This window comes from Lolium rigidum, chromosome 3, assembly GCF_022539505.1.
Source record: "Lolium rigidum isolate FL_2022 chromosome 3, APGP_CSIRO_Lrig_0.1, whole genome shotgun sequence".
Taxonomy (NCBI): domain Eukaryota; kingdom Viridiplantae; phylum Streptophyta; class Magnoliopsida; order Poales; family Poaceae; genus Lolium; species Lolium rigidum.
The window spans coordinates 74,956,734-75,028,822 of NC_061510.1; the positions used below are offsets into that span (position 1 = coordinate 74,956,734).

The 72,089-nt window shown below is 43.6% G+C and overlaps 2 protein-coding genes and 1 long non-coding RNA gene across 3 annotated transcripts; 2 read left to right on the plus strand and 1 right to left on the minus strand.

Moving 5' to 3' along the window:
* Nucleotides 1-10,880: 10,880 nt before the first annotated feature.
* On the minus strand, nt 10,881-11,860 carry LOC124696882 (expansin-A24-like). Its single transcript, XM_047229547.1, has 3 exons — nt 11,713-11,860; nt 11,292-11,616; nt 10,881-11,193 (listed from the first exon to the last, which is right to left on the minus strand). Exons 1-3 carry the CDS (start codon nt 11,858-11,860, stop codon nt 10,881-10,883), a joined length of 786 nt encoding a protein of 261 aa, XP_047085503.1.
* A 6,991-nt stretch (nt 11,861-18,851) lies between these two features.
* LOC124696883 lies at nt 18,852-21,170 on the plus strand. The gene is made up of 2 exons (XR_007000735.1): nt 18,852-19,574; nt 20,856-21,170. It is a non-coding gene; the product is annotated as an uncharacterized LOC124696883 (long non-coding RNA).
* Nucleotides 21,171-58,220: 37,050 nt separating this feature from the next.
* On the plus strand, nt 58,221-61,521 carry LOC124696885 (digalactosyldiacylglycerol synthase 2, chloroplastic-like). Its single transcript, XM_047229548.1, has 4 exons — nt 58,221-58,529; nt 58,949-59,215; nt 60,122-60,471; nt 60,789-61,521. Exons 1-4 carry the CDS (start codon nt 58,248-58,250, stop codon nt 61,318-61,320), a joined length of 1,431 nt encoding a protein of 476 aa, XP_047085504.1. The 5' UTR covers nt 58,221-58,247; the 3' UTR covers nt 61,321-61,521.
* Nucleotides 61,522-72,089: the final 10,568 nt, after the last annotated feature.

Here is a 72,089-nt window from a genome sequence, read left to right on the forward strand (position 1 = left end):
CCGTAAAAGGATTTGCGTTCCGGATATTGCTGAAATTAAGGAAGTAATACTCCGGGAAGCTCATCAAACACCATATTCCATACATCCGGGAAGTACAAAGATGTACATGGACTTAAAGGAACTATTCTGGTGGAATAACATGAAGAGGGAGATAGCACAATATGTGGCGGAATGCCATACCTGCCAGAGAGTGAAGGCTGAACACCAGAGTCCGGCAGGGAAGTTACAACCTTTACCTATTCCAGAGTGGAAATGGGAAGAAATAGGGATGGATTTCATCACCGGACTACCCATGACTAATAAAAAGAAGGACATGATATGGGTAATCGTGGACCGGTTGACGAAGAGCGCCCACTTTTTAGCGGTAAATCAGCAGGATAAAGGAGAGAAACTCATCGATCTTTACATCAAAGAGATCGTGAGTAAGCATGGAGTGCCTAAGAAGATAGTGTCGGATCGAGGATCCGTGTTCACATCAGCATTCTGGAAACAACTTCACGAAGCTTTAGGATCCAAGTTGGACTATAGTACCGCTTATCATCCCCAGACCGGTGGACAAACCGAGAGAACTAACCAGATCCTAGAGGATATGCTTAGGGCTTGTGCCCTAGACTTCGGAGGATCATGGGAGGAGCACTTGCCATTAGCAGAGTTTTCATACAATAATAGCTATCAAAGCAGCATCAAGATGGCACCATTTGAAGCTCTCTATGGAAGGAAGTGTAGATCACCGATATGTTGGTATGAAGCTGGAGCAAGCAAAGAGTTCAACCCTGATTATGTCAAGGAAAAGCAACAAATAATTGACATTATCAGAGATAGGTTGAAAATAGCCCAAAGTCGGCAAAAGAGTTAAGCCGATCAGAAGAGGAGAACTTGGGAGCCACGAGTTGGAGACATGGTATATCTTAAGGTAAGCCCGATGAAAGGACTTCGGAGATTCGGAGTAAAAGGAAAGTTGAGCCCTAGATACATCGGACCTTTCAAGATATTGAGTCGAACCGAGGTTTAGCCTTTGAATTGGATCTACCGGGAAGGCTAGCACAAGTTCACAATGTATTCCATGTGTCTCAACTCAGGAAATGCTTAAAGACCCCAGATGAGCCAATATCACATGCTGAGCTAGAGTTACAACCAGATTTGACTTACATCGAGAAGCCAGCCAAGATTCTCGAGGAGAGCTGGAAACAACTCAGAAATAAAGCTATCAAGTACTGCAAGATTCAATGGAAGCATCATCCCGAGAGGGAAGCCACCTGGGAAAAAGAGGAAGACCTGCGGAAAACATACCCCGAGCTGTTCAGGTATTACAACCACAACTTCGGGACGAAGTTTTCTTTAAGGGGGAAAGGCTGTAATATCCCAGGTTTAGAGACGATCGAGGGGTAGATTTTAGAAAGGGATGTGCATTTCATAGTAAATTCCGGGGAAATTTCGCGCTTTTAAACAAAAACCGCATCGAAGGGGAACAAGTTTCTCTCTCGACACCTTACGAGGTTAGGGTTTCGAGAGTGCGACAAACTTGCAACTCACTTCACTAGTTTAGGGTTTTGAGAAGAGAGGGGAGAGTTTGCATCATAACTTAAGTTGCATGATTGAATTCAAACTTAAGTTGAATTTGAATTTCAAATTCAAACATCAAATGAATATCTCATAAATTCAATTGTGAGAAAATTCATTAAGTAAAATATAAATTATAAACAATATAAGTAATTAAAGTAAAATAAAGCTCATTAGAGAAAACTTTGAGCTTTATTAATTAACACACAAGATACATTGTCTTTACAATATTCATAATGGAAATAAATGAATTTTACAACACATTACAAGAATTGGTGAAATTGTAAAATAAAAGAAAATAAAAAGAAAAGTACAAGTATGAATCTATCCTAAATACTACAATGTGAATATCATCTAATCTTGAGATTGAAGATCATCTTGCCCATTTGAACATCATATTGAACCTGCACATAAACACATCAAAAACAAGTTATGCCAAGTGGCATAGCCACTTGGCAGGTTAGAAAGAAAGGAAAAATTGGGGATATGGATCAACTCGCCGAGCTGATCATCTCCAAGCCAAGTTCGAGTATCAGAGTGCACAAACACACACATAGGCTGCTCACACGGCAGTGTGCATGCAGCACACCACACACACACAGCTGGTGAGTCACCGACAGGCTGCCGAGCCTTGTTGTCGGCCAGAGAAGGAGAGGAAGATCATATAAAAGCCTCTCCAACAGTGAACCCTAGATCATTCATCGACAGCAACAGGGTAAGTCACCAAGAACACAAGAACACATGAACAGCCACTGCTGTTCAACCAGCTAACTCACCACAGTACTGAATCAAGCTCACCAGGAGGAGCAGGGCAAGTAATCAACCACAAGAACCAGCACAGAAGCAAAACCTCTACACCAACACACTATTTCTAGGAGCTGGAGTGAGGTATACACCTTAACATGAACAAACCAGATGGTTTTGTTCATAAATTGCACAAGCATGATCTCCAACACACCAACAAGGGTAGAAACCCTATATGTGAGTCATCATATGGCTACTGGCCAAGATGGTGCAAGTGAACAAGAGAGAAACAAATAGGAAAGCACCCTGGGAACATTGGCTATGCCAAACCAGTGACATAAGCAAAGAAATCCAACAAGGGATAATCCTATCTAGCCAGTCAGTTTCACTTAGCACCTATAGCCACTACACCATCAGACAGGTAGACTATCAAGTGTCTATTCATGTTTATCAACATCAAAGGAAACTGGAAAAACCACAAGGATTCTTCCAGTAAAGTATTTCCCAAATCCAGCAAGCAATTACCAACTAGAGTAAGCCACGAAGAAGGGAGCTACCCTTGACAAAGCATCACGATGCTGCCGTGGCTACCTCAACCTACAGCCAGCACAAGAACCCACACATCATTATCCATTTGGATTCAGTAGAGGGCTAGGTTACACAACTGAGTGTTGGCATCCATCTAGCCCTGTCATAATTAATTGGATGATCACAACTGCAAAGCAGTTCACATCACTTATCCACTTCAGTATAATTCAGGCAAATACAGATAAGTGAACTAAACAAACAAATCAAAGCACCAGGGCTTTGCAGTGATCCAATGGATCACTGCCAGCAACAACAGTTGCTTAAGCCAACCACAGTACACACCAGGATAAGCCTGTATGAAGCACAAACAGCACTGGTGAACACCAGTGAGTCACAGAGAGGAACACACACTTGCTCACAAGCAAGTAATGATCAATTGATCATCAAAGCATCACTTACTTTTGCTACAGATCACTATAGCCAAGCATAGTATCATCACAAAGCCCAGATAATTAAATTAACCAGATAATTGAACAATTGCATCACAGATAAGTGAATAGAGCTTTATAATTGTATCCAGAAGCACTCCATCAAGGGATGGAGCTGCCAAGTCAGTAACAATGCTCAATTGAGCATGATCATGAATTATAGCACAGAGATAGCACACCAGGAGCACTGGCATTTGCCAAAGGCAAGGATCATGCACCATGATCAAGCCAGGGAGTAGTAATTGCTCACACAGGAGAGTCAGGAGCAAGATAGCAGCAGCAGTAACAAATGAATAAAGCAAAGCATCACAGTATGCTCATGAGCAAGAGTTCATGAATTGCAACAGCAAGCTACAGAGCACAATAGCATAGCACAACAGCCAGAATCCATGGCAATTGCACAGCAGCAGCATACGCATAGCAGTAGCTAACACAGCACTAGGGCTGGCTTGGCACAAGGCACACAGGGGTGCAGAAGCAACAGCAGCACGGCAGTGCCAGTATCTCCATGAGGAGAGGCAGGCTTGTAACTAGAGCATGGCATAGAGGAAAGGGAAAAAGGAGGAGAAACTTACAGGCGAAGCAGATGAGCACGACCGTGGCGGCACGGCGGCACACGCCCGGCGACGGCGGCGCCAGGCCAAGCCAAGCCTGGTCGCCACATCACCGCAACGCCAGCATCTCCACGGCATCACCACGGCGCCAGGGACGCCGACGAACGGCGGATCTTTACGGATCCGTGCGGCCGAGGCGCAGATGCGTTGGGGAAGAGTCGAGGTGGACGCGGGCGTCAAATCGACGCGGACCACCATGTCCACCGTCGAGAGACGGTCCGGATCCGCACCGGATCGCCGCCGATGATGGCCGGAGGCGGCCGGAGCAGCGGCGGCGACGGCGGAGGCGATTTCGGTGTCGCGGGAGCCCGAAAGGGGAATTAGGGTTACGGGGTGGAGGACGACGAAGCGACTGGGTCGGTTGGACCGAGCCCACCGGGCTGGTCCAACCTAACCAGCTCGACCGCCTGATAGGTGGGTCCGAGGGGTATTTTGGACATTTCCAAAATACCCATTTAAATGAGAATTTCCAAGAATTTTATAAAATAAAATACAGCTCTAAAAAAATAAGTAAAAATATGAAAATTAATCAGCATAAAATTCTCTACCCAAATAAAATATCAAAGAGAATTTTTGAAGACAATTAAGAATAAGTCTATTTTGATGATTTAAATAATCATTTAAATCACACACCTAATTTTCTTTAATGAAAATAAGTCCACTAATGCATTTGGACTTTAAAAAACACCTTGACAACATTTCAAGGTTGTATTTTACTTTAAATCAAGTATCCTCAAATTATTCTTAGTATCAACCTATTACATGAAATAATCACGACATCGGAAGGGGGGAACAAACCCTAAAAATGGAATCATGCATAATTGCTTCTTTAACCATTGCCCTTATCGGACAATGATGCTATTTTTCAGAACCAGAGGACAAGGGTCAGTCCATACCTTCCAACCGCAAAACTTTGCAGTTGTTCGAGCAAGTTCATCACTTGCTCATGTCATTTGAGTATTTCTAGCAAATTACTTGCAAAGTATTATGGTTATCACTATTGCATAAAAACCAAAACCACTACTTTCATAACTATGAATATGACTATGTGGTGGGCAATGGAACCATGGATTGTGTTGATATGGTGGAGGTTCCATTGCAAGGGTTAATATCCATCTAGGATTAAACAACAAATGTCGCCAGTGATTCTTGTGCCGTAATACCCGTGTTAACCATAAGATCCGGAGTGGGACGGAGTAGTCAAAAGTGTTTCCACCTCTCGTTCATCAACGGATGCGCTTTACCGTAGTACACTTGTAATCCAAGGGGGCAAGCTGGTGAGGCCGGGGAGTCCTAAGTCCCCACGGCATAGTCCGTAGTACACTTGTCGCCCGAAGGAGCAAGATGGTGAGGCCGGGGAGTCCTAAGTCCCCACGGTATTGCGGTCTAGGATGGGTTGCAGCTACCGGCGTAGGAGTGTATGGTAGAGCCCAAGACTCGTTGTCGTGGTCGGGGTCCACCTTGAAATCTACAGGAATAATGGGACCGACGTGGACCCAGGGTCGGGGCATGCAACAAAGGGTGGGTGTTCGAGGTAGCGGAGGAACATGATTGGCTAGACCTTATACCGGGCCTCACACCGAAGGAAGTGTGGACGGGAAAGCTGCCCGGTTGGCACCAAGGTTAAGATCTCTTATGGGTAAAGCAACAAACCTCTCGCAGAGTGCAAAGAATCGTGACCTGTCACTCCCCGTTCCGGGATTGAGGAACTGCGAACGCGGCCGGAAAGGAGCTCCATGAAGTTCTAGTAAACCGGTGAAGGCCGACGGACATAGCTCTTTGAAATAAAAGCAATCTCTTAAAGAAATGTTTAACAAAACTTGCATTGGTATTAGACCTTCGGTCTAATATCGTAGCTAGTGCATTAAACACCTCTTATCTATAATGAACTTGTTGAGTACGCTCGTACTCATACCACTCTTAAATCCCATGCTTAGATTGTCCGAATCGTCCGGAGGAGGACTACGACAACAATGAAGGAGCCGAGATCATCGGCTATGATGAACCTGACCTCTCGGGAGGTGTTGAAGGCGTAGACTATCTCATAGTCTACGGATCCGGGAGGCTTCCGGAGGAGAACAAGCCTAGAGATATCCGAGAGTAGCAGTAACCGAGCAGTCAGAACTCTTAGTATTTAGCTGCTCGATGAAATAAATGTTTAGTTTAATGAAACTGTGGTATTGTAAGTTGAGTTGGGTTCACCTCGAACCCAGGAGTATTCCTCTTAGGACCCAAGAGGAGCTCCAAGACGACATGTGTATGTTAATTGTAATAATATGTGAATGAGTTATGGACCCTGCTATGTTTTGTTGTACTACTCTGAGGGATGTAATATTTGCGGAATGGTACTTCGTGAATGTTATATCAACGACTGGCATACTACAACATGCAGTGGTATGCAGGGTCACCACATGTTGTTACTCCCACTCTATCTGTTCGTCCATCACGTGCAAGTGGATCTACATGATCAAGACTCGCTCTGATGGTTCTCTTGGGCGCTACAAGGCTCGTCTTGTGGCTCGCGGCTTTCAGCAGGAGCAGGGTCGTGACTATGATGAGACCTTTTCTCCAGTGGCCTACATGACCACTGTTCACACTCTCCTTGTTGTTGCTTATGTTCCGTCACTAGTCTGTCTCCTAGCTTGATGTTCATAACGCTTTTCTTAATGGCAAGTTACGCGAGGAAGTATATATGCAACCACTCCAAGGTATTCTATTTCTGATGGCATGGTCTGTCGTTTCCAGCACTCCCTCTATGGCCTTAAGCAAGCCCCTCGCGCCTATTTTGAGCGTTTTGCCTCTGTGATGCCTGCAACTGGCTTTTTTCCTAGCGCACGTGATCTTGTGATATTTGTACACACATCTTCTTGTGGTTGGACTCTTCTTATTCTCTCTGTTAATGACCTGATCATCACTGGTGACGACTCTGAATACATTTCCTTTGTCAAGGCCCGTTTCTGTGAGCTGTTTCTCATGACTGATCTTGGTCATGTTCGCTACTTCCTTGGGATTAAGGTCTCCTCTACCTCCGGTGGATTCTCTATCTCCTGGGACAATTACATTCACGACCTTCTTACTCGTACCCGCTCTTGGTGATGAACGCACTGTTGAGACTCATATGGAGCTCAATGTGCATCTCCGCTCCACTGATGGCGATCCTTTGCCTGATCTGACACGCTACCGTCACTTGGTTGGGAACCTTGTCTACCTCGCTGACACCCATCCTAACATCTCCTATCTTGTCCACATTTTGAGTCAGTTCATGTCTGCTCCCACCACTGTCCAATACAGTCACCTTTTCCGTATCCTCCGACATCTTCGTGGCACGATCTCTTGCTGTCTTTTCTTTCCTCGTTTCAGTACCTTACAAGTGAGCTAGTGATCCATCGGATCGCCGGTCCCTTTCTTCCTACTATGTTTTCTTGGTGGTTCCATCATTGCTTGGAAGACCAGGAAACATACAACAGTCTCCCGTTCGAGTGTAGAGCCTAAGTTGAGAGCGATGGCTCTCTTGACAGCAGAGATGACTCGGTTACGCTGGTTATTGGAATATTTTGGTGTTTCTGTTTCCGCCTCGACTCCTCTCTTGTCTGATAGTACTGGCGTGATCAGCATTGCGTGTGATCCGGTGAAGCATGAGATCACCAAGCACATCGGTGTCAAGCACATTGGTGTCGACGCTTCCATTGTGCGTACTGCTGTGCAGGATCAGGTTCTCGCTCTATAGTATGTGGTTAAAATTAGCTAACTTCTTCACAAAGGCCCATACTAGAGCGCAACATGGGTTCTTTCTCTCCAAACTTAGTGTTGTTGATTCATCATGAGTTTGGAGGGAGGAGGGATTAGTGACGTATAATCTCCTTTTTTGTATATCTGCATTTTATAAGGGGGTTCCTGCACTTTACACACATATATTTGTATTGGCCTTTGGCACCAATGAATACTAATTGCCAATTCACAACACAAACGACGTTCACAACCAGTACCATGTGGCTACTCCCTTCGATTCATATTAACTTTCACTAATATAGATGCATCTAAATATATTTTAATTCTAGATACATCCATATTAGCAATAAGTAATATGAATTGAAAAGAGTATGAAAGATGGGTTTGATCCCTGAGCATGCTTTCGGAGGACACGCCTCCGCAGTTGGGTTTGATCCCTGTTGCCATGCACCAGCTTAGATATGGAATGATCAAAACTTTCAGTACCATCTTCTAGCAGGAAAATTGCCAGTGAATAGGTAATTTAAAAAGAAAGAAAGAAACGCGGGCGTGCGACCCCATTGTTTTGCTGCTCTGTTACTTGCACGCGCGGGCATGTGCGTGCCTGGCTGGCTGGGCTGGCCTGGCCGTGGCCAGTTAGTTTTTATTTTTATTTATTTTCCTTCTTTTATTCTCCTTTGTTATCTTTTTTATAAATCGATTTAGGCTACCAAATTGATTCAAATAAAATTTTTTATTTTTAATCTGCCCAGTAGGATTTTCTGACATTAAGGATTACTCTTTTAGTTTAAAATAAAACTACAAGAGTAGATTTTTTAGATACTTTTCCTATAGGCTATTTAGGAAAACAAGAAACATAATTTGGATTTATTGAAATCAAGCGATTAAAATATTTCTCGAAACTGAAACCTTTCGCATGGTTTATTTCAAACATGGATTTTGATAATGTAGTCGAAAATGACTCAAATGATTATAAAACTAATTTTGGTCAAAATCAAATTACAAAAATGTTATTATGCATATAATGCCTTATATGGATATTATGCAAAAATAAAATAGGCTTGAAGTTCTTTTGAGTAAGACAAGTTTTAAATATTTGGAAAATTCAAACTTTTTTTAAAACTAAACTTTGGATAATTTTGTTTTTAGGGGCATTTGGCAAACTTTTAAAATGACTTCATGTTTAAAGAGAAAACCAAATTCGAATAGTTTGAAACCCTCTTCACAAGGTTAAGAAAACAATTCTAAAAGTTTTGGTTTCATCTCAAATCCAAACAAGATATAGAATATGAATTATTTTTTTCTCTTTTGAAACAAGCCCTCCAAAGTTTTCTTTTCATTCATAATTTTCAAATTTCAAGCAATTCAATCAACTTAAATTATTAATTTAACATTTCAAAATTTTGAAAAATTTGGGTTGTTAGAGCAATTTTGGCTTTGTGAGTTTTCCTTTACTTGCAACAAAAAAAAAAACCATTTTTCATATTCCGAGCGGCGACCTTTTTTTGTGTGCGAAACCGCTACAAGAAATTTGCATTCATACGATACCGCCACACAAAAATAGAAGACTACTTTTGTACTATGGTTCACATATTTGCTGATGGCGATGGCTTTCTGGAAACTCATGATATTTTCTATAATGTCCTGGAGATTTCTCTAGAAATGGGCTGGATATTTCTCTAGAAGTGGGCTGGATTTGAACTACACGCCTTCTTTCGCTAGTTCCAGATTTTATTAAAAATTTCATTTTTAGGTACACAACATTTTTTTTTTTGTCATAGTTATGATGTCCCTCTGTTGTGCCCGCCACGCCCGTTCTTGCAAAAGGTCATTCAGACGGATCCTAATTTGAGCACAACTCGCTCGGAAAAATCAGAAAAGCATGAAGCCTTCACGAAGGCCATTTTATGTGAACTAGTTGCGAGGAAAAATTAAAACTTTTGAAATATGATAGTTACTCTGAAAACCCCTTCACAAAATAAGCTCCCGCCTACCAACCGAGCTCTATGGCTTTTAGGGCAAATGAGTTAGGTCAGTACCTTGGACATGTCAGAGTTTGACGGAACGAGCCCATGCCCTGCACGTGCATGAGCCTTGTGAGGGGAAGAAATGTAGGATTTGTGAGTTTTCAAAACCATTTTTCATTTTCCGAGCACCGAAATAGTTTTAGTTTGTGAAACCGCTGCAAGAAGCTTGCAATCGTACGACACCTACACACAAAAATAGAAGACCATTTTTGTAATATGGTTCACGTACCTGCTGATTGCACTGTATTTCTGGTAACTTACGATATTTTCTACCGTGCCGTGTCGACTTAGCTAGAAGTGAGCCAAATTTGAACTACAAGTCAACTTTCGCTAGTTTATTTTCTGGTCCACAACGTACTGTTTTAGCAGAGGTATGATGTTGCCATCACATTAGTGAAAGGGAAATTAATTGTCGAAATCTAATATCTTTGCCTCTTGTCAAGATTTGACACTAGGGAAAAATAGTCTTTGTCGAATGTCCGTTAAAGAGCACTCGACAAAGGCTAGCGGCGTTAGGTTCCCATCAATTGGAGGGCGAGTAGACACGTGGGGCACGACCTTGCCGAGTGTCAAAAATCGACACTAGGCACAGGTAGCCTATTATGAGTGTCCAATTTTGACACTCCGCAAAGAAACACTTTGGCATGTATTTTTCTTCACCGAATATATTTGCTGCCTTTACCGTGTAACAAGTCTTTACCGTGTATTTTGTGGTTGTTACACAACAAATGAAACCTTTGCCGAGTACCTCATCCTTTGACACTCGGAAGCCGTATAGCCAGCAAAGATCGTGTTTCCGGTAGAAAATAACTTGAGCTTGAGGACATCAACAACAAAAAATACTTGGGTTTAATAATTAGAGTATGACACTACAATTGGTGTTCCTTAGCGTGGATATTAGAACACTGTAGTGTAAAATGCCAAAATAGTAGCTCATTTTGCTCTATATTGTGAAACTATACACGAGTATAGGAAATAAGTAGTTAATCCAACCCGGTGGAATTGGTTGCATTTTTGTGCATCATACATGTTAATACTGATACAAACAACAATATAGACAACAGGGTAAATACTGTACAATAATGTATAGGGTACATGCCCTACCAAATCAATCGTAATATACACATTCCAACTATTTGTGATGGTACAGGTATAAACAATCACACCCTAAAGAGATCTGTTGATAGTGATTACTTGAACTGTAATTTGCTCGCGAATGTTTGCCCAAACTTCCATCCGACCGGCATAATTTTGTTGAACACGATTGTTTGTCCATCAGTGTCGGTCACTCTAAACGAGAGCATTTTCCCGGTAAGATACCCTCCGCACTGCCAGTACGCGCCCCAGTTACGGGACATTGGCAACCAATCATTTGAATCGGAGCTCTTGATATCCATTGACTTGATTGAACCAGCAGCCGCCACATTCATCAAGATAACTAGGTTGAAGTAATCATGACCAACAATCCGGATCCGCACCCCACCCTTCCTCACGCATGGTACCCTACAGAAATATATAGCATTTATCATCTTTAAGCAATTTTATGTTGTACTAGAAGCACGGGAAACTGATGAAACAAAACAAATCTCATGTGTATGTACCTCTGGTACATGACGGGGATAATGCCACCCTCATAGACGCCGATCTTTTGCCAGGCCGGTTGGGCCATGTCAAAGTGTTCCCGCGGCAGGTTGCACCATCCACCATTGTCGTTGGGAAGCGCATTGTTAGGCGGGCAGAGGTTTGTCGCGGTGATGGTCACCGTAACTCCAGGTTTGCAGAACGCGGGGTCTGCCCGTTTGCGGTCACACGCGATTTTGTAGCACTGCCCGCATGAGGTGCCATCTTTGAACAACACTGAGCTCAGCGCCGCCGTCCGCGTCCCGTACCCCTCCGCGTAGAGGTTGTCGTACCCGCATGCTCCACCTGCGTTAGTGAAAGAATGTGCTTTTAGCTCAGGCACCACAATGTAGAATTCAATTGGCGTATGCAGAGCGCTAAAATAAGCTGCTAGTTAGTTACCCATGGTGCCAGCGGCGTCAGCGCCGCCGTAGAACGTGGCATGTGCTTTCATCCATTTGATCGGCGCTTTGTCCGCGGCCAAGGCCAACCCACAGCAGGTGAACATTAGCAACGCCACCGCGATAGATCGAGCTGGAGCTGGTGCCATATTGCTGGATACGCTTATGTCAATCTGACGGCCGCACGAATCTGATTTGGAAACTTTGTGTGTACCTCTTCTTGATTTTGTGTTTGCCCGTGTACCTAGCTCAGTGTCTGAGGACGGTTTGTTTTTTGACGGTTAGTTGGGTGATGATTGTAAGGATTGGTTTGGTACGTATATATAGCCTTGTGATCGATGCCTGGAGGGGATTGAGCAAGGACATCACGAATGAAGCGGATAGCGTGCACATGCACACGGTCGTGCAGCCACACCATGGCTTACGGGCTAATCCGAGGAGATGCGCAGACACGTATAGTCTATTCTTTTCCCCGTATATCTTATTTAGTTATTATCTATCTTTGCTTGGCGATTTCTCTAGCTATTACTGACATCTAGAGAGATCATCCTTGTTTGACACTTTCTGAAGAAATGGACGGCATGTAATGCAGGTATGCATGACCTTTTTGACGGCTAGCTTTGGGATGTCCATGTTCGGGTACGTTCCCCTTGACCCCCTGTATACGAAAGGATGTCTCTTCTGTTCCTTGAATCATACTGCTGACCATGCGCTCCACCTCAACCTGTAAATGGGCACGCTCGCGGTGACCCACTAAGTGCTGTTTGTGGTCATTTGAATTAAACGGGATGATGCAGCTCGTTCATATAATGTTGTTGACCACCTGCCCAATTACTCCCCAGTCTCCACGTAAGTTTTTTTTTCAAGGGGGAATGGTCTCAGGATCGAGAGGGTGGATAGATATTACAGAAAGGACCTCAAACGTAAGGAAATTACAAACATATCCAGACAATTAGCATAAAGGACCTCGGATCTAATTTGCAAAAAACAGTCTAGTCTAGCTCCATCTGCACCGATCGAGCTTCAGCCAAGCATGGACAATTGTCGCATCACCGGGGACGAACCACTTGGAACACACTCGACCTCCCACCTCAAGAGCCCGCAAGAGAACCTCAAGGAAAGCCTAACAGCGCCGAGTGGCAGTACCGGGAGGAATAAGCCCGACGACATTTCGCCATTCCCGATGGGGATACCACCGCAAACTCTAAACCTACAACTATAGTGAGAAGGGATACCTCTACTATGTACAGAGAAGCCCAACAACCATCTTTAGCTCCGCTCCGACCGGCTCGGTGAGGGGAGAGGAAGAGGAAGAGAAGTGTAGGTAACTGGAGCCAACGTAGGTATTGTCGATATCTCAGTTGTGATGTTTTCTATCGTCCCCGTTGAATAAAGACTCCACGGATACTTTGCCACGATTTGGAGACGTCGGATGTGTGATATTGTTGCTGCTAGGGTGGCAAGCGGCGCGGGATGCGGGGCGCAGCTTTGTTCTAATCATGCATTAATTCTGTTTAAATTTAGCATTATACCTCATTTTGATGTGTCTCATGTTATGCGGGACGGGAAGTGGGCGCCGCTTGCCCCCCTATGTACGCTGCCCAATTCTTCATCCATCCGCTAACAAGCTGGTTAATTGGCGCTCAGAAATGGCCAACAAAATCAATAACTTGCTTAATTTTTCTAACATAGAACATGCGATCTGTCCGTTGCAGGAGAAGACTCGTCAAAGGTCAGAAGGAATGAAGCGAGTAGAGTGCCCATCAGCCCATGTGCAGCCGCACCATGGCTTACGGGCTAATCCCAAGACTATAGTATGTAAGCCAGATTATTATTTATATATTTTCCAATATCTTTAATCACCGATCAATCTGTGCTTGGCAATTTCTATATGATTGACATATAGAGATAATATGGTGTTGCTTGAGACTTTCGGAAGAAATAGACGGCGTTGTGCGATTTCCACATATGTATGCTTCACGTTTTCAGTTGCAGGGAGGATATTTGCTTGGCGACGTCTGTGATCTGTATATTTCTTAAACCGTACGGTTGAATTTGCATTGCACCTGGTCCTTACCGTCGACGGCTCCCATCAGCATGTAATGATTGAAGCGACAATAATCATCAACGCAGGCTTCTAGGGTTGAATTAGTCCCGCGTCGCGTTTGGATTCAGGGCAGGAGCGCGATCTAGCTTAGGGGTATCGTGTGTTAATTAAGTTCCATCCATCATCGTTGTAGTCAATATTATGATAGTAATATGAGGTTTCTTGACAAAATAACAATAGGAGGTTACAGTGAGGATAAGCATCATTTTTTCTGTATCAAGCAATTCTTATTTTTAACAATTTACACTTTTGTATTTTATTTTTAGAAAATTCACTCATTTTCGACATATACTGAAATACTGGCCACTCCAGTCAATGTGTTTCAACTATTACAGTAGTGCACACAACTTCAAATAAATTTTATTTTTCATGATACTTATAAAAAACTTAGTTCATTTCAGTCAGATTCAAGTAAAAAAAATGTGATGTACTAACTCAGTAGGATTGAATTTCGAATTTATGATCCCAATTCTTGTGACCGTCAAACACTCGTTTTTGAAACCAATTCCAAGATTTTTACTCCCTCTGACCCGATTTAGTTGTCGCAGCCATACATTCAAATGTTCAGTTTAAATTCGCGTCAATATTTTAATGTGGCTGGAGGGAGCATCTAATTCATGGGTGCCAAATGAGGTTCTATGGTTTTTCACTAGGGATAAGAATCTGGTGAACACTTGCCTACTGTAACAAGATGAGCTGCTTACTACAAGAAGGAGATGTTCATATTTTGTATTGTTCATAGCACTTCAAACTTGAAACAACCATAAGAAATATAATAAAGTATATTTATTTTTGAAAAGAGGAAAGCTCTAATCTCTGCATCTTATTGACGGATGTGCTGTTATACAGAAAAACTTGTGAACATATCTTACTGGGCACAAGCCGTTAACAAAAGAGTTGCTACATCTATTCAAAATTATATCTTTTTAGAGTTTTGCTCAAGAACTAAGAATGTTGTTAAATATCTACATTGCTGCCAGACTGATATTTTTTACTAGGGGGTCTTGGTATTTGGGGTTACCCTAGTTACCGGAAATAACTGAAGAAAATTTTGTAATATATTTTGAATTCAAAAGGAGAAAAGTTGAAATATTCAGTAACCGGTAGGCTACCGTCTAGTTACCGAGCAGTAACCACATAATTACCGGAAATCGCACAAATACGAGCCAAATTTTTAAAAAAAATCCAATTTTTTTTTGTTCAAGAAGCTCATTTACCGGGGGCGGTAGGTAAAACAGGTTGCCGGACGGTAACCGTGGTAACCAGTCCGGTAACTAAAACCCTGCTAGACACACATCATGTACCATCTTTCTTCCAAAATCAAGCCATGCAAGCATAAGAGCAGTTAACAAAACAAATTGTGGTCTATTAAAACAAAAAAAAAATGGGAAGGCAATAACTAAAGTTTGCATAGGAAGTGCAGAAGTATATATATTTTGTAAAAAATAGAGACTACTAAATTGAAATAGACGGAGTGCCAGCTAATCAACTATCAGGAAAGGATCATCCATCTTCGGGGTACTACCACTCCTACAATTGATCCGAGATGACCTCCAGCCAGCGACATTAATTTACTTTGTAGTGTTGAAGTTTAGTTTCCTCGAGTGCTACTAATTTGTAGGCCAGTTGACCGCACTTAATCTTGCTTGTATTTCTTGGCCTTCGGCCCATTCTGTCCAACACCTGGATCTGACGGAGGCTTCCTACTGTCTTCCACGAGCCGATCCACGGTCCCTTCAAGCCTGCTCATCTTCTGGCGCAGCCTGGCGATCTCGTTGCTGCACTCGGCGAAGCTCCCGTCGCTCGCCACCCGCGAGTTCATCTGGGACAGCACCGATTTTAGCCTCCGATCGGTGCACCGAATCTCCTGGCTTAGCCTCGCGATCTCGTTCTTGCACTCGGCCGACATCCCCTCTCTCGCCGCGGGCTGCGAGTTCATCTGCGACAGCGCCGAGTTTAGCTTCCGATCGGTGCTCCGAATCTCCTGGCCCAACCTCGCAATCTCGTTCCTGCACTCGGCCGACATCCCCTCGCTCGCCGCCGGCCGCGAGTTCACCTGGGACAGCGCGGCCTTCAGCTTCCGGTCCGTTTTCTGAAACTCCTGGCGTAGCTCGGCGACCTCGCCTCTCAACTCGGCGTAGTTACCCCCGTCCGCCGCCCGCGAGTTTTGTTGGGACAGCGCGGAGTCCAGCTTCCGGTCGCAGCTTCGGACTTCCGCGCGAACCTGCGCGATCTCCTTGGTGAGTTCCGCCGCCCGTGAGTTTTGCTGGAGAAGTGCGGAGTCGGCCTTCCGGTCGCAGCTTCGAACCTCCCCGCGAACCTGCGCGATCTCCTTGGTGAGATCGGCCAGCTTCTTCTCGTCCGCCGCCCGCGAGCGCACCTGGGACAGCGCGGTGTTTAGCTTCTCGTCGGTTTCGTGAAACTCATGGCGTAGCCTCGAAAATTCGCTCCTCAACTCGTCGTACTTCGTCTCGTTAACCACCCGCGAGCTCTGGTGCAGAAGTGCATCTGCTCGAACTTCACCGTGAATCTGCCCGATTTCCTTGGCGAGTTCGGCCAGTTTCTTCTCGTCCGCCGCCCGCCGCTGAGCAGAATCGTCGGCCTGGCCGCGAATCTGGGCCAACTCTGCCATAGCTTCGTCCTGGAAAGACTTGGTGAGCCGCTGTGCCTCGGAGAACTTTGTGTCGACGTACCGGCGCAGCTCGGCCTTGGCTTCGTCCGAGAGAGTCGACGACGACGCCTGCTGTGACGCATCTAGGCTACCTAACCTACTGTCGACGTACTTCTGGGTAATATACCCGAGTCCAAAGCCCTGAACGACCAGGCCGGCGCCGAGCAAACAGCCTTTCGTGAGCGTCGTCCCTGAGTTGTTGCTGTTGTTGCTGCCTGCACCGGCGGAGAAGCGCCGGACGTTGCCCACGGGTTTGCTGGTGTTTGTGCCGCCGCTGACGGCCTTGGCGATCCCGGTAGCGAAACTCCTGCCGACGATCAGGCGAGACCTCATCAAACAGAGAGCCATCGGTGCTGGACTTTGGAGATCGAGACGTGCGTGCACCCGGCAGAAAAGTCCCCAGGATCCACAGCTCCGCTGGGTTTTAGCCCTTATATTTGTTCGTGCGTGGTCTACGGGCGCTAGGGCATATGCGTGTTTAAGGGTCCTTGGAGCGTCATATCTTCGTATCTTTCTTCGCATGCAATGCGAAAAGGACTCTATACATTCTCTTTTTTTTCGAATAGGACTATACAAATGTACTCCGTATCCGTTTGGCAACAAAACTCCAAAATAACTGCTCACGAGTCAACCTCGCTCGCTCCCCTCGGTCGCCTCCTCCAGGCGACACGGGAGCCCAACCCTAGCCCCCCGCCGCTGCCACCTTAGTCCCCCGCCCTGCTCCCTCGTCGTCTCCCGAGGCCGCCGGCGGCTAAGCCGTCCGCCGCCGATGAAGGGGGCGGCGAGGCCCTATGCCTCTCGGGATCTCGCGCGCTCGTCTCGGAGGGAAGACGTCGTGCCGGGCCCCGGAGGCCGTCGCCGTCGCCCGCCCCTCCTGCGCCCCTCGCCGGCCTCGCTGCAGCCTCCTGCTCGCCGGCCGACAGCCCGGCCATGGCGCAGTTTGGCTGGGGAGGGACCTGAGGCCCGGGGTCTGCCGCGGTCGGGCCCGATCTGGGCTTCGGTGGGCCTGTGTCCAAGGCGACGTCGGTTGGTGGCCTGGGCTCCCGGCGGCTCAGCGGTCGGCGGCCGGATCCGCCGCCTCGCGGCGGTTTGGCTGAGATGCGCTTCTCAGGCGAATGGTGGGTGTTTGGTGGACGGCGACAAGGTCCCATGCTCGGCTGCCTACGCCTACTGCTAGGGCCTGCGTTGCGCATGCCGACAACATCGACACTCCAGGCGAAAGCCTCGCACCAATTGGTGCCGATGTCGGTGGTGCCCCTGCCATATTTCCCTGTTGAGGGCTTCATCGGGGAGCTTGGTCTCCTGCTGTCGCGAGTTGTTGCGTTCTCCGGGTGAAAACCTCTGCTCCTCGGAGCGGACGGCGGTGACACACTGTGCCGTTACCTTCTTGAAGGCGCCGCTTTTGGAGTCTGTGCTCCTCGTGGTGTGGTAGATGCGTGGCAGTTGTGCATGGTTGCCTTGTCGTCGAGGATGGTGGATGCCGGGGCGGCGGCCCCGGACGGTTGACGTGCGCCGAGGCGGCGGCCTCGGATGGTCTTGCAGCGATGACTCCATGGGGTGTTGTCATGGTCTTGCAAGGCTTGGGTGGCGTGTTGGTGCTACGTGGGTAGCGAGCTCATCGGCCCGGCCTACACGACGGGGCGGTCGGTGTGGCTGGCATGTCGGGGTGGCGGCCCCGGATCTTTGGCGCGGCGTTCGTGGTACGTGTGTGGTCGCCTTGGTAGTTTGGGCTACAAGACGTCCATGTCGTGCGGCGTTGCGGCTCGGCTCGCCTCCGAGCGGGGACGCCGAGCGGCGGCTCCGGGTTTGGTGGTGTGTGTTTGGTCGTCGGCGGTCGCGGTATCGTGTGGGCGATGAGGCTCCGGTGTTTGTGCGGTTTTTGGGCCGGTTTTCCTTATAAACTTGGCCGCTCTGTATGGTTTTTGGGCCCGGTTTCCCTTATTAACTGAGCCAAATCTTCCTCTATCAATATATCGTGCAGCTCACTGCCGAATTCTCACCAAAAAAAAAAACTCCAAAATACGCGTTCAAGCCTTTCTGCGATCTGTTCTTCCGTGGATCAGTAATACAGATTCTGATAAAAAAAAGTTAACAACACACACGCGCAATGGAACAGGATCGATCCACATACTCTCTTCTCAAAAAAAAAAAAAGTCACATACTCTCGGTGAAGCAAGACGCGGAAAAAGTAAACGCAAAATCTATTTCTTGACTGGGCTCGATCTGGTCTTACAAAGTGCTCACGTCTTGGCGGCGTCCGATTATGATCGTGTGGCTTATTCGGGGCAAAGCAGCAGGGACCACGGGATGACAGGCCCACATGCTTCCAGGGTCCAGACTCCTCGTTCCCCTTCCTTCGTCTCTCTCCCGCAATCCCCACTCCTGTCTCGTCCCCCTTCGTCTCCATCTCTGCTCCAGCAATCCAACACCCATGGGAGACAGATTAACCGCCGATCTCGTGGAGGAGAGGCTGCCGACAGCCCCGGAACGAGATCCCGCGCCCTGATCAAGGACGGCGCTTGTTCCGTCCGCCCGGTCCTGGCCCGCTTGACGCAGCAGACCTGCGCACGGCCACGCTATGTCTTCTCCCCGGCCACCTACGCCGAACAAGCTGCCATGATTCACTAGGAGCTCCTCCTTTGATCCTTCGCCCTCCACCACCCGGCCTCCATGATCTTCCGCATGGCCGCCTCCAAGGGTCTCCTCCTCCATAGGCCTACTCAAGACCTTCCCCAAATCTGCTCTCCCCCGGCATTCTTCCTCTTGTCCGCCACCGCTGCCATCGCCGACCTCCTTTCGCGCTTGCCGACGGCGTCCCTGTGGTCATGCTCCACCTACCTTCCGCATTCGAGATGACCTCGGGCCCGTCGCGGACAAGGAAATCGACGCATCCGGGGGGCGGGGTGGATGTGTTGAGAGGTGGTCTTTGTCGGCGCTGCCCCGCGATTGAACACGGGGCGAGGCGGACGGCCGTCGTGAGAGGAGCCCAGGAGATATTTGCGGCTCGCCCTCGCCAGTCGATGCGCCCAACCCCTGTTGCCGAGTTGCTAGGCGTCCGAGAGAGAGCTACAACAACTTGTTGCTGGTAAGTTCGTGGGTCTCCTTTGCAGCTCTGCCCGTTTGTTGCTGCGGGGTAGAGTGTTTGCTCGAGGCACCTTTGACTTTTACATCTAATTATTGGTCACGGTGGTGCTGGTCGAGATAGTTAGGTGGCCGTTCTCTAGTTTCTACCTTGGTGATTGTCTAGCAGTGATGGTGGTGCTCTTCTAGTAGTGCACGTGTACTAGCCCTGTTTGTGTTCTTCCACTAGTCATGGTGGTGTTAGTAGTGTTTTCATGCCATTATCTATGTCCTTATGACCTTATCTATGAGTTCAGTTTCAGATTCCACACTGTGTTCATTACATGTGAAGCAAGACACATTAGGATGTAATAATTGTGTGGACACACATATTACGGTTTGTTTGGTTCATTGATCCCTATCTGATTTATGTTTGTTGTTAATTGAGCACTTTAGGATGTAAGAAATATACATACCATTATGAAATCATGAGTATGAGATGTACTTTTTTGTACACATTGGATGTATTTTTTAGGAATTTATTACATGCACCTTGTACTGTCAATTGATTCTGCGTTGCAACTTTTTTTTTCGCGACTCTGAAATACTAGGCTCATACCTTTTAAATTCGTATTGGATGTATTTTTTTAGGAATTATTACATGCAACTTGTAGTGTTAATTGTACCTGTGCTGTACTTTTTTTCGCGAACCTGTAATACTTGGCGCTCTTCTTCGTGATGCTTCGGTTTCGTTGTCTTACTGGTGGAACTTCCTGATTGCTAATATCTGCATTCTTGCCACTTTTGTTACATACGAACAGGCATTTGTCCTTTTATTTGTGCACCGTCGAATTCCTAGAGATACTTCACTTGATTGAAAAACCTACATGCTTAGCATAACAGTTACAATTCTATGAGGTTTCTCCATTGGAAGATGGGTTGGTGTTGATTCAACTTCATCTTCACCACCAGAATGTCACTAGACTCTTTATTCCCTATGGCATCTATTGTTTCTGCCTGTATTGTTCCCAGAAGCAGGTGCAGTCCTGTACCTTGCTCATGCTGGCCTGTAAGATCCTCGACATGATACCGGAGTGTTCAAGTCAATACCACCATTATCAAACCAGAAATCCATTACTGCAAAAGAAAGAACTAGGTTTAGTTTCATATCAGTAGTCAAAACATAGTTTCTCGTAGTAAATGTGTTTGTTTATAAACCCTGCACTTTTACTTCCTACCATAGCTAATTTAATTCCTACCGCAAATACTAATTTTTCCATGCATACTGGTTGCTTTTTATGTGCAGGTAATGCAAGCAACGTTCTTCATATAATGTAAGCAAAGATCGTCATATGAAAACCAATGGACACCCTACTATGCAAGCTATCAAAAAACACTGGAAGATACTTGTACATGTTCCTGGATCAGCCTTTTGGTCCACCAGATAGTTTCCTTTTACTTGCATGTAGTTTCTAGGGATAACTTCTCAACTGATGCTTGCAAAATCTGATGTCTTTGCAAACGGTTTTCTGGTTTTCTTGTGCAAAACCAGATTTTTGCAAACACTTCATGCCAAGGATTAAGAGTTGTTTGACTATATATTCTATGAATTGGTACCTTAGTGACTCATCTAGATACATTCTACTCGTCATACTTTGCTAACGCAGACAGTCCATGCAAACATCTTTTCATCATTTTTACATTGCAAAAAATGAATGATTCCTTATACAGGCAAAGGAGAAGGTTCTGCCATCTATAACATTTTCTTACACAAAATATGCATATTTCTTACATGTATTAGGTTCACAGATTCTGCACACAAGTACAGTACTTATAGATGTATAAACCTGAACCTGACAGATTTTTTTACATCCTAACGAACTGAGTCAGATGCAGCTTTCAAAATATTTGCATCTCTGGTCCGGCTGAAACAAACAGACAGACCGGAAATCTCCTGTCTAACCCTAGTCAAAGCTAATGACTTCTAGTTGAGAGACATTATTCTTACATGTCGTGGGGGTTTGGTACACAGACTCCCTGTAATTTTCTGCACATGGGCACTTATAGATGTATAATCCTAAACTATGATCAAACTTTTGCACACTTTAATACATGAACAGCTTTGTTACATCAAACTACATCAAGGGGGGAGGGGGGATACAGATCTGGAGATGCAGGACTTTACTTTCTTCAGGTTTTTGCCCAACACGTTGGATGGAATTTTATTTTCCCTAGTTTTTTTGCTTTTTTTTTTCTTGATTGCCTGTAATTTTCTGGTCCTGGACCACTGTACTGTAGTCGCCGTGGGTTTTTTCCCACTCGCGCGTCCGCATGCTGAATCCCAGCCGGAAAATGGCCGGATCGCTTTCTGTTACACGTCGCTGTCCACTTTCCATTTCGGGAATAATTTTGGTTAAGACAAGGGGGGCACCGGGTAAGACAACCTGGTAACCGCGCACCCCCTAGCCACGTCCAAAAGTAAATGGCCAAAGGTGCGTCGACTTCACCGACCGGGAAATATGTGCTAGGAAAGAGGGAGTATTTTTATCAATGAAAAAAATAGCACGCTAACATAAATAGCATGGGCTTCAGAAAAACGCTATAGACGCTATAGCGTGCTATTTTTCAAAATAGCGTTTAGCGAAAAAATGAAAATTCAGGATTTCAGCTATAAAATAGCACTCTGCAGCTATAAAATCTCGGATATGATATTTTGCAGCCAAACATCAACCAGAGATTGTTCACATAGTCCATAACTTGATATGACATAGTCTCAAAATCACAAACCATAGTTCACATTCACATTATCCCGAACTAGAAGGATTGGAGGAGGGGAACGGAGACACGGGGTGAAGGCGTGAAGGTGAAGCTAGGCGTGGTCGCTTACCACCGATTGACAGAGGAGAAGGGGGGCGGAGCTGCGCCGTCACGTCGTCGCCTGCCGAGTAGAGCAGGTGACAAGGAGTTGGGGAGTGCGTGATATGAGTTTCCTAGTCTAGGATTGCCTGGATTATAGGGATTTAGGATACGCAAGTGGGTCAAAATATGGAATTAGCTACTAAAAACTACTCTGCAAAATAGCGTGATATGCGGAATAGCGAATAGCGCCAAATAGCGTGAAATAGCGCGTCTTTAGCGCGCGTAGCGTCATAGCGTGCCTAGAATGCATAGCGTAGCGTTCAACTCGCAAATACGCTATAGCGCTGCTATTAGCGTGAAATAGCGCGCTATTTTTCGTTGATTTTTATTGAATATAGTTCAGGAAATCAGTTTTTTGTTATCAGAACTAGCTATGCAAATTTCTCATCAAGATTCACCTAAAATTTCTCTTACTCCCTCCGTTTAAAAAAAAGCTGCTCAACTTTTTCTACATACTGATGTAAACTATATACTCCCTCTCTCACAGATTATTAGGCATGCGTGTACCTCTAGGTCGCAACTTTGATCAAATTAGCATTAGTTATATGTTATAAAAATTATACCATTAGAAAGTTTAGATGTTCTATTTTATAATGATATAATTTTTGCATTATATAATTTAAATTTTATATGTCAAATTGATAACCTAGGGATACGGGGAAGACTAGTAAACTGAGACGAAGGGAGTACCTTTTGTATCTAGACAAAATTAGGAAGCCATTTCAAAATCGGAGGGAGTACAATAGAAGAAACAAATTAATTAGGAGAAAAATTCATCGACCACCTAGAGAAAAGAAAATTAGAATAAACCTGCTGCAGGATTTCATCTGCGTAGGTTGTAATTGTCAGCTTCGGGATGTGCCGGGTTGTGGTCGTCCTCAACGGGCCGAGTGAAGCCACTAGTATGTAATAGCTTACTACTCGTGTGTGAAATTTGTCTACCAGTCTCCGGCTAGCCCGGCGGCACGCTACTAGTATGTGGGCTAGTGCTCACGTGCCAGCATGCTCACTACTATAATTTGCTTGGTTTTGCACGCTGTCGTTACTATTGTGTGGATTTTTGCGCACGTCGGCTTATTCCAGCTGACGGGACACGGGATTCCAGCTGACGGGACACGGGACAGTATATATGCATAGGAGTTATTTAGGATCATCACTCTATACTCGATCTCAAAGGGAACCCTGTAACAACATATATATATATACATAGTTTGCAAAATATGCACCACGAGATAACATTACAATTTATAGTTTTGGAAAGCATGGTCGACGATTTGATTAGGAAAATGCGAACATCAAAACAACATATGAGCTAGTCCTAAAGGCGGGAGTAGAAACACGTGTTTATCTATTTCTCTACACGTGCTTGCAGGGACAGGTCTAGAAATTTAACTTTAGATGTTCAAATTTCAACCATCAAAACGTCCATGCCTTTGCTGAATTAGAAGTACAAATCAACCATTGTATCACCAGTATTTCAAAAGGTTAAAATACATGTAAAAATAGAGAAAATTACAATATGACAATATGATCTGCCATACCGCTTGGAAGCCGCATGGCTTCCCTACATCCCCTATCGCTACCAGCGCATCGGCTTTCTTTTTTCCCTTCTCTGTTTGGTCCGATGCGGGCAACAACCCATGGGGCGCCGCGTGGCATTGGGTCGATACTCGAATTGGGAATGTTTTGGTCATAGGTCGCTAGTCGATTTGAGGATGTTGGTCACATATCGATACTCTTTTCTTTTTGCAATCATAGGTTCGTCATTGTTTTGCCGCCGCTCGGTCTGAGATGGTTGCTCTCAGCTAGTTTGTTCATATGTGGCCAGTATATGTACTACTCCATTTGTCTACAAATAAATATATTTCAAAGTTTAGTCCAAATTTGGAAGAGAAAATGCAAACTAGAAGTGCTAAAAGATACCCAAAGTAATACATGAACAATAAACATTATGTATATGCACTTTTTTTGAGAAAATTTTGGGTGTTTATCTGTACACCCATGGGCCATAGTGGATCCGTCCATGCGTGTTTATGAGTTTTACTTTGAATCTCATATCCAAGACACACACCAGTTATAACATAAAGAAATAAACTTAATCATAAACTTGAAGTTATGAATAATAAACACTTTATTATTACCTCTAGGGCATAACTCCTTCACTGCTATGGTTGGTTCCGGTCGCTGAGAAGCTAGGCCAACACTAACTAAAGTGGTTTGGTCATATCCAACGAAGGCCTCTAGAAGCACCGGTTAATAGTGAAATTCGAAGGAGTATGAAAAATACAAGGAGGGGCAGAGAAAAATCAAAATTGACATGGATGAAGGCGGTAAAAAGGGACTTGAGGGATTGAAATCTCACTAAAGATCTTGCTCTTGAGATAACCACAAGGGAAAATAAGTGATCCATGTGTCAGAATCTTAGTTTACTTGTTTTCTCTCGCGCTCTCTCTCTCTCCTTGTTTTGGTTTTTCAAATGTTTTCATTAGGTTTTATATCTAGCCTACCCAACTTGCTTGTTCTTTGTATCAACTAGCACCCCTGGCTAGATTAAAGCTTTATACGGTGGGTGGCTCAATCGCAGGTGTTGGTGGAGGCAGTGGAGAAAGCACATGGGTAGATGAGAAATGGAAGCAGACCTCCTACGTCGACAAGGAGGGCATTGAGGACGCGGGCAAAGGATGCTGGGCCAGAATCTCCTGCAATTCTTGTGCTTCTCCCTGTTCTGTGGTGTGTACAATATCAATTAAGATGAAAATGTTATGTAGCTGACATTTAGCGAAGATTTTTATTTTTTTTATTTTTCTAGGGTAAAATTGAACAAGTCTTAGGTGAATATATATCTCATGTGCACAACATTAGAAGCGGGAATGTGAGAGATGTTAAGGAAGCAACTTCAGGTTAAGATAAATTAAATGAAGATGGAGATTAAGAAAAGAAAGGGAGGGAAGTAAGAAATAAAGAAAGCATATATGGATAAACTTAGAAGTAGAGATAGTAAAGATTTTTATTTTTATCATCATTTTAGCTATTTGTTTGGTCATGTACTGTATTATTTTGTTCATAAAATAGCAAATGAGGCAATGCATTATGTTCACCTAAACTACAATGGAATCCCCCGGCAATCCAGTAACTTGACAATATATTGCTATTCAAGTAACGATAAAATATAAAATAAGATGCTTTACAATGTTAAACATGTTAGTTTTAAACTCGCAATTAAATAAACTGAATGACACTCGAACGTTTCGTTGATTATGTGTCGATCCAGCTCAAAAATAACAACATTATGAATTCCGATAATAAAAACTCCCCAAGAACTCTTTTTTTACGATGTACGCATGTAGGCATACACTATTTGTATTCATAAACCTAACAATACATAGTTGGTAGGCATACAAGTAACATAACACAAAGAGTATATAAACGGATGTACTGCTGCAAACTGCCGCCGCCGCAACTACCAAGAACACACATCCTCCACCGTCGCCGTAGAAGAATAGCACTAGTAGTTGGTCCACACTTTAGCCATGAGGCGTTAACGAGCCGCAGTAGCCACCAGCCCGTGACTGGATCTTGTTGGGAGCACAACCTCACTATGCTTGTGTCAAAATAGATAAAATTTGAGGACAGCATCAACCAATAAGTGCAGCGGAAAAACAAACACAACTACACGCACAAGTGCACAAGGATTTACGTGGAAAACCTCCTCAACTTGAGGAGGGAAAAATCACAGGTGTGGACCAACCGATCCACGCAAGCTTCACTATGAGCAACATGGATACAGATGTAGGATAACGTTGCATAGAAAACAAAAATTTTCCTACCGCGAACACGCAATCCAAGCCAAGATGCAATCTAGAAGACGGTAGCAACGAGGGGGTATCGAGTCTCACCCTTGAAGAGATTCCAAAGCCTACAAGATGAGGCTCTTGTTGCTGCGGTAGACGTTCACTTGCCGCTTGCAAAAGCGCGTAGAAGATCTTGATCACGATCGGTTCCGGCGCCACGAACGGGCAGCACCTCCGTACTCGGTCACACGTTCGGTTGTTGATGAAGACGACATCCACCTCCCCGTTCCGGCGGGCAGCGGAAGTAGTAGCTCCTCTTGAATCCGACAGCACGACGGCGTGGTGTCGGTGGTGGTGGAGAAATCCGGCGGAGCTTCGCTTAAGCGTGCGGGATGTGGTGGAGGAGAGAGACCGCTAGGGTTTGGGGAGAGAGGGGGGTTGGGCGCCGGCCCTCTTAGGGGTGCGGCCAAGGCTGAGGCTTGAAGTGGTCAGCCCCCTCTCCTATGCCCCTCATTATATAGGTGGAAGCACCAAGAGTTCTAGTCCAAGTCTTCGAATAAGACCCCAACACTAAAACCTCCCATATGTGGGAAACCTACTCAAGGAGGGAGTTCTACCCAAGGTGGGACTCCCACCTTTCCTTGAGGTGGGTTGGCCGGCCACCCTAGGGGAGTCCACCTTGGACTCCTCCCCTTTAGGGTTGGCTGGTCATGCAAGGTGGAGTCCCTCCGGGACTCTACTTTCCATGGTGATTTCTTCCGGACTTTTCTAGAACCTTCTAGAACCTGCCATAAATGCACCGGATCATTTCCAAACTTGGAATATGACTTCCTATATATGAATCTTATTCTCCGGACCATTCCGGAACTCCTCGTGATGTCCGGGATCTCATCCGGGACTCCGAACAAATATTCGAACTCCATTCCATATTCAAGTTCTACCATTTCAACATCCAACTTTAAGTGTGTCACCCTACGGTTCGTGAACTATGCGGACATGGTTGAGTACTCACTCCGACCAATAACCAATAGCGGGATCCGGAGATCCATAATGGCTCCCACATATTCAACGATGACTTTAGTGATCGAATGAACCATTCACATACGATACCAATTCCCTTTGTCACGCGATATTTTACTTGTCCGAGGTTTGATCTTCGGTATCACTCTATACCTTGTTCATCCTCGTCTCCCGACAAGTACTCTTTACTCGTACCGTGGTATGTGGTCTTTTATGAACTTATTCATATGCTTGCAAGACATTAGACGACATTCCACCGAGAGGGCCCGAGTATATCTATCCGTCATCGGGATGGACAAATCCCACTGTTGATCCATATGCCTCAACTCATACTTTCCGGATACTTAATCCCACCTTTATAACCACCCATTTACGCAGTGGCGTTTGATGTAATCAAAGTACCTTTCCGGTATAAGTGATTTACATGATCTCATGGTCATAAGGACTAGGTAACTATGTATCGAAAGCTTATAGCAAATAACTTAATGACGAGATCTTATGCTACGCTTAATTGGGTGTGTCCATTACATCATTCATACAATGATATAACCTTGTTATTAATAACATCCAATGTTCATGATTATGAAACTAATCATCCATTAATCAACAAGCTAGTTAAGAGGCATACTAGGGACTCTTTGTTTGTCTACATATCACACATGTACTAATGTTTCAGTTAATACAATTATAGCATGATATATAAACATTTATCATAAACATAAAGATATAAATAATAACCACTTTATTATTGCCTCTAGGGCATATCTCCTTCGATCTCCCACTTGCACTAGAGTCAATAATCTAGTTTACATTTGTAAAGATATAACACCTTGGCCTTATGGTGCTTTATCATGTATTGCTCACGGGAGAGGTTTTTAGTCAACGGATCCGACACGCTCGTAAACGTATGTATTTTGTAATTCATTTGCGTCTCAACGCATCACTCATTTCCAAATGAGTCGGCATTAAATATGTTTGATCTTCTCGTGGAACCTTAATTCCGTTGTACGAAATATGTCACTAATATTGTCACACACAATATAGCTTCAAAGTTCCGACTACGTCGGAACTGCACCAAGTTCTCAAAGAACCTCTTGACTTAACATCCTTTGTCATTGTCAAAATAATGACATACTCTGCCTTCTTTTGTAGAATCCGTCACAATATTTAGAACTCTTCTAAATCTAGCATAGACAACTTCTAGCTCATTGTGCTACCTTTTAAACAACACTTAGTCTAATTTGAGATTGAAATTATATTTTATATGTGACAAAACCAATATCGGTGTAACACCTTACATCGATTTGTTTGTCATTTCTTCATACAAAAATATATATATATCCTTAGTTCTTCTAAAGTACTCAAGGATATTCTTACTGTCGTCCAATGATCATCATATGAATCATTATGGTATATGCTCATAACACTTTATAGCACATGATATCTGATTGTGTACATATTATTCGTGATCTATAATCACTCATGTGTTTTTACTCATTGAGCGTCAGATACACTCAAGTCTTGTTAAACCTTCACATGACAAGAACATTTTCTTAATATTTCTATATTGAACTACTTCAATATCCATCATATGTACTTTGACTTAAACTTATTTATGTGTTTCAATCTATCTTCATAGATCTTGACACTAAATTTGTTTCAGTCCATATCCTTTCATTGAAGTTAATTCTCAATGAAACCTTTTTAATCAAGTATATAATTACATCATTTATAACCAAATATATGTCACCTACATAAAGTATTATAAATGTGTCTTAGCGCTCCCACTTAATTTCTTGCAAATGCAAGCCTCTTCATCGTCTCTGATGAAATCAAAAACTCTTTGACTATTTCATCTGGTGAAGATTCCAACTCCGCAATACTTATTTCATCCAATTGAAGTTCGTATACCTATCTAGTATTCCACGGACCAGCAAAACTCTTGGTTGTATCTTGTATACACCTTTAATACATACTTCTGATAAGTAATGTGTTTTTCCATCCTACTAGCATATCTCATAAAAGAAATATGTAGTGATTACTAGAATAATCCACATAGACTATAAGCATTGCTACGGAAGATCTAATCTTATCGTAGTCAACTCTTTGAACTTTGTCGTAAACAATTTTTCAACAAGTCGAGCTTCTTCAAAGATATTTCATCTAAGTCTATAGATCCATTTACTTTCAAAAAGTATTCATCTATTATGGATTTCATGGTGCATGTCCATTTTAACGGAGTCAGGGCCCATCGTAACTTCTTTGCTTGTAGTTGGTTTATCATTGTTCAAAATCAATCCTTTGTCCACAAATCATTTATTTGATCACAAAGTAAACCATACCTACAAGGTTCAATATGTACTTCGATCTCCATGGCTAAAACACTTTGTAGTCATAGGAGCCATGATCGTCGTGGCCGCTTCCGAACCAATTCCGATGCTGCGCTACTCGATCATTATGCTCGGGTTCATAAACCTTATCAAGTTCTATTGTCCTCCCACTCAAAAACTTCGCTAGAAACAATTTCTTGGAAATAAGAAACATTGACAAACACTTTTGTCTTTGTCTCCATTGTGGGAAGAATTCCCAATCAATTCTCTGGGATAACCAACAAAGACATTCATCCGATTTTGGTTGTAAACTTATTTACTTATGCTATGCATACCAAAATTTAAGAAAAGACTATTAGGGTTTATACCCATGTCATAACTCGTATGATGTCATTTCAACGGATCATGATGATGCTCTATTCGAGTGTAAAGCGGTAGTCTCTAAAGCATAATTCACAAAAATATAATGGCATTAATATTTTATCTCATCATTGACCCAACTAGGTTTGGATACATCTCTCGGATACTTCATCATCACTATGATACTCCAAGAAATGTGAGTTGTAGAACAATTTCATAACTCTCTTAGATGTTCGCTAAAACTAGTAATTCAAATATTTCCACTATGATCCAATCATAGATATTTGACTTTTCTATTACGATGATTTCTACTTCATGCTGAAATTTATTTGAATCCATTCAAATGTTTCAAACTTCTTCCTTATCGAATATATCCACATATATATACTCAATTCATTGTTTGAAGTTTTCATGAAGTATAAGAATCTTCCGCACACAACTATGCCCAGTGATCCATATACATCATCATGTATGTTTCCACTAAGTTAGTTTCCCGTTCAAAACTTGGCCTATGAACGGTATTTTAGTCATTCTCTTTTAGAAAAGATTTGCAAGCGCCAAACGATTCAAAAAATCAAATGACTCCAAAAATCCATTTGCATGGAGTTTCTTCATGCGTTCCTTTCCAACATGACCTAAATGGCGGTTCCACAAATAAGTGGAATTCAAATCATTTGCCTTATAGCATTTTAGCGTCAGTGTTATGTATGTGTGTTTCACCATTAAGATTTATAATAACTTATCCATCGTACATGGAGTAATGTCATAATTTAAACAACTCATTGTTTTCATTTGACCAGAAGCAAAATAACAATTATTAAGTTCTTTATTATAAATTCTAAGGGTTAGATAGAATGCCAACGATGAACATAATAACACTTTATTTTTGTTCCAGAGCGTGCATTCCTATCATATTCCTTGTCGATCACTTAGGCCATTGTATTCTTGTATTGCGTTGTTTTGTATGACACTTCATACCAACCAATATAGTACTAATACCCAAGAATTTCTTAGTGTGACTTAACTAGGAATACAACCATAACATGTATATCATTTATATACACATGAGCTAGACTTTCTAGTCTTTTCTTTTCTTTTTGCCAAAATATCTTTTGCAGTTTCTCTTTTAGCTTTCCTCATTATTCAGAAAAATACTTCAACATCAATAACTTCTAGGTTTGTTGGTCTAATACCAATAACCTTGAGGTTCTTATTTTGAAGTTAATCATCATATGACAAGTGTTCCAGATTTCACTATTAGTAACTTTGTAATACGATGAACAATTTCACTCATAATTTTATCCATTAATTCATGACAACTTTCCGAGACCATGTACTGTACATGCTAGGCTCATAAAGTTTAAACCTTGGTATTTGCATGTGCAAATCTAGCTTGCACCCGTTGTATGCACACGTAGAATCTATCACACCCGATCATCACGTGATGCTTCGAAACGACGAGTCTTAGCAACGGTGCATATTAAGGATGGTCACTTCATGGATATGCGAATATCGTTAGTGCCCCAATAGTTGGAGGATTGTGACGCCTTGCGTCTTCAACCTTCGTACATTCCCATAAAACTTATGAGTTCATGTAGTCTCACCAAATTATATTCTATCATCTTGCAATAAGGTCTTAGATATCACATATATCTCATACCTTGATTATTTCGAAAACTAAATTTTCAGCTCCTTACTTTTCAAACAAATTTGAACTTCAAGTTTCACGGAGACAAGATAACTTTAGGTATTAATTGAAACCATAGCTCTTTGAATCAACAATGTGAGGTTTACTAAAAGTTTGCAATAGGACTTAATCAATTCTTGATTCTTTAACAATACGGTACCAATCCGTAAAGTTTCTTGTCAGATTTTAACGAGTATTTCTATCTCAATTACAAGACTAGCGCATGGTAGAAAAACGGATGCCAATACTACAAAATTAATTCAAAATACTACTCGGACTATGTTTATGATAATTAGTTCATGTTTTAATCTAATTACTAATGAACTCCCACTTAATACAACATCCCCCATAGTTGTTAAGTGGTACACGATCCAAATCCACTACACCAAAACCGATCATCACGTGAGATGATGTAGCTTCAATAGTGAACATCAAAATGTTAATCATATCATCCATATGACTCGTGTTCAACCTTTCGGTTTCCGTTGTCCCGAGGCCATGTCTGTACATGCTAGGCTCATCAAGCAAACCCAAGTATTCCGCGTGTGCAACATGGCTTACACCGTTGTATGTGAACGTTGAGTCTATCACATCCGATCATCACGAGATGCTTCGAACGACGAACTGTACAACGGTGCATACTTAGGGGAGAACACTTTATTATCTTGATATTAATGTGAGGGATCATCTTATAATGCTACCGTCGCGATCTAAGCAAAATAAGATGCATAAAAGGATTAACATCACATGCAGTTCATATGTGATATGATATGGCCCTTTTGTCTTTGCGCCTTCGATCTTCATCTCTAAAGCACGGACATGATCTCCATCATCAACGGGCATGATCTCCATCATCATCGGCGTATCGTCAAGGTTCATGGCGCCGTCTTCATGGTTGTTCACCTCATGTAGCAACTATTACAACTACTTTGAAATACTACTCAACATGAAATTTAAAGACAACCATAAGGCTCCTGCCGGTTGCCACAATACAATAATTATCATCTCATACATATTCATCATCACATCATGGCCATATCAAATCACCAAACCCCTGCAAAAACAAGTTAGACGTCTCTAATTTGGTTTGCATATTTTACGTGGTTTAGGGTTTTCGAGTAAGATCTAATCTACCTACGAACATGAACCACAACGGTGATACTAGTGTTGTCAATAGAAGAGTAAATTGAATCTTCACTATAGTAGGAGAGACAGACACCCGCAAAGCCTCTTATGCAATACAAGTTGCATGTCGAACGAGGAGCAAGTCTCATGAACGCGGTCATGTAAAGTTAGCCCGAGCCGCTTCATCCCACTATGCCACAAAGATGCAAAGTACTCAAACTAAAGATAACAAGAGCATCAACGCCCACAAAACCATTGTGTTCTACTCGTGCAACCATCTATGCATAGACACGGCTCCGATACCACCGTAGGATAACGTTGCATAGAAAACAAAAAATTTCCTACCGCGAACACGCAATCCAAGCCAAGATGCAATCTAGAAGACGGTAGCAACGAGGGGTATCGAGTCTCACCCTTGAAGAGATTCCAAAGCCTACAAGATGAGGCTCTTGTTGCTGCGGTAGACGTTCACTTGCCGCTTGCAAAAGCGCGTAGAAGATCTTGATCACGATCGGTTCCGGCGCCACGAACGGGCAGCACCTCCGTACTCGGTCACACGTTCGGTTGTTGATGAAGACGACATCCACCTTACATCCACCTCCCCGTTCCAGCGGGCAGCGGAAGTAGTAGCTCCTCTTGAATCCGACAGCACGACGGCGTGGTGTCGGTGGTGGTGGAGAAATCCAGCGGAGCTTCGCTTAAGCGTGCGGGATGTGGTGGAGGAGAGAGACCGCTAGGGTTTGGGGAGAGAGGGGGGTTGGGCGCCGGCCCTCTTAGGGGTGCGGCCAAGGCTGAGGCTTGAAATGGTCAGCCCCCTCTCCTATGCCCCTCATTATATAGGTGGAAGCACCAAGAGTTCTAGTCCAAGTCTTCGAATAAGACCCCAACACTAAAACCTCCCATATGTGGGAAACCTACTCAAGGAGGGAGTCCTACCCAAGGTGGGACTCCCACCTTTCCTTGAGGTGGGTTGGCCGGCCACCCTAGGGGAGTCCACCTTGGACTCCTCCCCTTTAGGGTTGGCTGGTCATGCAAGGTGGAGTCCCTCCGGGACTCTACTTTCCATGGTGATTTCTTCCGGACTTTTCTAGAACCTTCTAGAACCTGCCATAAATGCACCGGATCATTTCCAAACTTGGAATATGACTTCCTATATATGAATCTTATTCTCCGGACCATTCCGGAACTCCTCGTGATGTCGGGATCTCATCCGGGACTCAGAACAAATATTCGAACTCCATTCCATATTCAAGTTCTACCATTTCAACATCCAACTTTAAGTGTGTCACCCTACGGTTCGTGAACTATGCGGACATGGTTGAGTACTCACTCCGACCAATAACCAATAGCGGGATCTGGAGATCCATAATGGCTCCCACATATTCAACGATGACTTTAGTGATCGAATGAACCATTCACATACGATACCAATTCCCTTTGTCACGCGATATTTTACTTGTCCGAGGTTTGATCTTCGGTATCACTCTATACCTTGTTCATCCTCGTCTCTTGACAAGTACTCTTTACTCGTACCGTGGTATGTGGTCTTTTATGAACTTATTCATATGCTTGCAAGACATTAGACGACATTCCACCGAGAGGGCCCAGAGTATATCTATCAGTCATCGGGATGGACAAATCCCACTGTTGATCCATATGCCTCAACTCATACTTTCCGGATACTTAATCCCACCTTTATAACCACCCATTTACGCGAGTGGCGTTTGATGTAATCAAAGTACCTTTCCGGTATAAGTGATTTACATGATCTCATGGTCATAAGGACTAGGTAACTATGTATCGAAAGCTTATAGCAAATAACTTAATGACGAGATCTTATGCTACGCTTAATTGGGTGTGTCCATTACATCATTCATACAATGATATAACCTTGTTATTAATAACATCCAATGTTCATGATTATGAAACTAATCATCCATTAATCAACAAGCTAGTTAAGAGGCATACTAGGGACTCTTTGTTTGTCTACATATCACACATGTACTAATGTTTCGGTTAATACAATTATAGCATGATATATAAACATTTATCATAAACATAAAGATATAAATAATAACCACTTTATTATTGCCTCTAGGGCATATCTCCTTCAACAGAGTCTTCTCTAGAACATCTAGATATTACAACACACTTCACCACATTTCTCACCGGCAACAGCAATAGCAATCATAAGAGACGAGATACAACAAAGCATAGATATCACAGATTATGTCCTCTTCGGCAATCAGCAAACTGCTCTTAAACCGCATATCCAATAAGCACAAAACTTGGCAGATAAGCAGACATATTAGTTCCAAACATACTGTAACATCCCAAATTTCAAAACAATGAAGAAGACCAATTCCCTTTTTTCCAAAATTTGGAGCCAACAAAAAAAAATTGAATTGCATTACTCCATGTGCATAGTGCTCATGCATAAAGGTGGTGATCTTGCTATGATGGTTGTTTGAAGTTGTTTAACAATTTTCTAAGCCCTAAACCATGCCAAATGGAATCAAAGAGGGACAAAGAAAAAATAAAATAAAATCAAAATAACATCACATATGAGCCTATGGCCACTTTTGTAAAACCTTAACCTAGGCCATTTTACCTTGTGTAAATGGTTTGGAAACATTAATAAACTAATAATAATCACATTTGAATCAAAGAAATACAAAACAAATCAAAAGAAATAGCAAAACCAAGTTACATGTGATAATGGTCAAATCTGCCATTTTTAACATGTTACCTACTTTGAGCCCCTGTAGTAAGAAATTTCTAAACCAAACTTTTTCAACTCTTTGCTCCTCATCCAAGAGCACATCAAAGTGAACCAAATGGTGTTGACCAAACTTGCAGAAGTATTTTCAAATTCTTATAAATTGCATGCAAAGTAGCAACTTTGAATCAGACTTAAGATCACCCCAATTTTGAAATTCACCAAACTACTTCCATTATGCAAACCAATGCCACCCAGAGATGCCAAAGATTATTAGACTCACACCCAAGAGAAAATTTTGGCAAAATTCAAATTTTAGTCTCTTGCGGCCATTCTGTCGAACACATGGTGTGCACCAATCAGCAAAGTACACACACTCTATAATCCAGCAGGTTTTACCCTAAACCATCACACTATTTGTCACCCACAGCACCTCCTTGGACCCTGTGAGCAATTGCAAGCATTGGCACCAATGATCATGCATGATCATGGCCAGGACAAGCCCATACCGTGAGCACCATGCCACTCCCCATGTCAACCCTCTCTCCACTCCTCTCTAACCTCACCAACCATGTCTAGGAGATGTGCCTCACTCCCACAAACCTGCATGTACCCGCCATTGACCCAGGAGAGCTTTGCATTGGCCAGAACACGACATGCCCCGTGACGCCCAGACACGCCAGAGCGCGCCAGGACACACCACAGGCACGCCAGTACACGACGTCGTCCCATCGCTGCTGACCACCTCTCGCTCCCTCCTCTCGCACACGCACGCGCCAGTACCCCAGCAATCTCCCAGACACAACCGTTCGAGCCGGAGAGCGCTGTCGCCGTCGCCATCGTCGACGTCCTCCGCCGCGGTACTGCAATCTCCCGTCATGCTCCTGCTCGCGTTAGCCCTCCGTTTTCTGTGCAATCAAGCCTGTCGTGGTCGCCATGACGTAGGGAACACCGCTGCGTCATCACCCAAGCCTCTCCGCCCATGTAGCGTCGTCGCCATGGAGGACCTGCCCGTGCCGAGCCGCCCCCTCTCGCCCGCTACAAAAGGAGGCCACCCCTGCTCGTTTCCTTCACACCCCTCGCTTCCTCTCTTCTCACAACCCCTCCCTGAGCAAGCCCTGTTCCAATTTAGCTCATAGCGCCCCAATCCCTCGCCGGAGCTCCGCCAACACCCCTGCAAGCTCGCCGTCGATTGGAGCCATCCCAGGAGGAGCCGCCGGTACCAGGAGCCTCGCCATCGTCTTCCACGTCAAACACCGCCAACGCCGACCCTCGCCGGAGCCCAGGTGCGCCGCCGACCCCTAGTCTCGCCGCCAGTAGCGCTCGTGCTCGCCATCGACGATGATGAGCATCAGTCGTTCGATCTGGATCTAATCCAACGCTCCTCAGCCAGCATACCGTTTCGGGTTTTAATACACGCTAACAGTGGAGCCCACTATCAGGCGGCCCATGCGTGCGAGACGCGTAGCTGGGCCGGTATGTTTCCTTTATTCTCTCTCTGGCCCGTTTAGGTTTCCCGCGTGCCCATTTAGTTCAAATTCGATTTAATCTTTTTAGTTAAAACTCAATACTGATGCTTTGCTAGAATTTGAATAAAACCAAATCTATCAACCCAAATTGAGTGATTCAAATTTTGTGTGAAATCTTATGAAATACTCTATCCAACCCCACTGGTCTCCAACCTTAAATCATTACAAATCACTTGCAAGAAAAATAACAAGGCAGTAGGTTTTCAGATTTCAACATTTTTATAAAATCAACCATAATGAATTTTGAGGAGATTCCAGTTCTCATAATTCAAATTTCAAAAACTCTAATTGATTATGCAAAAATATGACGTGGTTGTTTCAAATGATCATGGGCTAGAACCAAATAATGGCTATGTGGACATTTCTAGCCCATTTAAATTATTTCAAAAGTAGTATTTAAATTCTATGAGATATAGCATCTCATTTAAATCCCTTTCACAAGTAATTCAATGTGAGGTGATGACATTAGTCTTCATGACCCCACATGTTATTACTTGAGATATTAAATCTTTCCAAAGTAGTATTTAAATTGTATGAGATGAAGTATCTCTTTAATCATTTTCTCAAATGGATAAATATGAAGTGGTGACTTTGGTCAACATGATCTCATACTTATTTATTTGACTTTGGTTAACATGATCTCGTTAACTCTTAGCAATCTTCGAGGGTATGTTGATCTTCACCTCGGTTGCTACCATCTACTAGATTAGATCTTGGCTTGTTATTCGTTCTCGCGGTAGGAATTTTTTGTTTTCTATGCTACGAATCCCATCACATTGAGCTCTTCCCTGACTCCAAATTTGAAGGCGATCTTCTGGAAATCCTTATCACAATTGTCGGAACGAGAAAAACTTCCATGAATAGTTATTGTAGTCCCATTATTGCCTTGCATCTTGAGCTTCAAGTACGCATAATGAGGAACTGCCATAAACTTGGCAAATGTTGGTCGGTCGGGGATGACGTGGTACTGTGATTCCCAATCTACTACCTCGAACTCGAGTCTCTCCTTCCTAAAATTGTTGGGTGTACCAAAAACAATGTCCAGCGAGATCTTACCAAGAGGATATGCGGGTCGGGTCGGGATGATGCCGTGGAAAACAGTGTGAGATTCTTTTACATATCGACTGTTAAACCCATCGGCTTCATTGTGCTTGCAAACAGGAGGTTTAAACCACTTCCTCCATCCATGAACACCTTGCTGATGTTGTATCCTTCGATCTGTGCTTCAAGGACTAGGGCAGCGTGACCGGGCTTGGTACGGCTGGTCGGAAGTCAAAGGAAACCTCTGGCGTCGACGATGAAGTGGACGCCGCCGAACGTTGTGTCCATGTCGCCGCGTAACTCCGATGGAGTCGGACATGACACGTTGTTGCATGGAGTGAAATCGAAGGATCCGCAGCGAACCGGGTCCCTTGAGCCTGAAGGTGTTGGTGACGACGGTGTTGGTGACATCAGCAAGAATGCAGCCGATGTGACTGGAGCAGACGATGATGTGCCTTGTACCGACAAGGTTCCCACAGACGGCACCAATTGACGAGGGTGCTCCCCGGCAATGCCCGCCATGAGGGGCTTAGGGTTGACGGAATCCTGCAGGCTGACACGAGACATCGGATACCAAACAAACGGGGAGAGAGATTTATCTAGGTTCGGAGCCCTCGATGAGGTAAAACCCTTACTTCCTGCTTGTCTGATCTTGATTATTGAATATATCGTGTTACAATGGGGTAGCCGATATGACGGGATTCGTAGCATAGAAAACAAAAAAATTCCTACCGCAAGAACGAATAACAAGCCAAGATCTAATCTAGTAGATGGTAGCAACGAGATGAAGATGAGACTAACCCTCGAAGATTCCAAAGCCTACGAAATTAGATCTCGTTGTTGATGCAGTCAATCACTTGCTGCTTTTAAAAGTGCGTAGAAGATCTTGACGGTGCCACAGTCGGGCAGCACCTCCGTACTCGGTCACATGTTCGGTGTTGATGACGACGTCCTTCTCCCTGTTCCAGCGGGAAGCGGAAGTAGTAGATCCTCCTCGGAATCCCGACAGCACGATGGCGTGGTGTCAGTGGTGGTCGAGATCTCCGGTAGGGCTTCACCTAAGCACTACGGGAGAAGCGGGAGGAGGGGGCGGCTAGGGTTTGGGAAAAGGGGGCACTTGGGGATCCGTCCTTGGGTGCCCTTGGGTGGTGCGGCTCAAGTGGTGGTCGGCCCCCTCCCTCTCTCCCTCATTATATAGGTGGAACTCCAAGGGTTAGCCCAAAGATTCGAATAAGAGTCCAACTCAAAAAGTTACCAAAGGGTGAAAACTAGGGGAAGTGGGACTCCTCCCTTTCCTTCCCTCATGGCCGGCCATGGTAGTGGAGTCCACCATGGACTCCACCTTCCCCTTAGGGTGGTCGGCTAGGGTTGGTGGAGTCCCATTGGACTCCACCTTCCATGGTGATTTCTTCCGGAAGGTTCTAGAACATTCTAGCGCCTTCCATAAATGCACCGGATCATTTCCAAACTTGGAAAGTGACTTCCTATATATGAATCTTATTCTCCGGACCATTCCGGAACTCCTCGTGATGTCCTGGATCCCATCCGAGACTCCGAACAACATTCGAACTCCATTCCATATTCCATATCTACTTAAAACGACATCAAACCTTAAGTGTGTCACCCTACGGTTCGAGAACTATGTGGACATGATCGAGAAAACTCTCCGATCAATAACTAATAGCGGGACCTGGAGATCCATAATAGCTCCCACATATTCAACGATAACTTAGTGATCGATTGAACCATTTACATACGATACCGATTCCCTTTGTCACGCGATACTTTACTTGTCCGAGGTTCGATCATCGGTATCTCCATACCTTGTTCAACCTCGTTACCGACAAGTACTCTTTACTCGTACCGTGGTATGTCATCTCTTGTGACCTAGTCACATGCTTGCAAGCTAATCGGATGACATTCCACCGAGAGGGCCCGAGTATATCTATCCAGTCATCGGGATGGACAAATCCCACTCTTGATCCATATGCCTCAACTCACACTTTCCAAATACTTAATCCCATCTTTATAACCACCCATTTACGCAATGGCGTTTGATGTAATCAAAGCATCCTTCTGGTGTAAGTTATTTACATGATCTCATGGTCGAAGGACTAGGTAACTATGTATCGAAATCTTTATAGCAAGTTGAACTTAATGACTTGATCTTATGCTACGCTCATTTGGGTGTGTGTCCATTATATCATTCATCCAATGACATAACCTTGTTATTAATAACATCCAATGTTCATGATCACGAAACCATGATCATCTATTAATCAACAAGCTAGTTATACAAGAGGCTTACTAGGGACTCCTTGTTGTTTACATAACACACATGTATCAATGTTTCGGTTAATACAATTATAGCATGGTATGCAAACATTTATCATAAACACAAAGATATATTATAATAACCACTTTATTATTGCCTCTTGGGCATATCTCCAACAGTCCCCCACTTGCACTAGAGTCAATAATCTAGATTACATTGTAAGGTACCTAACACCCATGGCATTTTGGTGTTGGTCATGCTTTGCCCTAGGGAGAGCTTTAGTAAACGGATCTGCCAGATTCAGATATGTGTGTACTTTGCAAATCTTTACTTCACCATCTTCGATGTACTCGCGAATCGAATGAAAATGCAGCTTGATATGCTTTAGCTTCTTGTGTGACCTTGGTTCTTGTGCATTGGCGATGGCACCCATGTTGTCACAATAGATGACTAATGGGTCCAATGCACTAGGAACCACACCAAGCTCAACAATGAACCTCTTCATCCATACCGCTTCCGATGAAGCCTCCGAAGCCGCTATGTATTCAGATTCGGTTGAAGACTTCGCCACCGTGCACTTGCTTGGAACTCATCCAGCTTACTTGCGGCACCATTCAATATAAACACGTACCCGGAGCGAGACTTAGAGTCATCAGGATCAGTGTTCCAACTTGCATCTGTGTAACTGGTTACAACGAGCTCTTGGTCACCACCATAACAAAGAAACATATCCTTAGTCCTTTTCAAGTACTTCGGGATATTATTGACCGATGTCCAGTGTTCCATTCCTTGATCACTTTGATATATGCTGGTCAAACTAACAGCATGTGCGATATCCGGTCTAGTACACAGCATGGCATACATGATAGAGCCTACTGCCGAGGCATAGGGGATCTTGTTCATCCTCTCTCTTTCTTCTGCAGTAGCCGGACCTTGAGTCTTACTCAAGACCTTACCTGGCAACATATGCAATAACCCTTTCTTGCTTTCATTCATTCTAAACTTCTTTAGAATCTTGTCCATGTATGTACTCTGTGAAAGCCCTATTAGGCGTCTTGATCTATCTCTATAAATCTTGATGCCTAAAATGTACGCTGCTTCACCAAGGTCTTTCATTGAAAAATACTTATTCAAATAACCTTTAACACTGCTTAGTAGTTCTGTATCATTCCTAATCAATAATATGTCATCTACATATAATATCAGGAACGCTACAGAGCTCCCACTCACTTTCTTGTAAATAGAGGCCTCACCATGAGTCTGTATAAACCCGAAGTCTTTGATCACCTTATCAAAGCGTCGGTTCCAACTCCGGGATGCTTGCTTCAGTCCATAAATGGAACGCTGAGGTTTGCATACCTTGTCGGCATGTTTAGGATCGACAAAACCTTTGGGTTGTACCATATACAACTCTTCCTCAATGTCACCATTAAGGAACGCCGTTTTGACATCCATACGCAAATCTCATAATCGAAAAATGCAGCTATTGATAACAAAATCCTCACGATACTTTAGCTTCACTACGGGTGAGAAAGTCTCATCGTAGTCAACTCCTTGAATTTGTCGGAACCCCTTCGCGACAAGTCGAGCTTTATAGACGGTAGTATTACCATCGGCATATGTTTTTCTCTTGAAGATCCATTTATTCTCGACGGCCTTGCGGCTATCAGGTAAGTCTACCAAAGTCCATACCTGGTTATCATACATGGATCCCATTTCGGATTTCATGGCTTCTTGCCATTTGTTGGAATCTGGGCTCATCATTGTTTCCTCATACGTCGCAGGGTCTTCACCATTGTTATCCACAATCATGACATTTAGACAGGGATCATACCAATCAGGAGTGGTACGCTCCCTTGTCGATCTGCGAGGTTCAGTAGCTTCCTCGTTCGAAGTTTCATGATCATCATCATTTGCTTCCTCTCCTATCGGCGTAGAGCATACGGGAACATCTTACGACCTCTGCGCTACTCGATCTATGAGAGAAGGTTCAATAACCTCGTCGAGTTCTACTTTCCTTCCAGTCACTTCTTTAGTGAGAAACTCCTTCTCAAGAAAGGATCCGTTCTTGGCAACAAAGATTTTGCCTTCGGATCTGTGATAGAAAGTGTACCCAATTGTTTCTTTAGGGTATCCTATGAAGATGCATTTCTCCACTTTGGGTTCTAGCTTGTCAGTTTGTAACTTCTTTACATAAGCTTCGCAACCCCAAACTTTAAGGAACGACAACTTAGGTTTCTTTCCAAACCATAATTCATACGGTGTCGTTTCAACGGATTTAGATGGTGCCCTATTTAAAGTGAATGCGGTTGTCTCTAATGCATAACCCCAAAACGATAACGGCAACTCGGTAAGAGACATCATAGATCGAACCATATCCAAGAGAGTTCGATTACGATGTTCGGACACACCATTGCGCTGTGGTGTTCCCGGCGGCGTCAAGTGTGAAAGTATTCCGCATTTCTTTAAATGCATGCCAAACTCATAACTCAGATATTCGCCTTCGCGATCAGAACGAAGAAACTTAATCTTCTTGCTACATTGATTTTCTACTTCACTTTGGAATTCCTTAAACTTCTCAAAAGTTTCGGACTTATGTTTCATAAAGTAAATATACCCATATCTACTCAGATCATCCATGAAGGTTAGAACATAACGATAACCACCGCGCGATGTTACACTCATTGATCTGCACACATCGGTATGTATGATTTCCAACAAGTCTGTAGCTCGCTCCATTGTACCAGAGAATGGAGTCCTAGTCATTTTTCCCATTAGACATGCTTCGCATCTATCAAGTGACTCAAAGTCAAGTGACTCAAGAAGTCCATCGGGATGGAGTTTCTTCATGCGCTTCACTCCAATATGACCAAGATGACAATGCCACATATAAGTAGAATTATCATTCAATTTAATTCGCTTAGCATCAATGTTATGAACATGTGTAGCACTACTATCGAGATTTAACAAGAATAAACCATTCATCTCAGGCGCATGACCATAAAAGATATTATTCATATAAATAGAACAACCATTATTCTCTGACTTAAATGAATAACCGTCTTGCATTAAACAAGATCCAGATATAATGTTCATGCTCAACGCATGCACCAAATAACAATTATTAAGGTTTAAAACTAATCCCGAAGGTAGATGTAGAGGGAGTGTGCCGACGGCGATCACATCGACCTTGGATCCATTTCCAACGCGCATCGTCACCTCGTCCCTAGCCAGGCTTCGTTTATTCCGTAGTTCCTGTTTCGAGTTAGAAATGTGAGCAACCAAACCAGTATCAAATACCCAGACACTACTACGATTACCAGTAAGATAGACATCAATAACATGTATATCAGATATACCTTTGTTCTTGATGAGGCCGTGATACGTCTCCAACGTATCGATAATTTCTTATGTTCCATGCTATTTATTGGTGATACCTACATGTTTTATACATACTTTATGTCATATTTATGCATTTTCCGGCACTAACCTATTAACAAGATGCCGAAGAGCCAGTTGTTGTTTTCTGCTGTTTTTGGTTTCAGAAATCCTAGTAAGGAAATATTCTCGGAATTGGACGAAATCAACGCCTAGGGACCTATTTTTCCACGAAGCTTCCAGAAGTCCGAAGAGGAAACGAAGTGGGGCCACGGGGCGCCGCCACAGTAGGGCGGTGCGGCCTACAAGGGGCCCGCGCGGCCCTGTTGTGTGGGGCCCCCATGACACCCCTTGACCTGCCCTTCCGCCTACTTAAAGCCTTCGTCGCGAAACCCCCAGTACCGAGAGCCACGATACGGAAAACCTTCCAGAGACGCCGCCGCCGCCAATCCCATCTCGGGGGATTCAGGAGATCGCCTCCGGCACCCTGCCGGAGAGGGGAATCATCTCCCGGAGGACTCTATCACCGCCATGGTCGCCTCCGGAGTGATGTGTGAGTAGTTCACCCCTGGACTATGGGTCCATAGCAGTAGCTAGATGGTCGTCTTCTCCTAATTGTGCTATCATTGTTGGATCTTGTGAGCTGCCTAACATGATCAAGATCATCTATCTGTAATACTATATGTTGCGTTTGTTGGGATCCGATGAATAGTGAATGCTATGTTATGTTGATTATCAATCTATCATCTATGTGTTGTTTATGATCTTGCATGCTCTCCGTTGCTAGTAGAGGCTCGGCCAAGTTTTTGCTTGTAACTCCAAGAGGGAGTATTTATGCTCGATAGTGGGTTCATGCCTCCATTAAATGCAGGACGAGTGACGAAAGTTCTAAGGTTGTGGATGTCTGTTGCCACTAGGGATAAAACATATGCTATGTCAAGGATATGTTTGATTACATTACGCACCATACTTAATGCAATTGTCATTGTTTGCAACTTATCGGAGGGTTCGGATGATAACCTGAAGGTGGACTTTTTAGGCATAGATGCATGCTGGATAGCGGTCTATGTACTTTGTCGTAATGCCCAATTAAATCTCACACTACTCATCATAACATGTATGTGCATGGTCATTCCCTCTCTATTTGTCAATTGCCCAACTGTAATTTGTTCACCCAACATGCTTATTCTTATGGGAGAGACACCTCTAGTGAACTGTGGACCCCGGTCCATTCTTTTACATCGAAATACAATCTCTTGCAATACTCGTTCTACTTGTTCTCTCGCAAACAATCATCATCCACACTATACATCTAATCCTTTGTTACTGCAAGCCGGTGAGATTGACAACCTCAGCTTGTTACGTTGGGACAAAGTACTTCGGTTGTGTTGTGCGGGTTCCACGTTGGCGCCGGAATCCCTGGTGTTGCGCCGCACTACACTCCGCCGCCATCAACCTTCAACGTGCTTCTTGGCTCCCTACTGGTTCGATAAACCTTGGTTTCTTGCGAGGGAAAACTTGCCGCTGTACGCATCACACCTTCCTCTTGGGGTTCCCAACGGACGTCGTGCTTGCGTGCCGGCATCAAGCACTTTTACGACGCCGTTGCCGGGGAGATCAAGACACGCTGCAAGGGGAGTCTCCACTTCCAATCTCTTTACTTTGTTTTTGTCTTGCTTTATTTTATTTATTACTTTGTTTGCTGCATTATATCAAAACACAAAAAAATTAGTTGCTAGCTTTACTTATTTACTGTCTTGTTTGCAATCTCCATATTAAAAACACAAAAAAATTAGTTACTTGCATTTACTTTATCTAGTTTGCTTTATTTACTATTGCTAAAATGGGTACTCCTGAAAATACTAAGTTGTGTGACTTCACAACCACAAATAATAATGATTTCTTATGCACACCTATTGCTCCACACTGCTACTACAGCAGAATTCTTTGAAATTAAACACTGCTTTCTTGAATCTTGTTATGAGAGAGCAATTTTCTGGTGTTAGTTCTGATGATGCTGCTGCCCATCTCAATAATTTTGTTGAACTATGTGAAATGCAAAATTATAAGGATGTAGATGGTGACATTATAAAATTAAAAGTGTTTCCTTTCTCATTAAGAGGAAGAGCTAAACATTGGTTGCTATCTCTGCCTAAGAATAGTATTGATTCATGGACTAAATGCAAGGATGCTTTTATTGGTAGATATTATCCTCCTGCTAAAATTATATCTTTGAGAAGTAGCATAATGAATTTTAAACAATTGGATAATGAGCATGTTGCCCAAGCATGGGAAAGAATGAAATCTTTGGTTAAAAATTGCCCAACCCATGGATCGACTACTTGGATGATCATCCAAACCTTTTATGCAGGACTGAATTTTTCTTCGCGGAACTTATTGGATTCAGCTGCTGGAGGTACCTTTATGTCCATCACTCTAGGTGACGCAACAAAGCTTCTTGATAATATGATGATTAATTACTCTGAATGGCACACGGAAAGAGCTCCACAAGGTAAGAAGGTAAGTGCAGTCGAAGAAACCTCTTCCTTGAGTGATAAGATTGATGCTATTATGTCTATGCTTGTGAATGGTAGGACAAATGTTGATCCTAATAATGTTCCTTTAGCTTCATTGGTTGCCCAAGAAAAACATGTTGATGTGAACTTCATTAAAAATAATAATTTCAACAACAATGCTTATCGGAACAATTCTAGTAACAACTATAGGCCATATCCTTATAATAATGGTAACGGTTATGGTAATTCTTATGGGAATTCTTACAACAATAATAGGAATACACCCCTGGACTTGAAGCCATGCTTAAAGAATTTATTAGTACACAAACTGCTTTTAACAAATCTGTTGAAGAAAAGCTTGGGAAAATTGATATACTTGCTTCTAAAGTTGATAGTCTTGCCTACTGATGTTGATCTTTTGAAATCGAAAGTTATGTCTAATGAAGATAAAGATAATAAGTCATTGTTACTACAGCAAATGCCATCCAAGTTAGAATTAATGAGAATATAAGATTGATGGCTGAATTGCGTGCTAGGTGGGAGAGAAGAAAATGAAAAATAGCTAAAGAGAATAATGTAGCTAAAGTTTGGACTATTACCACCACTAGCAATGCTAATGCTTCACATGTTGCTGCACCTCCTACTATCAATGGTAAAAGAATTGGTGTTGGCAATGTTTCCACTTCTAATGCAAAGCGTGAAAAACTGCTGAAAGCTGCTAAAATTGCTTGGCACTTTGTGATAAAACTGCTGAAATTTTTTCTAACGTTGGGGATAATGATCCCATTGCTTTAGATCATAATGGTTTAGATTTTGATGATTGTCATATCTCTGAAGTTATAAAGTTCTTACAAAAACTTGCTAAAAGTCCTAATGCTAGTGCTATAAATTTGGCCTTTACAAAACATATTACAAATGCTCTCATAAAAGCTAGAGAAGAGAAACTAAAACTTGAAACTTCTATTCCTAGGAAGTTAGAGGATGGTTGGGAGCCCATCATTAAGATGAAGGTCAATGACTTTGATTGTAATGCTTTATGTGATCTTGGTGCAAGTATTTCTGTTATGCCTAAGAAAATCTATAATATGCTTGACTTGCCACCATTGAAAAATTGTTATTTGGATGTTAATCTTGCTGATAATTCTACAAAGAAACCTTTGGGGAGAGTTGATAATGTTCGCATTACGGTTAACAATAACCTTGTCCCCGTTGATTTTATTGTCTTGAATATTGAATGCAATGCATCTTGTCCCATTATATTGGGAAGACCTTTTCTTGATCTGTTGGTGCTATTATTGATATGAAGGAAGGTAATATTAAATATCAATTTCCTCTCAAGAAAGGTATGGAACACTTCCCTAGAAAGAGAATGAAGTTACCTTTTGATTCTATCATTAGAACAAATTATGATGTTGATGCTTCGTCTCTTGATAATACTTGATACACACTTTCTGCGCCTAGCTGAAAGGCTTTAAAGAAAAGCGCTTATGGGAGACAACCCATGATTTTACTACAGTATTTTTGTTTTATATTTGAGTCTTGGAAGTTGTTACTACTGTAGCAACCTATCCTTATCTTAATTTTGTTGCATTGTTGTGCCAAGTAAAGTCTTTGATAGTAAGGTTCATACTAGATTTGGATTACTGCGCAGAAACAGATTTCTTGCTGTCACAAATCTGGGTTGAATTCTCTGTAGGTAACTCAGAAAATTCTGCCAATTTACGTGAGTGATCCTCAGATATGTACGCAACTTTCATTCAATTTGAGCATTTTCATTTGAGCAAGTCTGGTGCCTCGTAAAAATTCGTCTTTACGGACTGTTCTGTTTTGACAGATTCTGCCTTTTATTTCGCATTGCCTGTTTTGCTATGCTTGATGGATTTCTTTGTTCCATTAACTTTCAGTAGCTTTGTGCAATGTCCAGAAGTGTTAAGAATGATTATGTCACCTCTGAACATGTGAATTTTGATTGTGCACTAACCCTCTAATGAGTTGTTTTGAGTTTGGTGTGGAGGAAGTTTTCAAGGATCAAGAGAGGAGGATGATACAATATGATCAAGGAGAGTGAAAGCTCTAAGCTTGGGGATGCCCCGTGGTTCATCCCTGCATATTTCAAGAAGACTCAAGCATCTAAGCTTGGGGATGCCCAAGGCATCCCCTTCTTCATCGACAACATTATCAGGTTCCTCTAGTGAAACTATATTTTTATTCCGCCACATCTTATGTGCTTTACTTGGAGCGTCTGTTTGTTTTTGTTTTTTTTTTGTTTGAATAAAATGGATCCTAGCATTCATTGTGTGGGAGAGAGACACGCTCCGCTGTTGCATATGGACAAATATGTCCTTAGGCTTTACTCATAATGTTCATGGCGAAGGTTAAAACTGCTTCGTTAATTGTTATATGGTTGGAAACGGAAAATGCTACATGTGGTAATGCGTAAAATGTCTTGAATAATTTGATACTTGGCAATTGTTGTGCTCATAAGGATCATGTTTAAGCTCTTGCATCATATACTTTGCACCTACTAGTGAAGAAATACATAGAGCTTGTTGAAATTTGGTTTGCATGATTGGTCTCTCTGAAGTCTAGATATTTTCTAGTAAGGATTTGAGCAACAAGGATGACAGTGTAGAGTCTTATAATGCTTGCAATATGTTTTTATGTGAGTTTTGCTGTACCGGTTCATACTTGTGTTTGCTTCAAATAACCTTGCTAGCCTAAGCCTTGTATTGAGAAGGATTACTTCTCGTGCATCCAAATCCTTGAGCCAATAACTATGCCACTTGTGTCCACCATACCTACCCACTACATGGTATTTCTCCGCCATTCCAAAGTAAATTGCTTGAGTGCTACCTTTAATTTTCTATCCTTTGTCTTTGCAATATATAGCTCATGGGACAAATAGCCTAAAAACTATTGTGGTATTGAATATGTACTTATGCATCTTATCTCTTATTAAGTTGCTTGCTGTGCGATAACCATGTTCCTGGGGACGTCATCAACTACTCTTTGTTGAATATCATGTGAGTTGCTATGCATGTTCGTCTTGTCTGAAGTAAGGGCGATTTACCATGAGTTGAATGGTTTGAGCATGCATATTGTTAGAGAAGAACATTGGGCCGCTAACTAAAGCCATGATCCATGGTGGAAGTTTCAGTTTTGGACAACAATCCTCAGTCTCTTATGAGAAAATTATTTGTTGTTGAATGCTTAAGCATTAAAGAGGAGTCCATTATCTGTTGTCTATATTGTCCCGGTATGGATGTCTAAGTTGAGAATAATCAAAAGCGAGAAATCCAATGCGAGCTTTCTCCTTAGACCTTTGTACAGGCGGCATAGAGGTATCCCTTTGTGATACTTGGTTAAAACATATGTATTGCGGTGATAATCCAGGTAATCCGAGCTAATTAGGACAAGGTGCGGGCACTATTGGTATACTATGCATGAGGCTTGCAACTTGTAGGATATAATTTACATAACACATATGCTTTATTACTACCGTTGACAAAACTGTTTCTTGTTTTCAAAATAAAAGCTCTAGCACAAATATAGCAATCGATGCTTCCCTCTTTGAAGGCCCCCTTTCTTCTACCTTTATGTTGAGTCAGTTTACCTATTTCCTCCCACCTCAAGAAGCAAACACTTGTGGTAACTGTGCATTGATTCTTACATACTTGCATATTTGCATTCATCATATTACTTTATGTTGACAACTATCCATGAGATATACATGTTACAAGTTGAAAGCAACCGCTGAAACTTAATCTTCCTTTGTGTTGCTTCAATACCTTTACTATGAATTTATTGCTTTATGAGTTAACTCTTATGCAAGACTTATTGATGCTTGTCTTGAAAGTACTATTCATGAAAAGTCTTTGCTATATGATTCAGTTGTTTACTCATTGTCTTTACCATTGCTTTGGATCGCTGCATTCATTACATATGCTTACAATAGAATTGATCAAGATCATGATGGCATGTCACTTCAGAAATTATCTTTGTTATCGTTTACCTACTCGGGACGAGTAGGAACTAAGCTTGGGGATGCTGATACGTCTCCAACGTATCGATAATTTCTTATGTTCCATGCTACTTTATTGATGATACCTACATGTTTTATACATACTTTATGTCATATTTATGCATTTTCCGGCACTAACCTATTAACAAGATGCCGAAGAGCCGATTGATGTTTTCTGCTTGTTTTTGGTTTCAGAAATCCTAGTAAGGAAATATTCTCGGAATTGGACGAAATCAACGCCCAGGGGCCTATTTTTCCATGAAGCTTCCAGAAGTCCGAAGAGGAAACGAAGTGGGGCCACGGGGCGCCACCACAGTAGGGCGGCGCGGCCTACAGGGGGCCCGCGCGGCCCTGTTGTGTGGGGCCCCCGTGACGCCCCTTGACCTGCCCTTCCGCCTACTTAAAGCCTTCGTCGCGAAACCCCCAGTGCCGAGAGCCACGATACGGAAAACCTTCCAGAGACGCCGCCGCCAATCCCATCTCGGGGGATTCAGGAGATCGCCTCCGGCACCCTGCCGGAGAGGGGAATCATCTCCCGGAGGATTCTACACCGCCATGGTCGCCTCCAGGAGTGATGTGTGAGTAGTTCACCCTGGACTATGGGTCCATAGCGGTAGCTAGATGGTCGTCTTCTCCTAATTGTGCTATCATTGTTGGATCTTGTGAGCTGCCTAACATGATCAAGATCATCTATCTGTAATACTATATGTTGCGTTTGTTGGGATCCGATGAATAGTGAATGCTATGTTATGTTGATTATCAATCTATCATCTATGTGTTGTTTATGATCTTGCATGCTCTCCGTTGCTAGTAGAGGCTCTGGCCAAGTTTTTGCTTGTAACTCCAAGAGGGAGTATTTATGCTCGATAGTGGGTTCATGCCTCCATTAAATGCGGGACGGTGATAGAAAGTTCTAAGGTTGTGGATGTCTTGTTGCCACTAGGGATAAAACATCAATGCTATGTCTAAGGATATATTTGTTGATTACATTACGCACCATACTTAATGCAATTGTGCTGTTCTTTGCAACTTAATGCTTGGAGGGGTTCGGATGATAACATCGAAGGTGGACTTTTAGGCATAGATGCATGTCTGGATAGCGGTCTATGTACTTTGTCGTAATGCCCAATTAAATCTCACACTACTCATCATAACATGTATGTGCATGGTCATGCCCTCTCTATTTGTCAATTGCCCGACTGTAATTTGTTCACCCAACATGCTTATTCTTATGGGAGAGACACCTCTAGTGAACTGTGGACCACGGTCCATTCTTTTACATCGAATACAATCTACTGCAATACTCGTTCTACTGTTCTCTGCAAACATCATCATCCACACTATACATCTAATCCTTTGTTACGGCAAGTCGGTGAGATTGACAACCTCACTTGTTACGTTGGGACAAAGTACTTGGTTGTGTTGTGCGGGTTCCACGTTGGCGCTGGAATCCACGGTGTTGCGCCGCACTACACTCCACCACCATCAACCTTCAACGTGCTTCTTGGCTCCTACTGGTTCGATAAACCTTGGTTTCTTACTGAGGGAAAACTTGCCGCTGTACGCATCACACCTTCCTCTTGGGGTTCCCAACGGGCACGTCGACTGCGTGCCAGCATCAGGCCGCTCTTCAGATCAGCCAAGAACTTGGGGCAATTATGCTTCCAGTGCCCTTCATCCTTGCATTAATAGCACACAGTATCAGGTTTAGGGCCAACCTTGGGCTTCTTAGGAGGCGCAGCAACTTTCTTGCCACCCTTCTTGAAGTTGCCCTTGTTAGGTTTGCACTGCTTTTTGAAACTGGTGGTCTTGTTGACCATCAACACTTGGTTCTCTTTCTGTATCTCTACCTCAGCAGATTTCAGCATGGAGAAGAGTTCAGGTAACTCTTTGTTCATGTTCTGCATGTTGTAGTTCATCAGAAAGTTCTTGTAACTAGGTGGCAGTGATTGGAGTACACGATGAATACCCAGCTGGTTAGGAATCACTATCCCCAAGTCACTGAGCTTCTTTGCATGCCCGGACATAGCGAGCACGTGCTCACTAACGAAGCTACCCTCTTCCATCATACAACCAAAGAAGTGTTTCGATGCCTCATAGCTTTCCACGGCCGCATGAGTTTCAAAGATAGCTTTTAGCTCACAGACCAGCTCATAAGGGTCGTGGTGCTCAAAACGCTTTTGGAGCTCCGCCTCTAGGCTGCACAGGATGGCACACTAAACATGGGAGTACCGAGTTACCCGAGTCTCGTAAACATTCTTTACATCCTCAGATACTGCAGGTGGAGGTGGGGAACCTAGCGGTGCATCGAGCACATATTGCAGGTTTCCACCAGTGAGGAAAATCCTCACATGACGGAACCAGTCAGTGAAGTTGCTACAATTGCTTTTAAGCTTTTCTTTCTCTAGGAACTGGTTAAAATTGTTGGTGGGGGCCGCCATGATCTACAACATATTTGCAAAGAGTTTAGACTAAGTTTATGATAATATGAGTTCAATTTTAATTCTTAAATTAACTAGGTGAACTCCCACTCAAAACAACATCCCTCGCATTGTCTTAGTGATTACACGAACCAAATCCACTACACCAAGTCCGATCTTCACGAGAAAAGATGTAGCTTCAAAGGCAAACATCTAAGTGTTCATCATATCATTCATATGACTCATGATCTACCTTTCGGTATCCCGTGTTCCGAGACCATGTCTGTACATGCTAGGCTCGTCAAGGCAATCTTAGTATCCGCGTGTGCAAATCTGGCTTGCACCCGTTGTATATATGCACATGTAGAATCTATCACACCCGATCATCACGTGATGCTTCGAAACGACAAGTCTTAGCAATGGTGCATACTAAGGATGAACACTTTATTATCTTGATATTTAGTGAGAGGGATCATCTTACAATGCTACCGCCGCGATCTAAGCAATACAAGATGCATAAAAGGATTAACATCACATGCAATTCATATGTGATATGATATGGCCCTTTAGTCTTTGCGCCTTTGATCTTCATCTCCAAAGAACGGACATGATCTACATCATCAACGGGCATGATCTCCATCATCGTCGGTGTAGCGTCAAGGTCAATGGCGCCGTCTTCATGGTTGTTCTCCCATGTAGCCACTATTACAACTACTTTGAAATAATACCTCAACATGAAATATAAAGGCAACCATAAGGCTCCTGCCGGTTGCCACAATACAATAATGATCATCTCATACATATTCATCATCATATCATGGACATATCACATCACCAAACCCTGCAAAAACAAGTTAGACGCCTCTAATTTGGTTTGCATATTTTACGTGGTTTAGGGTTTTCGAGTGAGATCCAATCTACCTACGAACATGAACCACAACGGTGATACTATTGTTGTCAATAGAAAGAGTAGATTGAATCTTCACTATGGTGGGAGAGACAAACACCCGCAAAGCCACTTATGCAATACAAGTTGCATGTCAAGCGTGGAGCAAGTCTCATGAAACGCGGTCACGTAAAGTTAGCCCCGGCCGCTTCATCCCACCATCCCGTAAGAGGCAAAGTACACTAACTAAAAACAACAAAAGCATCAACACCCACAAAAACCATTGTGTTCTACTCGTGCAACCAATCTATGCATAGACATGGCTCTGATACCACTGACGGGATTCGTTGCATAGAAAACAAAAAATTCCTACCGCAAGAACAAATAACAAGCCAAGATCTAATCTAGTAGATGGTAGCAACGAGATGAAGATGAGACTAACCCACGAAGATTCCAAAGCCTACGAGATTAGATCTCGTTGTTGATGTAGTCGATCACTTGCCGCTTTCAAAAGCGCGTAGAAGATCTTGACGGTGCCACAGTCGAGTAGCACCTCCGTACTCGGTCACACGTTCGGTGTTGATGACGACGTCCTTATCCCCGTTCCAGCGGGCATCGGATGTAGTAGATCCTCCTCGGAATCCCGACAGCACGACGGCGTGGTGTCGGTGGTGGTGGAGATCTCCGGCATGGCTTCGCCTAAGCACTACGGGAGAAGCGAGAGGAGGGGCGGCAAGGGTTTGGGGAGAGGGGGCACTTGGGGCACCTTGGGTGCCCTTGGGTGGTGCGGCTCAAGTGGTGGCCGGCCCCCTCCCTCTTTCCCTCATTATATAGGTGGAACCCTTATGGTTAGCCCAAAGATTCGAATAAGAGTCCAACTCAAAAACTTACCAAAGGGTGAAACCTAGGGGGAGTGGGACTCCTCCCTATCCTTCCCTCATGGCAGGCCATGGTGGTGGAGTCCACCATGGACTCCACCTTCCCCTTAGGGTGGTCGGCTAGGGTTGGTGGAGTCCAACCGGGACTCCACCTTCCATGGTGATTTCTTCTGGAAGGTTCTAGAACATTCTAGCACCTTCCATAAATGCACCGGATCATTTCCAAACTTGGAAAGTGACTTCCTATATATGAATCTTATTCTCCGGACCATTCCGGAACTCCTCGTGATGTCCTGGATCCCATCCGAGACTCTGAATAACATTCGAACTCCATTCCATATTCCATATCTACTTAAAACGACATCAAACCTTAAGTGTGTCACCCTACGGCTCGAGAACTATGTGGACATGATCGTGACTCCTCTCCGATCAATAACTAATAGAGGGACCTGGAGATCCATAATAGCTCCCACATATTCAACGATAACTTAGTGATCGATTGAACCATTTGCATACGATACTGATTCTCTTTGTCACGCGATACTTTACTTGTCCGAGGTTCGATCATCGGTATCTCCATACTTTGTTCAACCTCGTTACCGACAAGTACTCTTTACTCGTACCGTGGTATGTCATCTCTTGTGACCTAGTCACATTCTTGCAAGCTAATCAGACGACATTCCACCGAGAGGGTCCAGAGTATATCTATCCGTCATCGGGATGGACAAATCCCACTCTTGATCCATATGCCTCAACTCACACTTTCCAAATACTTAATCCCATCTTTATAACCACCAATTTACGCAATGTCGTTTGATGTAATCAAAGCATCCTTCCGGTGGAAGTGATTTATATGATCTCATGGTCGAAGGACTAAGTAACTATGTATCGAAAGCTTTATAGCAAGTTGAACTTAATGACTTGATCGCTCATTTGGGTGTGTGTCCATTATATCATTCATACAATGACATAACCTTGTTATTAATAACATCCAATGTTCATGATCACGAAACCATGATCATCTATTAATCAACAAGCTAGTTATACAAGAGGCTTACTAGGGACTCCTTGTTGTTTACATAACACACATGTATTAATGTTTCGGTTAATACAATTATAGCATGGTATGCAAACTTTTATCATAAGCACAAAGATATATTATAATAACCACTTTATTATTGCCTCTTGGGCATATCTCCAACACGATAGGCTGTGGTGGTTGTCTCGTCGAGAGGCTAAGGTTCTAGGGTTCTAGCTCTGACTTACGGTGGATCTATGTGTTGAAGTTGTGTCTCGGCAGACCCTCTCATGGCCTTTATATAGCAGGCCAGGTCCGAGAGTTCTGTTCGGGCTCGACTAGGTTACAAAGAGATCTATTCTAATCTTTCCTTGTATAACGTCTTCTTGCCCTGTTCGTCAAGAATCTTTCTTCGGGTAAGTCTCCTTTTCTGGAACCGACGTATAGGCCCACCTTGGTTGTTGGACAATCTTCATAGGCTCATGGTTGGGACGGAGGAGGTAGTCTAATGTTGGTTACCCGAAGGGTAATGCCCACATCAGTTGTGGTGTCTTTGGATGCATAAATTGGTGCCTAACTACTTGCTCCTTGCAATAGGCATCAAATGGGTCAATATACTCCCCCCCATTATCACTGTGAATGCACTTGATCTTTTTCTCAGTTTCTCTCTCAATTGAGACTTGAAATTGCTTGAATACACTTAGTAAGTGATGTTTGGCCTCAATAAATACACCAAGACCTTCCTGGAAAAGTCATCAATTAATGTGATAAAGTACTTGGCCTCACCCATTGACCTCACCCACATTTTACAAACGTCGGAATGTACCAAGTCCAACACCTCGGGCTTCTTGTGAGGAGGTTGACTCTTGAATGCAACTCTGTGTTGCTTCCCGGCTAGACAATCTGAACATTTCTTGATGTGAACAACTTTCACACATTTCAACAAAAATTTATTCACCAGCACCATCATCCCCTTCTCACTCATGTGTCCAAGTCTCTTGTGCCATAAAGCACAAGCATCTTCTTTCTGCAACGCTTTGACACAAGTAGCAGAAATCTTAGCATGAACATGATACAAAACTGAAACCATGTTACCTTTGGCAACAACCAGATTTCTTTGGTGAGCTTGTACTGTATATTTCCAAATATGCTCAAGTACCCGTCAAGCAATGACACCGAGATAATGTTGAGCCATAGGGCCTCAACATGCCTCACCGACTTGATGACTAGCGTCGTACCATTTTCAGTCTCCAAGTGCACATCTCCTCTTCCAATGATGTGTGCTCTATCATTGTCTCCCATCTTCACAACACCAAAATCGATGCATAGTTTGTGAAGAGCTCTCTACGAGATGTAGCATGTATGGTAGCACCGCTGTTCGGTATCCAAGTCATCTCATCACCATCTACAAGATCGATGGCATCATCAGAAACTACAGTGATGGTGACAATGAGAAAAGAATTACTGCAGTAGATGAGATCATGTCTCTCATGCATGAAGAACATGATGGCAGCAGTGATTTCACTGTGCTTTCAACAGATCTCACCCGATAAGGAAAATCAGCCGGAGGAGCCCTCCAAGCCTCTTCAACGCTGGATCCGGGGCCAGCGCCACCCCGTCCTTTAAGCGGCCGGATCCCCCACCATCATCCACAACATGCCATAGTAAGACCGCCACACTCCAAGAGTAGCACATCCTTGTAGCTTAAACTCCACAAGCATCTCACCAGCGTCAGCAACACATGCGACGAAAAGGGACATCAAATGGGAGACCATTATACCTCCTAGAATCACCTTCAGACCAGAAGGATCTAATTTATCGAGTGTCTTCCATCCAGATTCCACGACTTGGTACGGATTCGAACAGGTGGATCCTTGCTGTCACCATGGCCCTGACACCTGGGTTCGGTCGGCACCCAGCCGTGGTTGTCATTGTCAATGAATACAGTTATCACAGAAGAATATTCTGCATCATTAAAGAGCATCCCGGATTAGCAGCGAGTAAAAAACTACTCGACGGTTGGCCGTGTCAGCCGTCGCGCTGTCTCTCGTCCCGTCCGTCGAGATTAGATCCGCCGCCACCCCCGTCACGTCGTTACCGAACGGAACTGACTGGAATAACTGGTTCGGGGAGAAATACTCCGGTCTCCGGGAATCCAGGCGTCCGCCACCGGAGCGCACACGGCACGACAGCCGACAGGTGTAGGTGGGGTGGCCGCCTCCCTTTCCCCTCCGCTTCGCTAAGCTAGCGTCCCGCCGCCGCCGCCGCCGCCCGCCCGCTCCCTCTCCCTCTCCGACTCCTCGTCGCCACAGCCGTCCCCAGCCGGCAACCGAGGTCGCCGCCGCCACCGCCGCCACGCCTCCACCGAGCCGGGCTCTCCCAAGGCCGGCGGCGAGTGCCTCTGGTCCGGCGGCCCCTCTCGTCAGGCTCCCCTGCCAGCCCCTTGTCGGTAAGCACCTTCTGGTTCCGGCGAAATCTGCTTGATTCCATCCAGCCCCCGCGCCGCGTGTCTGGAATAGTCGTCAGTTAGTTTATTGGTAGACTCGTATTAGTCTCCGAGCAGGCGCGCGCGCGCTCGCTTTCATGTGATTTCTGCGGTTGCAACATGCACACCCCCTGTTCCTCGTAATTAATCAGGCACGGCACGGATGGATTCTTGATTTATTTTTCTTTTGACATGATTGTTAGGACCGAACGTCCAGTACTCATTCGTTTATGGGGTTCTTCCAGTTGCAGGATATAAGGCGACATTTTGGGTGGAGTTGCAGTGTAATTGTTGCACGCCATGTCGACGAGGCGGCATTTTGCGGTGTTCACCACCGCGAGCCTTCCGTGGATGACGGGGACCTCCATCAACCCGCTGTTCCGCGCGGCCTACCTTGCAAAGGATGGGAGCAGGGATGTCACCCTGGTCATCCCCTGGCTTTCTCTCAAGGACCAAGAGTTGGTTTACCCCAACAAGATTGTGTTCGATTCGCCTTTGGAGCAAGAGGGCTATGTTCGTCGCTGGATTGAGGAGAGGGTTGACTTTAGGCCATCGTTCAGCATCAAATTCTACCCTGCCAAGGTATACCTATTCTTGTAGCCCTATGTATGAGTTCTTAGAATCATCTTATCTTTCCATGACTCACCTTGCACAGTTGGTTTCCTTTCAAGTGCATCTAATTCAAACTGATTACAGTTTTCTAAGACAAGTTCAATCCCTTCCTTGTGCAAGTAAAGCACAAATACGTCATCATTTGTGCTTCTTCTCGGTAGACCCTGTAGTTGCCATCTTCCATCTGGCAATATGTGTATTTTAAGAGCAGTTTGACCCCTTAATTGCACAGACACTTAAAAATACGACAATGATCATTTTGTTCTTGTTGGTATTAGACCTTGTAGTTGCTAGCTTCCATCTGGCAGTATGCATATTTTTCCTCTAAATTTTCACTTGGTTCTGATTTGAGGCAATTTGAAAGAGCTTGGCCCTTTCTTGTCATGCAGTTTTCCATAGAAATGAGAAGTATTCTACCCGTTGGAGATATCACAGAGTGCATTCCAGATGAGATGGCTGATATCGCTGTTCTAGAGGAGCCTGAGCATCTAAACTGGTACCACCATGGGCGGAGATGGAAAAATAAGTTCAGGCGAGTGATAGGTGTGATCCACACTAATTATCTAGCATATGTGAGAAGAGAAAAGAATGGACAAGTGTTGGCCTGCTGCCTCAGATATATGAACACCTGGGTTAGCCGAATTTACTGCCACAAGGTAACATCCTGAATTTGTGCAGTCGATCATTTCTCTGTTCATGAGTAACCCATGCTGTTTCTGTTCATGATGCCTCATTTAGCTCACGAATCAGGACCAGGCATACGCCATTTGTATTCATAATTCTGTCAGTGCTTGCCACATGTATATCCTTCATATATAAGATCAATAGCATTGTAATGGGTTCTAGCCTTTTTCTTATCTGCTGGCCTTGTCGAGTGAACATAGCAATGATTATTCTGTACAATTTTGAAGTTATAATCTGCGTGACATCGACTAAAACATCTTCTTAGATATTTGGATAGAATTGTTACAAAAACGTGCACAAAAGCTGCCTTGGAATTTTTGATGAGGACAATTTCATCTGATGGAGAATTTCTCCACTGCCAGGATAATCCAACACTTTTTAAAATAACATTTCTTATTCTGCTCCCCTGACCTTGTTCTCTAAAGGTCTTGTATTTTTACCTAAATTTTGCAAAATCTGGTATGCCAGATAATTGCCATTTACCACTGCATGACTGCAACTTTGGACCAACCATGCCAGATTTGATTTTCGTAGAATTTGTATATAGGTTTTAACTGGAAAGGACTAGGTAAGAGTATGTGGTGAAATACATACGTTCGGTTGTTAGGTATAATTAGTATGTAATACGCATTTTCATGGTGCACATTGCTCGTTTAGATTTTTGGACATTTCATTGACATGTTTCATGACATACGAAAGTTATTAAAGATAGAAAATGGTGAGGACACATGTAGGTTGAACTTTCCTGCCTGGATTTATTTGCTTCCCTCCACTACAAATTGTTGATTTCGAGAACCCTATAACCCCTATAACCCAGAATCAACCTGCCCTGTTCAGCCAGAATTATACAATGCTAACTTTGGCTTACATGAAAACAGATAATCAGACTATCTGGCGCTACTCAAGATTTTCCCAAATCTGTTGTATGCAATGTCCATGGTGTGAATCCAAAATTTCTTGAGGTAGGCAAGCTAAAGTTAAAGCAGCTGCAGAATGGAGAGTTAGCCTTCACAAAAGGGGCATACTATATTGGGAAGATGGTGTGGAGTAAGGGGTACAGGGAGCTTCTTGACCTTCTATCCAAATATCAGAGCAGGTTGGGTGGTCTTGACGTAGATTTATATGGTAGTGGAGAAGATTCAGATGAAGTCCGAGAATCTGCAGAGCGCTTAAGTTTGGCTGTGAAGGTTCACCCTGGACGTGATCATGCAGATCCCTTGTTCCATGAGTGAGTTCTCATAATTACCAAATACTTCCCTGCATCTTCTTATTTCTTTTTATTCGAAATATATGTTTGAAATGTATATATAGAAATATGTCATTGAAGACAACAAAGGTTGCTTTCGTTTTGCCCTTTTCATATAAAAAGAAGATAAAACTAATCTTAATGTTCTAATCACAACTCACAAGTTGAGCATAAGCTGCCTCGTCAGGCTGGGGAAGGATCTACACTACTAGATCATAGGAATGACAATATATGTTATATTCAGGATACAGCTATGATTTGTGTTATTAATACCTCGTGAATCGCTTATTTCCCAACAGCTATAAAGTATTCATCAACCCCAGCACAACAGATGTGGTCTGCACGACCTCTGCTGAGGCCCTTGCGATGGGCAAGATTGTGATATGTGCCAATCACCCTTCAAACGAGTTCTTCAAGCAGTTTCCCAACTGCCGCATCTATAACAACGATGAAGAGTTTGTACAACTCACCCTGGATGCTCTAGCAGAGCAGCCTGCTCCATTAACAGATACGCACATGTATGACTTGTCATGGGAGGCAGCAACCGACAGATTCATGGAGGCTGCTGAGATAAACCTTCCTACTGCAGAGCCAAGAATCCACCAAGCGTCCAAGGCTTACTTCCCCGCCTTTCTAAGGACTCGTAAAGTAAAGCAAAATTTGGAGGATGCATCGGTATATCTGCACCAAGCACTCTCGGGGCTGGAGGTCACCCGCTGTGCCTTCGGTGCTGTTCCGAAGACACTACAACCTGATGAGCAGTTGTGCAAAGATCTTGGCCTGGCTTCTCCCCCCAAGAAGAAAAAACTAAAACTGAAGCTGATGACGTGACGCTATAAGTTTGGTCCCGATCTCCTAGTTGAATTGCTTATTTTCATGGTGTACATTATTCGAAATTATGGAGGGATGAGTGGTTTTTTTCCACTATATTGTACATTGTAGTGTGTTCGTGTAGGAGGGAGAAGTAGTCTGTTGACAGTGCTGTAATTCTGGCATCGGTGTGCGCTTCTTCATTTTCTTTGTGACTTGTGAGGTCTGCTTTGTCTTGTTATTACTTTTGTCACGCTGCATGTACATTATTCGAGAATCTGGAAGACTTAGTGCTTCTTTTTCATTATTACTCAGATCACTGTGTGCGTGTAAGGTACGGTAGTAAATTACAGTGTAGATTGAGTGCTACGCTAGGAGGGGGAAATAGTCTGTTAAACTGTACTGTATAATTCTGGCATGGGCTTGCGCTTCTTCGGTTCTTTGTGAGGTCTGGTAATCTCTGCATAAGGTAAAGTAATGGACTAGTAGAACAGAGATAACGAGACGGCCTGCTGATTAGACTAAGTAAAACAAAAGTTACATTTCATAAAGAAACCACAAAGACCACGGATACATGCTACTACTATTGTACGCGACTGCCTCGTGCTGAAGAACACAAAGGGTACGTGACTGCCTCGTGCTGAAGAACACAAAGGGCCTTCGCGCTGAAGAACATAAAGGATCTGTTTGGTTCCTAACCTTTGCCGAGCCTAACTTTGACAAACGGTGGCAGCCATAAAAGTGTGATTAGAATTTTGGAGGCCACAAAATGTGGTAAAAGTTGGCAAAAAATTCACTCAATGACAAGTGAGCCATATGGATAGTGAAGTTCCAGCTCCAAAATGTGAAAAGAACTAAACACATGCCAAATTGTCAAACTTTGGCTTGGCAAAGTGTGGCTGGAAACCAAACAGACCTAAAGCCTGGACTTAAAACTGCATATCACCTCCTCCAGTCGAATTTCTCCTACTCTGGTGGTCTTTCACAAGCAGATCCACATTCGACTGAATATTATCAACCTTCCTTCTCAGTTCGGCGAAATAGCTTACCAAACCGGCAATACCTCCCTAGGAAAAGGGACGGTCGTTCCACACCGGTGCGCCCCAAACGTTCGGCCTCCAAAAAACTTGAACTTTTGAAAACTTAAAAAATAAACACACACCGAATCTCATTGAAATTTGTACAAATTATAAAAATAAATAAACTAGATGAAAATGCGCGGTAGTTGACATGGGCATTACCCTTCGGGTAACCGACATTGCCCTATTCCGTATTGTCTAGTTGAAGGCCCATGAAGGCACTTGGAGGCAAGACGGGCCGCTTGGATGGCGCACTAGAAGATTCCTCGACGGGCAAGGCAAGGAAGCAGCCGAACAAGGGAAGATTAGATTTAAAACTACTGTAAACTTAGTCGTACACGGTTAGACCTCTTGAGACCTGGCCTCCTATATAAAGGCCAGGAGAGGGGCTGCCGAGGGACAATCAATCTTAGCAATCTAGGCCACCAAAAAGTCTAGAGCTAGATCATCATAGCACTTAGCCTCTCGACGAGATCTCAGCCGAACTATTCGGCACCCCATTGTAACCCAATATCTTCATAATCAAGAACAGACAGGAAGGACGTAAGGGTTTTACCTTATCGAGGGCCCCGAACCTGGGTAAATTGCTCTCCCCGCTTGTCTGCGAACCGATGTCTCGTGTCAGCTTGCAGGATTCCGTCAATCCTAAGCCCCAATCGGAGGGCGTTGCCGGGGAGTACCCTCGACAATTGGCGCCGTCTGTGGGAAGCCTGTCGGCACCAGGCAAGTCATCGGCAGTACCAGTCACGTCCGCGGCGTTCTTACTCGAATCACCGATGCCAGCAGAACCAAGAGATTCGATCCGCTGTGGGTCCTTCGAGTTCGTACCGCACTGCGAAGCACTTCACCCGATCCCTGCGAGATCATCTTGCGACATGGATGCTACTTTCGGTGGTGTCAACTTCATCATCGACTCTGGAGGTTTTCTTCGCCTCCCTAGGGACGGCGCATCCGACCTGAAGGCCGCGGCTTCGGAAGGCGTTCCTCCAACAGCAACCCTAAAAGTTCCACCCAGGAGCGTACAAGAGAGCAACCGAGGAAGTTTCGACGTCATGGCAGGACAGAGGAAAAGACGAAGGGGCTCGCACCGCGAGGAGGAAGGACGAACAACAGCTCACCTTCGTCAGTTCGAACAAGGGTGCCACGACACGTCATCATTCAGGGGTCGCACCCGTTCACCATACCTTTCGGCTACGGAGCAACTCGAGGCACCATGCTACCTTCACTCTTACATTGATCCAAAGGACGGTCGAGAGAAATCCAGTCACCTGTTAAGGAACTGTCGACATTTTCTGGAAATTCGGCAGTTCTGCGATGACCTCAGGGCCGAGGCCATGTCGAGAGTTCACGCAATGGAGAGAAGGGCGGGGTCCTACAGTTACCCACCAGAACCGTATGTACCGGAACCGTACGTACCAGCAGGAGGAGACGAACATGTACCGACCGAGGTGTTCCCGGAACCATGCGGGCAAGTCAACATGATCCATAAAACGAGCTTTTCAAAGAGAGAAATCAAGAAGTTCTCCCGAGAAGTAAAATATGCGGAAGTCGCCATGGTTGATACACCCGATTTCATCGACTGGTCAGATCAGAGTATCACCTTCGGCAGGGCGGATCATCCAAAAGTTGTCCCAAGGCCCAGCCACGAGGCCCTCGTCCTCGAAGCACAGATTGGAGGGTACAATATGAGCAAAGTATTCATGGATGGAGGAAGTGGCTTGAACCTGCTATTCGCCAGCACAATGAGAGCAATGGGTCTAACAGTCGATATGCTAAAAGAATCTAACACAGGGTTCCACGGCATTATACCAACTCGACCCGCTTATTCTCTTGGTAAAACATCATTGGACGTAGTCTTCGGCACGCCCAGCAATTTCAGGAAAGAGAAGGTCGAGTTCGAAGTAGTCGACTGGGAGTCTCAGTATCACGCCATCCTCGGCAGGCCCGCGTTTGCCAAATTCATGGTCGTACCTCATTATGCGTACCTGAAACTGAAGATGCCAGGCAACAACGGGACCCCAATAACCGTTCATGAAAGCTTTGCTCGATCGGACAACTGCGACAGGGAGTTCCAGAAGATCGCCTCGAAGTTCGGAGCCAAAGAAGAACTCAACGCCATCGACACCGTTACAGATCACACGCAACCACCAGCCGATAATCGAAATCAGAGATCTGACGAGTTTGACGCTGCAAAGGAAGTCAAGAAGCTGCAAGTACACCCCACTGACCCGAAGAAAACGGTCAATACGTCGGCTGACCTTACTGGCGCATAGGAAGGCGCGCTCATCGAGTTCCTCCGTGAGCGCTGGGAGATATTTGCATGGGAACCATCCGACATGCCAGGTATCCCCAGGGAACTCGCTGAGCACGCCCTTAATGTCGACCCGACAACTAAACCGGTGCAGCAGTCAATGCGCCGATTTTCCGAACCAAAGAGGAGAGCAATTGGAGTAGAAATCAGTCGACTCCGTAAAGCAGGATTCATTCGGGAGCTCAAGAAAGCTGAGTGGGTGGCCAACCCTGTCAGGGTGCCCAAAAAGGACACCACCGCTCTGCGCATGTGCATCGATTACACCAGCCTTAATAAACACTATCCGAAAGACCACTTCCCGCTGCCCCGTATCGATCAGATAGTCGACTCCACAGCAGGATGCGATCGCCTCTCCTTCCTTGATGCATACTCCGGGTATAATCAGATCAAGCTGAAGAAAGAAGACCAGGAGCTAACTACGTTCATCACCCCACACGGCGTTTTTTGTTACAACGTCATGACCTTCGGATTGAAAAACGCGGGAGCAACTTATCAACGTTGCATGCAGGCTTGCCTTGGAGAGCAAATTGGGAGAAACATCGAAGTCTACATCGACGATATCGTGGTGAAGACAAAGTATGCCGCCACTCTCATCGATGATCTGCGGGAGACTTTCGATAACCTAGACAAGTATAAAATCAGGCTGAACCCCAAAAAATGTTTCTTCGGAGTGCCAGGGGGACAAGTACTCGGGTACTTCATTTCAGCCAGAGGGATTGAAGCCAACCCTTTGAAGATCAAAGCTATTCTCGACATGGAACCGCCAAAGAATCTGCACCAAGTGCAGCAGTTGGTAGGACGTTTAGCAGCCCTCAGTAGATTCATCGCCATGCTAGGAGAGAAAGCTTTGCCCTTTTATAGCTTAATGAAAAAGTCAGAAAAGTTCGAGTGGACAAAGGAGGCGCAAGAGTCCTTCGACAACCTGAAGAAAATCTTGTCAACGTCCCCAGTCCTTGTAACTCCGCGCGAGAAAGAAACGTTGCTCATGTATATAGCCGCGACAGCACAAGTCTTCAGTAGCGTTTTGGTTGTTGAGCGCGAGGAAGCAGGAACAGTCCACGGTGTTCAGAGGCCTGTGTATTACCTCAGTGAAGTACTCACACCCGCAAAGCAGAGATACCCTCACCATCAGAAGCTGGCGTATGCAGTATGGAAGTCGGCTCGCAAGCTGCGTCATTATTTCACGGAGCATCCGATTATCGTCGTAAGTGAAGCGCCATTGAAGAACATAATGACTAATCCAGAAACCACGGGTCGAGTGTCCCAGTGGACCATCGAAATAGCGCCGCACGACATAACTTACGTTAACCGAACGGCAATAAAATCTCAAGTCCTCCCAGATTTCGTAGCGGATTGGATCCAGTCACAGACACCAGCAGCACCCGACATGTCGGGATCATGGACAATGTACTTCGACGGGTCAAAACGGAGCACGGGCGCAGGAGCAGGAGTGATATTGATATCACCGCAGGGAGATAAGATGAAGTACATACTACGTATGAATTTCTCCCTGCCGACGAACAATGAAGCAGAGTACGAAGCGCTGTTACACGGAATGAGGATGGCGAAAGCATGCGGGGCAACTCGCCTAGAAATCTACGGAGATTCAAACTTGGTGGTGCAGGAGTCGATGAACCTACGTGACGCAGTCAGCGACAACATGATCGCTTATCGACAGTTGTATCAAAATATGGAAGCCAAGTTTGAAGGATGCGAGCTCAAACACATCGGCAGAGCCAGCAACGAAGAAGCCGACACTCTGGCTGATTCCTACATACTTGCATATTGCACTTATTATATTACTCTATGTTGACAATTATCCATGAGATATACATGTTACAAGTTGAAAGCAACCGCTGAAACTTAATCTTCTTTTGTGTTGCTTCAATACCTTTACTTTGATTTATTGCTTTATGAGTTAACTCTTATGCAAGACTTATTGATGCTTGTCTTGAAGTACTATTCATGAAAAGTCTTTGCTTTATGATTCGGTTGTTTACTCATGTCATTACCATTGTTTTGATCGCTGCATTCATTACATATGTTTACAAATAGTATGATCAAGGTTATGATGGCATGTCACTCCAGAAATTATCTTTGTTATCGTTTTACTCGCTCGGGACGAGCAGAACTAAGCTTGGGGATGCTGATACGTCTCCGACGTATCGATAATTTCTTATGTTCCATGCTACATTATTGATGATATCTACATGTTTTATACACATTATATGTCGTATTTATGCATTTTCTGGCACTAACCTATTAACGAGATGCCGAAGAGCCAGTTGCTGTTTTCTGCTGTTTTTGGTTTCATAAATCCTAGTAAAGAAATATTCTCGGAATTGGACGAAATCAACGCCCAGGGTCCTATTTTGCCACGAAGCTTCCAGAAGACCGAAGGAGAGTCGAAGTGGGGCCACGAGGTGGCCAGACACCAGGGCGGCGCGGCCCAGGCCTTGGCCGCGCCGGCCTGTCGTCTGGGCCCCTCGTGCCGCCTCTTTACCTGCCCTTCCGCCTACAAATAGCCTCCGTCGCGAAACCCCCAGTACCGAGAGCCACGATACGGAAAACCTTACCGAGACGCCGCCGCCGCCAATCCCATCTCGGGGGATTCTGGAGATCTCCTCCGACACCCTGCCGGAGAGGGGGTTCATCTCCCGGAGGACTCTTCACCGCCATGGTCGCCTCCGGAGTGATGAGTGAGTAGTTCACCCCTGGACTATGGGTCCATAGCAGTAGCTAGATGGTTGTCTTCTCCTCATTGTGCTTCATTGTTGGATCTTGTGAGCTGCCTAACATGATCAAGATCATCTATCCGTAATACTATATGTTGTGTTTGTCGGGATCCGATGGATAGAGAATACTATGTTATGTTAATTATCAAGTTATTACCTATGTGTTGTTTATGATCTTGCATGCTCTCCATTATTAGTAGAGGCTCGGCCAAGTTTTTGCTCTTAACTCCAAGAGGGAGTATTTATGCTCGATAGTGGGTTCATGCCTCCATTAAATCTGGGACGATGTGACAGAAAGTTCTAAGGTTGTGGATGTGTCGTTGCCACTAGGGATAAAACATTGATGCTATGTCTAAGGATGTAGTTATTGATTACATTACGCACCATACTTAATGCAATTGTCCGTTGTTTTGCAAACTTAATACCGGAAGGGGTTCGGATGATAACCTCGAAGGTGGACTTTTTAGGCATAGATGCATGCTCGGATAGCGGTCTATGTACTTTGTCGTAATGCCCAATTAAATCTCACTATATTTATCATGTCATGTATGTGCATTGTTATGCCCTCTCTATTTGTCAATTGCCCGACTGTAATTTGTTCACCCAACATGCTTTTATCTTATGGGAGAGACACCTCTAGTGAACTGTGGACCCCGGTCCTATTCTTTACATCGCATACAATCTATCGCAATACTTGTTTTACTCGTTTTCCGCAAACAATCATCTTCCACACAATACGGTTAATCCTTTGTTACAGCAAGCCGGTGAGATTGACAACCTCACTGTTTCGTTGGGGCAAAGTACTTTGGTTGTGTTGTGCAGGTTCCACGTTGGCGCCGGAATCCCTGGTGTTGCGCCGCATTACATTCCGCCACCATCAACCTTCAACGTGCTTCTTGACTCCTACTGGTTCGATTAAACCTTGGTTTCTTACTGAGGGAAAACTTATCTGCTGTGCGCATCGCACCTTCCTCTTGGGGTTCCCAACGAACGTGTCAATTATACGCGCATCAAGACTGTTTTCAGGCGCCGTTGCCGGGGAGATCAAGACACGCTGCAAGGGGAGTCTCCACAACCCAATCTCTTTACTTTGTTTTTGTCTTGCTTTATTTTATTTACTACTTTGTTTGCTGCATTATATCAAAACACAAAAAAAAAATTAGTTGCTAGCTTTACTTTATTTACTGTCTTGCTTTCTATATCAAAAACACAAAAAAAAATTAATTACTTGCATTTACTTTACTTGATTCATCATGTTTCCTTTTAATTTTACCACAAAAGACATACCGGTAGGACGTGGGTCTATAGTTGGGAGAAATAATATAGAAGAATTTTTCAATCATGTTAGTACCGTTGAAGATTTTGAAGATAGACATTTGGTAGAACTTGCTCCTACTTATGAAATTGCTGCTGCTGCTTTAGTTTGCATGTTGGAAACTAAATTTGTTAATCTCAATCCTATAATCCAACACATGTTTCTTACACTCGGTGATATGGAAGAAGGGGAAAAGAAAGATTTTGTTTTAGAAACCCTTCTTAGAGAATTTGGTGGTATAGCAAGAGAGGCTAGAAAGGTCTTTAGTAAATATAAAATGCTTGGTTCTTATACCAATTTTGCTAGTATCCTTGAAAAGATGGACATGGAGAGAGTAAGGTACACTAATAATATTAATGATGGTGGGGAGATCAAGGCACCAATACCATGTAAGCTCCTAGCAATGAATGAAGCGCTAGAAAATAACTATGCTTGGCTTGTTCCTGAAAATTTGTTTGATGAGAGTAGCAAACCCAAGACTAATGAAAAGGGAGCCGCTGAAACTTATGTATCCAATATACTATGCATGGTTGAGAAAATTCCAAACCCCGCTAAAGATGCTTCATCTCTTGATAATACTTGATACACACTTTCTGCGCCTAGCTGAAAGGCGTTAAAGAAAAGCGCTTATGGGAGACAACCCATGTTTTTACTAAAGTATTTTTGTTTTATATTTGAGTCTTGGAAGTTGTTTACTACTGTAGCAACCTCTCCTTATCTTAGTTTTATGTTTTGTTGTGCCAAGTAAAGTCTTTGATAGTAAAGTGAATACTAGATTTGGATTACCGCACGTAAACAGATTTCTTTGCTGTCACGAATCTGGGCCTAATTCTCTCGTAGGTAACTCAGAAAATTATGCCAATTTACGTGAGTGATCCTCAGATATGTACGCAACTTTCATTCAATTTGGGCATTTTCATTTGAGCAAGTCTGGTGCCTCAATAAAATCCATCTTTACGGATCTGTCTCGTTTTGACAGATTCTGCCTTTTATTTCGCATTGCCTCTTTTGCTATGTTGGATGAATTTCTTTGATCCATTAATGTCCAGTAGATTTATGCAATGTCCAGAAGTGTTAAGAATGATTGTGTCACCTCTGAACATGTTAATTTTATTGTCCACTAACCCTCTAATGAGTTGTTTCGAGTTTGGTGTGGAGGAAGTTTTCAAGGATCAAGAGAGGAGTATGATGCAATATGATCAAGGAGAGTGAAAGCTCTAAGCTTGGGGATGCCCCGGTGGTTCACCCCTGCATATTTTAAGAAGACTCAAGCGTCTAAGCTTGGGGATTCCCAAGGCATCCCCTTCTTCATCGACAACATTATCAGGTTCCTCCCCTGAAACTATATTTTTATTCCGTCACATCTTATGTACTTTGCTTGGAGCGTCTGTTTGTTTTTGTTTTTTGTTTTTGTTTGAATAAAATGGATCCTAGCATTCATTGTGTGGGAGAGAGACACGCTCCGCTGTTGCATATGGACAAATATGTCCTTAGGCTTTACTCATTGTATTCATGGCGAAGGTTGAATCTTCTTCGTTAAATTGTTATATGGTTGGAATCGGGAAATGCTACATGTAGTAATTCTAAAATGTCTTGAATAATTTGATACTTGGCAATTGTTGTGCTCATGTTTATGCTCTTGCATCATATACTTTGCACCCATTAATGAAGAAACACCTAGAGCTTGCTAAATTTGGTTTGCATATTTGGTCTCTCTAAAGTCTAGATAATATCTAGTATTGAGTTTTGAACAACAAGGAAGACGGTGTAGAGTCTTATAATGTTTACAATATGTCTTTTATGTGAGTTTTGCTGCACCGTTTATCCTTGTGTTTGTTTCAAATAAACCTTGCTGGCCTAAACCTTGTATCGAGAGGGAATACTTCTCATGCATCCAAAATCCTTGAGCCAACCACTATGCCATTTGTGTCCACCATACCTACCTACTACATGGTATTTCTCCGCCATTCCAAAGTAAATTGCTTGAGTGCTACCTTTAAAATTCCATCATTCGCCTTTACAATATATAGCTCATGGGACAAATAACTTAAAAACTATTGTGGTATTGAATATGTACTTATGCACTTTATCTCTTATTAAGTTGCTTGTTGTGCGATAACCATGCTTCTGGGGACGCCATCAACTACTCTCTGTTGAATATCATGTGAGTTGCTATGCATGTCCGTCTTATCTGAAGTAAGAGAGATCTACCACCTTAATGGTTGGAGCATGCATATTGTTAGAGAAGAACATTGGGCAGCTAACTAAAGCCATGATTCATGGTGGAAGTTTCAGTTTTGGACATATATCCTCAATCTCATATGAGAATAATAATTGTTGCCGCATGCTTATGCATTAAAGAGGAGTCCATTATCTGTTGTCCATGTTGTCCCGGTATGGATGTCTAAGTTGAGAATAATCAAAAGCGAGAAATCCAAAATGCGAGCTTTCTCCTTAGACCTTTGTACAGGCGGCATGGAGGTACCCCATTGGGACACTTGGTTAAAACATGTGTATTGCGATGATCCGGTAGTCCAAGCTAATTAGGACAAGGTGCGGGCACTATTAGTATACTATGCATGAGGCTTGCAACTTGTAAGATATAATTTACATAACTCATATGCTTTATTACTACAGATTGACAAAATTGTTTCATGTTTTCAAAATAAAAGCTCTAGCACAAATATAGCAATCGATGCTTTCCTCTTTGAAGGACCATTCTTTTTACTTTTATGTTGAGTCAGTTCACCTATTTCTCTCCACCTCAAGAAGCAAACACTTGTGTGAACTCGTGCATTGATTCCTACGTACTTGCATATTGCACTTATTATATTACTCTATGTTGACAATTATCCATGAGATATACATGTTACAAGTTGAAAGCAACCGCTGAAACTTAATCTTCTTTTGTGTTGCTTCAATACCTTTACTTTGATTTATTGCTTTATGAGTTAACTCTTATGCAAGACTTATTGATGCTTGTCTTGAAGTACTATTCATGAAAAGTCTTTGCTTTATGATTCAGTTGTTTACTCATGTCATTACCATTGTTTTGATCGCTGCATTCATTACATATGTTTACAAATAGTATGATCAAGGTTATGATGGCATGTCACTCCAGAAATTATCTTTGTTATCGTTTTACCCGCTCGGGACGAGCAGAACTAAGCTTGGGGATGCTGATACGTCTCCGACGTATCGATAATTTCTTATGTTCCATGCTACATTATTGATGATATCTACATGTTTTATACACATTATATGTCGTATTTATGCATTTTCCGGCACTAACCTATTAACGAGATGCCGAAGAGCCAGTTGCTGTTTTCTGCTGTTTTTGGTTCCAGAAA

Coding starts and splice junctions, on each gene's coding strand:
- LOC124696885 (XM_047229548.1), top strand. CDS start 58,248: ATGTCGACGAGGCGGCATTTTGCGGTGTTCACCACCGCGAGCCTTCCG. Junction 58,530..58,948: donor TCAAATTCTACCCTGCCAAG/GTATACCTATTC, acceptor CTTGTCATGCAG/TTTTCCATAGAAATGAGAAG. Junction 60,472..60,788: donor GCAGATCCCTTGTTCCATGA/GTGAGTTCTCAT, acceptor ATTTCCCAACAG/CTATAAAGTATTCATCAACC.
- LOC124696882 (XM_047229547.1), bottom strand. CDS start 11,860: ATGGCACCAGCTCCAGCTCGATCTATCGCGGTGGCGTTGCTAATGTTC. Junction 11,617..11,712: donor TGACGCCGCTGGCACCATGG/GTAACTAACTAG, acceptor TCACTAACGCAG/GTGGAGCATGCGGGTACGAC. Junction 11,194..11,291: donor ATCCCCGTCATGTACCAGAG/GTACATACACAT, acceptor ATATTTCTGTAG/GGTACCATGCGTGAGGAAGG.